The sequence below is a fragment of the Gastrolobium bilobum genome, unplaced genomic scaffold, assembly GCF_033153095.1.
Source record: "Gastrolobium bilobum isolate Gb01-03AN ecotype WA unplaced genomic scaffold, APGP_CSIRO_Gbil_v1 utg45058, whole genome shotgun sequence".
Taxonomy (NCBI): domain Eukaryota; kingdom Viridiplantae; phylum Streptophyta; class Magnoliopsida; order Fabales; family Fabaceae; genus Gastrolobium; species Gastrolobium bilobum.
This window is the reverse complement of record NW_026899611.1, coordinates 11750-82154: the sequence shown is the minus strand read 5'-3', so window position 1 is coordinate 82154 and position 70405 is coordinate 11750. Positions and strand designations below refer to the sequence as shown.

The following is a 70405-nucleotide window of genomic DNA, read 5'->3' as shown; positions in this document are numbered from 1 at the left end:
AATTTATCATAAATAATAAAGATAATACATAATTATAATTTAACAGTTTGATCAATAAAAATTATGCTTTAGATAAAGTTATTAATTTGTGAAAAATATTAAATTTCAGACTGATGTAAATTGTTCTCTTCATGTTATATATATATATATATACACGCGCATCTATGAAGCACCGACACTTTAAAAACCTTGATGTGTCGTGTCCGACACTTTCCGACACTCACCGATACTCAGACACTTCCCGACACTCCAATACTCGTTGCAAAGACTCAAAAAAGATTTAAAAGTTACATTGTGTTACATTTTGAATTTCAACTATTAGATTCGTTAGATTGCGATTACAATTTTATTGAGTTTAATATAAATATTTGAAATATCTTATGTTTCTTTACAAAAATAATAGGTACTATAAATTTAGTTTTATTTTATTGTTAAATTATCGAATACTAAATATAATATTCACTACACAAATTAAAAATATTATATAATATCAAAACGTGTCCTAACATGTCAAAATTTAACAATTTTTAGAATTAACATGTCAAAGTGACGTGCCGTATCTCATGTCGGTGCAAAATAGACGCGCACACACAAACATTAAATAAAATAAAATAAAATTTATTCATGGTGCAATCGGCTTTTCGACATTTGGAGATGAGCAGCAAGAACCCATTGAGACAAATCGAAACTGAATTCCACTTAAGAACTACATGATTTAGGAGAGAACAAAAACAAACTTAAAAATAACACTACACTTGTGGAACATAACATTAAAAAGGGAAAATATTGGATCTCATCTTATACCGCAAGAAGATTTTTGGTTTCCGTGTTGTTTCATTCATTAGTTATACTGTGTGATTTTGACATCTGAAAAAAATTACTGAGGAACAAATGTCCCTTCATGGTCATAGAGGAAAACAAAGGGCTAAAAATTGCTCAGATCCGTTCATTCAACATTGATCTAGGAAACAATACTCAACATGAATTCAATTAAATATCACAGGGAGAAAACCACCTTACACAAAAACCAAAGCAGAAAGAAAGGCAAGCAGCAAGAAATCTGTACATTTTAGAGTTTAACCTACTGAAGTAAATAGAAAGAATTCTTCACTAATAAGGGAAACACAATCGTTAAGCTCATAAGCACCAACCCACCTGGATAATGAAGTACATAGGTAGACCTACAACAATGGCTTTGCTTAAAGCATATGCATTCCACTAGATATTGAATATTTCCCATTTCCATTCTTCTAACACTTATAACTAATATTTGATGAAAGTTTAATATCTCATATAAGATGGCTAAGAGATTGGACTACTTCTATCTTAGCGGCGTGACCTAGATCGGCTGATGCTATCCAATGATGCCCCAAAAGCTCTCCGACTGTATTCATAATTGTTGCCACTGTAGTGAGATCCATACCCACTAGATTGGTCAGTTACACGAGGAGAAACTGGCATTGGATTTACAAAATGAAAAAAAAAAAAAAAAAAAAAAGTTGCTCAGCAAGCAAAGTTCCAATAAGATAAATTTTTTTTCCCAAATAAAATGGAAATTTAGAAGCACAAGAGAAATTGAAGCAGAAGAATAAAAACACATATTACCTTGGGAATAATTTACTGCATAATCTGAAAATCGATCAGGTGTTGATATCCTAGCGGAGTGTTGAAAATTTTCTGAATTAATTATTGGCACTGGGTAAGGCCTTGGTCGTTGAGAAGAATTGGATGTGGGTGTAATTGTTGCAGAACCATTAGGGGTAGTTTTGTCTTTCCCAGATATCTGTTTATTAGCAGATTGTACACATCATTAACAAAGGCCGACACCAGGAAAGAAATCTAAAATTATTATATATATTTAGGAGAAGATATTGTAACAACTAAGTTATGTTACTACCTAATCAATCTTACCGTTAGATCAATTATATTGATCCAACGGTTATATTTATTTCCATATTTGTATGGCTATGATTCTCCATATTTAAAGTGAAAGCATTAAATATGAGAAATCATAACTATACAAAGGTGAAAATAAATATAAAGTATTAAATTTGGGAAATCATGACCATACAAAGATGGAAATAAATATAACCATTGGATCAACATAATCGATCTAACGGTGAGATTAATTAGTAGTAACTTGGTAGTAACACAACTTGATTGTTACAATATCTTTCCCCATATATTTATGGGTTATATAACTCTCATGTTGCATGAAAGTAATATAACTTTCTACAAACCCATTGATTCTCGTGCCTTTCTTTTTTTCTTTTTTAATAAATAGTGGGGCTCACCACATGATTGTATCTACAATATGAGACAACATATCTCCAATTGCATGAGTAATATAACCCTATATTTATAGGGAAAAACATTTCTACAATTAATGTAGAAAAGTTATCTACACTAGGAGTACATAGTGTAACTTTTGAAATGAACTCTATTTTTATTTAGATTTCAAAAGTTACACTATGTACTCCTGAGAGTACATAGTGTAGTGCAGATAACTTTTCTGTATTAACTGCAGAAAAGTTAAACCCGTATTTATATGGTTCTGCATTCAAACCTATGCATCTCTGTTACATGATGTCCCAAGGTATAGTTGGATACTTGAATGCATCCAAAAAGTTGAAAGAGGTCCACCAATACAAACCCAGCTAAAGCAAAAACTACAATGTTGCATAATAGAGCTTGTGATTGTTAGTAAACCCCCAGCTACTAAGGTCTATGTTAGGAAAAAAAGGGGTGAACATAGAAGAGTAGGGCCTGAGTCAGTATCTGTTAGTGACAGCTAATTGGTTAAGAACCCCTAAACGAATTGATTGAAGGAAAAAGCGGGGAAATAACAGAATAAATAGAACAAAAGGGAGTGAGAAAGGAGTCCAGGGGAGGTGGGGATTAAGAAAGTAGGGAGTAGGGCCAGGATTAAATGAGAGAGACTTCTACAGTAATTCTCATTAGAGCTCTATCTCTAGGATTCTGATTCAGATCCTGGGGTAACAGAATAGCAATAAAATTCTAATTCTTCCCCTGTTTCTTAACATGTCGGATCCAGTTCCTATTAGTGAACTTGCGATCAACAAAGCTAAACTTCATCCAACAATTTCAAATAGTGATTGACAGTTATCCAGGTATCAACAGGAGGAAAGAATACATGTCAAGGACGCACCGCAAACTTCAGTGTTCTGTTGTACAGCGTTACAAGGCCTGAGAAAAGCCTGACAGCATAGTCTGCAATCTCCTCGGTTTCATATTCCACAAAGGCATAACCTTTTGGTTTCTCTGATTCCTTATCTTTAGGAATGTGCAAGTCTACCACTCGTCCTGCTTGAATTAAAATATCATACAAGACCCTGTCTGTCACCCTCTCATCCAGATTGCCTGAGTCAAATAGAATTAACCAAATCAGCACCCAAATGTAAATGCTCATATTCATAAATCAACATATACAACATACACTCAATAAGACCCACATATTAAAATCCAATTTATCTCACTTCAGAGTGGAAATATCCCTTCAAAAAGTTGCATTCATGTAATCTATTTGACTATAAAAAAACTGAATATAATAATTTTTTGCAAAAGTAACATTTAAGCTGAAGAAATTGAAGAAAAAATAGTGAGCTTACCTACATAAACAGTGCAATTTGAGTTGCCAGACATAGCTGTATCTAGATCTGACTTAAAGCCCTACCACGAAAGAACCACCGATGTCCTCTAACTTCAGTAAAGGATGACAATCAGCAGCAAAGAAGTATCAGAACTTAAAACTAGGGAATCTAACTTTCCAAAAATAAAAAATAAAAAATTAGGGAATCTCAGTAGAGACTTAGGTGAAAAATTGGCAATATTTAGACTTTCAGTATTTAGAATATATATGGGTTTGCATAAACAAAACAATGACTTTGGTGATTGCAGCAGACTGAAACTCAAGCAAGAATAATGAATATAATGAGATAGAATTTCAACAGTCTGTTTTCACAGAAAAAAGTTTTAAAATGAAGCCACAAATCCAGAGAATGATAAATAACTATTATGAATCTAATTTTGAGAAATAATATCAACAATCATAAAAGCTATCAGAATCCTATATTATTCTGATAACCAATGCAAAACAGAGACAGCATAACAATTACTTCATTGTTTTACTTTTCCTTGGCTACCATATCACAGCAGCTGCTTGATAACTTCAAATCTTCTCAATAAGAACTAAAAATTGACCAAGTGTCAAAGGAATCTAGGAAACCGATTGTCTCAGTATTTCAATTTTTTTTCTTCATATTAATGAGATATTTTTATTCTTAGTCAAATCTGAAGTAAAAAATGTATAGCTTAATTGAGTGATGTACTGAAGTTCTTTGCAAAGCATATTAGTTTAAGCTACTAATATACACATGAATGCCTACAGTGTATTCAATTATACATAACTTCATAAAAAAGTTTTTACAAAACTAAAACCATATCGGATCTCACAAAAATCAACCTAGTGGCAGCAAATTCAAACATCATCGAAAAGATAACACAGCCGAAAATAAGTAAATGCATTAAAAATCAATAAAAAGCGAAAATTAATCAACAACCAAAGACACAAACGAAGTTTTATGAGATGCAACAAAAATTAAAGGGCTTAACAAGCTTCAGAATTTAGGACTGAGATTGTGTACAATGAATAACACTATCTATGAATTGCGAATGCACAATTAGGGTTAGGAATTGGAAGCACGTGACTTACTCGGAAGAAACAGCGACGACGAGAATGTTCTAAAAGCGCTGTAGTGTGGACGGCTTTCTTTTCCTGCGTCGTCGTTTTATTTTACCTATAACAAGGGAACGCGGGAGGCCGAAAATTGGAACAGGGTTTTTATTTTTAATTTTCCCTTTTAAAGGAAAATTATTTCTAGTAATTTCTTTACGGGTTTGATGTTGATCATATTACATAAGATAAAATTATCTCATATACAAATAAAAATATGTGAGGCTCTTGTGAAATCATAAAAAGACTTTTGGTATATCTGGTGTACTTAATTTGGTATATTCATTTATTAAAATAAGTAAAAAAATTTCACTTTAATCCTTGTTTTCTTTTATATTCTTATCTATGTACCTTCAAAATTTTCCCATTTAGTAAATGAATGTACCGAGGTTGGTACAATCATAATATTAAAAATATCTTCGTATAAAAAAGATAATTTTATCTTCTATAATATGAAAAATATTAAACCGTTCTTTACAATGAATTTTACATTAATAAAATTTTCAAATTTATTAACAAGTACTGTGTTTATTTATATACGAGTTATTTTTTATACATAATACATGCACAAAAATTAGGGAGTGTATTGGATTGGAATTTCAAAGGTTTTTAATGGATTATTTTTGGACAAAAAATCCGTTGGTATTCGATTAGGATTTTAATAGATTGAAAAAAAGTCACGTGGTATTCGATTAGAATTTTAAAATATTATTTTAGAATCTGTCCAAATCCGTTGGTATTCAATCAAAATTTTAAACAATGGAATCAATATCTCAAGGTATTCAAAAATTCGACGATTTTAATGAATTTTCTATTGGTTTGGATTTCGTGAAACTTTTTAGTGAAAAATATAAATAGAATGTCTCTCTCACAATCTCACCCCAACCTCTAGAATTTCTTGAGATTTTTTTATTGCAGTATTTTCTTCTTACTTTGGCATGTTGACCCGCTCGAAATCGAGTTCCACCATGAGAGCTTCATTAAAACTCAAAAATAACATATTTTTGAGCGATTTTTATTACAAAACCAAAAAACAACATATCAACGAGATTTTTGAGTCATTTTTTTGAGAAATTTTGAAAGTTTAAAAGGTTATTTTTCAAGCGGTCACAGTTTTTTTTAGCACGAAAAGATGTGATTTTTGTATTAAAAACTGTTGAGATATATAAAATTATTAATGTTGCCTCACCCAACAACTTAAGCTTTTGGGTTGCATTGGTTCTTTACATGGTATCAGAGCCTCGTGTCCCGGGTTCGATCCTCACTGTCCCCCACTTTCTTTCAAGTGAAATTTCCTTGTTCGCACAGGTAGGTGGGCATGTGCATTGTCCACCCTTCAAGCCCAGTGGGCTCTCGTGTGAGGGGGCGTGTTGAGATATATAAAGCCATTAATGTAGCCTCACCCAACAGCTTAAGCTTTTGGGTTGAATTAGTTCTTTACAAAAACAATATAAATAGTGGAAAAATAACAGGGAACTAAAACCCTCAGACCAATTTTCGTTTTACATTAATGAAACAATATCAATTTAAAGAAAGATTGAAACTTTCATAATATGAACCCTATATTTCGTAACAATACATTTATGAACGAAATTTCTTCACTATATGAAAGGATTTCAAATAATTTTTGTATCAATAGATAACTAAAAAATTATTTTTCAAAAGCCCCAAAGCAATTTAAGGTTTCAATGTATCGATTGAAAAAAATTTGAGAAAATTTTAGTGAGTGGTTTTTCTGCAGTAATTCGTGGAGTGAAGGATATTTAGAGCTGTTTTGGAGTTGGATGTCAATTTTGTTTGTCCAACTTCAAACGGCGATATCCGGAGCAAACGATATCGAAATGACTCGTGTGATGACTCATTGGAAAGGTAATTAAGTAAGAAAAAAAGATAGCTAAAGATGAAGATCTGGTCTTGTGCGGTGTGTCCGCAGAAAAATAATAACCGAACCATGTTTGGGAGGGTAGAAAACGTAAAAGTGAGAATTATGCTAAGTGGGTTTATGGTAACCCCTTAGTGACTTGTAATAAGTAAAATAAGTTACAAAGTTAGTTTAATTAAGTATTCTGCAAAGAGTTTACAGTTACGGTCACAACTTTTAATTATTACGCTTTTTATTATTTTAAATGCTCGCCTAATAATGGAAAAAGTTTACTCGCATTTTTTATAAATGAATTGCTGTGATTGTAACTGCGCTTAATATCATAATTAATGTTAACAATACCGGCGTACAACGGGCTGTTACAGTATTCAACCAAACGCTAAGCCATAGTCTAGAGAGGATTTCCAATTGAATTTGAGGATTCCTAATTCGATTGGGGTTAATCACGAATTGATAATTATATCTTTTTATCCAATGACGAAATAAATTAATAAATCTTGATTCCTTATATTGATTGCTTTTTAATTCTGATTTTTTAAACCTCTTTTTCAAATCTGTTTTTATTTAAATTTCAAATCAACAAAATTCCCTTTTCCCTTTATATCTATTTTACAAGAGCGTTTCTGATTTCTAGTAGGTTTTTTAGGAGACGATCCGAGTTGCCCTATCACTACAAACTTAAAGTTCGGTAATTTGCATGAGTTCGACCGTGCACATCAAGGACACGTCAACAAATTTGTCAACAAATTATTTTACTTTGGAATATATATAGATATTAAACAAAAGCATGTTGTGATGAATGATTGAATGCATGCCATTCTGCTGCCGAGCTTTAGAGCAAAACATATATTAATTTCTTTTTTGCAAGAAGACTTATAAATTTGACTTTGACAACTTGTTTTAATCCTATTTTATCTGAAGTCGCAAATGTCTCTGTGAAGGAAGGATCGAATTCAAAGCTGCATTCCAAAGTCAATATGGCTATTCCCATTTCCTATTTTCACAAAAAAACTTTAATGTTGAGATATATTTATTTTTAAATAATAAAAGAAGGAAAAAATATTTGTAATTTTACATGAAAAGAAAAAAATATCCTAGAGATACATAACAATTGACAGGGCCCACATATTTTCTAAAAAAAAAATTATGTGTCTGATCACTTTTTTCTTTTTATGCGAGATTACAGACATTTTATCTATAAAAGAAAAAAAAATGTGTGTCATTTTAAATGATGTAAAATTATGTTAATTTAAGTGAGAGAAAGAAATAAATTATGGAAGAAAAAGAATAGACAAAAAAAATAAAGTTGTGAATTTCACCTTTTCATAAGAGTAAAATCACATAAATTATGTCATTTAGAAGGACAAAATTTTTTTCTTAAAGCAACATGTTAAATCTTAAAAGTTTATAGATTAATTTTTACGTCAGAGATTTCAGAAACCAATATAAACAACAAAATATATTTCATAATTAATTCGATAAATAAAATACATAAGTAAAAGCTTTAGTCAACAGATTAATATAATGATAATAATAATAATAATAATAATAATAATAACAACCCACGATATATATGATGATGCGCTTATAAATTATGGTTAAAAGATCGAAAGGGAGTGGGGCCACGTGGAGGCTTCAGAAGGGGTCGCTGATAACACGCTCTCCTTCCTCCTCGGTCCTCACACCACCACCGGAAGCTCCGTCACAATCACAACAAGAACACTGTCTGTCTCACCTCAAAAACCATTCAACAAAATTCCAATTCCGTTCACTTCCATGGATTGTGATTGCTCGCACCTCGAACACGAAGCTTCATCATCTTCTTCTAATGCGTACAGGCTCCTGCTGCAAGCGCTCTCTCTCATTCCGATCTGGCATTACATGGTTGTTGCCGTCGTTGTTCTGATCGCGTTTCTCTACAATTTCATCGAAATTCATTTCCTCGAAGACCTTCTCTCGGGATTCTCAGGTTACCCTGTCGAATTGACGTACAATTCCTGCTCCAAAATCTATGAAGGCGTTGTTTCCAAGTGCAGGATTCTTCACGGTAGGTATTCGGCGACGCCGTGGCTTTCAAGTCCTCATCTTCAGACCGTTTTCTTGAACTTCTTCGGGAGGCCTCCCGTTTTCAAATACCGAAGGTGAGTGAGGTGATAGATATTCAATCTTTGAATTTTAAGTTGGAAATGCGTGTGATTGGTTTTTTTGTAGAAGAAGGAATAATGTTACGTTCATGTCTGGATATTTGGACTGGTATCTGTTTTTAAGATATGTGGAAAATAGAAATATTTGAGGTTTTGACCTCTTTGGACCCCTCCTTTCTATTTCTCTCCCCTATATATTTTGTTGAACTACAATTATTGTGACAGGGTTATGCTAGAATAAGCTTGACCAGAAGAGTGCCCGAGCTTTCCGTTGGTTAGACCAGAAAGGGTCCCAGTTTAGGAAAGTGATGCATTCTGGAAATATCTTTCAAAGCCTTTGTTAGGGAGATGCTCGAGCTTTCTCTAGCAATTCCCAATTCCATTGTGATACTTGTATTATTAAATAAAGTTGTTAATAACTGACTCAAAGTTGTTTACAAAGTCTAGATTAATCCCATGCAGAAATGAGCCCCCTCTACCAAATAATAATAATAATAAAAAAGGTTATGGGCCACCACCCTAACTGATTAGGATGTATGTGTTCTTCTATTTGATTCCCCCTCCTCTTTTGCATTCGGTGACTTGTACGTCGTGGTAAAGTCTCAACAATTTAATAGTTTCATCTAACAATTGCTCATATATTCTCTTTCAGACAACTATTTAATACTCCTGATGGTGGAACCGTTGCTTTGGACTGGCTAATGAGTTCTGATGGTATATATGAAATATTCAAATTATCAATTTGTGTTTTTAACATGCATACTTAATTGGTTAATGATTATCAAATTAGAAAGCCTCTAGCCTAAGAACAGATACAATTCCAAGGTTGATTTTTAAGATTTTTGTGTCTGATCATTTTACAGTTTCTGGTGGTGCTCTTCATATGGATGATGTTGTTTCTAAAGATGAATCTACTCCCATTGTCATAGTAATTCCCGGTCTTACAAGTGACTCTTCATCTGCTGTAAGTTATATTATGTTTCAGTTTTTGTGCCCCTAAATGTTAGTGTTATCTCACAGTTTTTTTTTTTTTTTTTTTTCAACTTAACGGGAATTGGGAAAAACCACACACTTATCCCCAGCCTGTTGGCAGCTACTTGACTGCTAGGTCAGGGCTTGTGATCTTTGGTTGTCTTATCCTTGTCTTCATAATTATATTGCATCAGTTGAAACTGCCTAGCCTAGCAGCTAGTTACATAACTCTTATGCCAAAGGCTTGTGTTGTGTTACTGTCATCACTGTCTCAACAATTTAATATGAAACTGCTGTACAAGTTTTTGATGTTGCTTTATATGATTTAATTGTAATTTCATCTAACCACAAACCCATGTTTAAGCATCAATTTGGGTTTTAGTTTTAATTCCTTCAATTTTCTTAAATTCAGAATATATATTTCATCTTTATGATGCTTTTGTAATACTTTATTGAGAAAACACACATCAACTATTACATGTCACACATTAGAGTCCTCCTCAAAGCCTTGGTTGGCATTAGGTTTTTACCACATGCAAGCATGGGCGGACCCAAGGGAGGGGTGTGAGTTGACGGTCATCCCTCTTTAAACTTTGATTTTTTAGTATTATATATATATAATGGTATTTTTGTAATAATAATAGATTATTAATCCTAATAATTAACCCCTCCCTCAAAAACACTTGTAATAATTAACTCGTTTTATTAGTCTTAATAATATTTATAATTTTGATATTTATTTTTCGTCCCCACTCATAAAAAATTCTGGATCCACCAAAGGCTAGGGATTATAAATCTCAAACCGATGACTTTAGAGGTAAAATGATTTCTCGAGAGCTTATGCTAAGAGTGAATCAAGTGCAATATCAGGGAGACATTCGATGCATGCTAAGATATTACTGCTAAAAGGAAACATTGTTTCCGTTAACACTACTAGCTTCCAAAATGGAGAGTATATTGGACACCACTGTTTTTTTATTTTTTATTCTTTTGTTAGGCATCAATTATGCTTGATGTTACCTTGTGTATGAAATGTTTACTAATTTCTAATTTTAATATTTCACTTCTTTTTGTTGATTAGGAGATATATTTATATTATAGTGGCATCTTACAGTTTATTTTTCTTTCTTTCCCCCTGTTCTTGGTAGTATCTCAAACATCTTGCATATCATACAGCAAAGCATGGATGGAAAGTTGTTATCTGTAATCACCGAGGACTTGGAGGTGTTTCAATCACGGTTAGTTTTTCTGCAAGCTGGAAATATATAGGTTAACAATGTTGATACAATTGAAGACATAACGTGAACATTGTTGATTATATGAAGACTTACCAATTAACAATGTTAATATAAGAATGATGTACATTTTACTCAGCTCTAATGGGTTTTTAACTCGGCATCCTACCAATCAATTAACAATATAAGAATTTAAGGTTAGTTAATGAATTGGCTAAGTATGCTCATCGGGTGGATAGATGAAGCTTGCCAATCTATTTGCATGTCAAGAAAAAATTTCTTGAAGTAGACGTTGTGTGAGAACCATGAAGAGACTAAAGGAACCAATTTTAGATCATGGGAAAGGCAGCAGCTGAAAAATGTCCTTGAAATTTTTTTGCATTCATTTTTGTTAGAATAATAGGATTATTGTGCATCTCAGTACTGTGATTATGTTGTGGTGTAACAGTTTTCTTGTAATGCAATTTCTTATTAAAATCATTTCAGTCTGATTGTTTCTACAATGCTGGATGGACCGAGGATGCTCGCACAGTAATTAATTATCTCCACAAAGAGAACCCCAGGGTGCCTTTGTTTGTTGTCGGAACTAGTATTGGAGCTAATATTCTGGTAAATTCATAGCTTGAGTCTTAATTAATTAATTAATTTAATTGCTTACTTCAAATGGTCTATACCTAAATTTCCATTTAATCACATACATCTTCAAGTGTCACTTATAGCAATGACCAAGAAGCAACTGACTTCATTCAAGTGTTTGGCATTTCTTGCTTCCCCACATTGACATCTATTTCTTCTGAAAAGTGCTCTCTCCTGGTTGGAACTTGATTAAAAATTTCCCACTTCCTCGTACTGGATTACGATTATCTTTGATCAAAACCACTTCTGCTCATGGATATTAATGTTTCCTACTTGTTCATATATATGCATATTACTATATTGCTTTTAGATAAGTGTATGACATTTCTTGCTTCACCGCATTGACCTCTATTTCTTCTTAAATATGTTCTCTCCTGGTTGGAGCTTGATCAATTTTTTCCAATCCCTTGTACTGGTTTAGCATAATTTTTGATCAAAAACTGTTTTCAATTGTGGATATAAATGTTTCCTACCTGTTATACGCTTATATTAATTTTAGTTCGGGACCAGATATTCAAACTTTCTCAGCATGATCAAAAGCATCATGCTGGTTCCCTAACTTTTTTTTTTTTCTTTTTTAAATAAATTCTAACTCCTCTATGTTAATGCTTAATTTCTTTTATCATACTTATGTTATGACCATTGGTACATACTCTATCTGTTTTTCAAACTACAGCAAAACTCAGGAATAATTGTTAACTTATTCTCACATATGTAAAAATCTCGGTTTCGGCACTACACTGTTTGATTTGAAAGATTGTTTGCAGATAAAATATCTTGGTGAGGATGGTGAGAATATTCCTGTAGCTGGAGCTGTAGCTATTTGCGGTCCTTGGGACCTTTTGGTTAGTATTTTGACTTTAAAGTGACTGTCTTCAACTTTTGCATTTCAAATGGCATTGATTAACGTGCACAATATGTTATGAAAAAATACCAGAGTCTATCTTTCAAATGGATTTGGACCCAATTTAATTCTGTGGATCCAATTAAAAAAAGAAATAAATGCAATGTTTAAGGAACACTACATGTAAATTAACATGGGATAAAATGTTCAAGTAATATAGTCCTCAATCTAACATTTATTGTATGAGTTGATGCTGCAAATTCTTTGTTTGTTTGGTAATTCTAAGTGTTGAAAGTTATACTTGATGTACAAGTCATGCATTTCTCTATTTGTCTAAAATATTCAACTTTAGGAATGGAATGTGTAAATTGCAGGGTTATGTTTTTCTTTTCTTTTCTTCTTGGGTGTGTGGAGGAAAGGTAGACATTTCTGAAAAAGTTGGAGACAATTTGGTTTGGAATCAAATGAGCATAATGACAACTATCTTGAAAGTTCGAGTTTGGGACGTACTTTTAGGCTTTTAGCGTATAAGATTTATGTGCTTATACTTCAAAATTGTTTTATACAATCTATTTGATATGACTGATGGAGTTTTCTTGAATTTCACTCGCAGTTGAACATTACTGAAATTTGGAATTGTTCTTCATTTTGCCCATTATTATACCTAATCTGGAAGTTATGTTACTTGTGTATCGATTGCAGATAGGGGATAGATTTATAACCCGTAGGCGTGTGCAGAGGTTTTATGATAAAGCACTTGCAATTGGACTTCAAGGTTATGCAAAATTGTATGTTTGAATCTTTGCAGTTGAGTTTAAATATCTTGTTAATAAGCTCTTGGTTTTTCATTTATTAAAGTTTTCATTTGCAGACAAAGATGCAAAACTAAGAAGTTTCTCTAGTTCATAATTGACTTGATTTAACATTTTTACCAATATTCATTGCAGACACCAACCTCACTTTTCTCGTCTTGCTAATTGGGAAGGGATAGAAAAGGTGGTCTTACTCTCTATATTTTCATTTTTACTACTACTATCAGTGTAATAAAAAAATCAATTATTTATTGTACATTTTTATGGTGTTGGCCTGTTTAGTCCATGTTCAATCTGTTAGCTGGTACCCAATTTTATTGATTTATTTTCTAACTGAAAAATAGAGCTAAGTTTTTAATGTGGTATCCAGGCAAGTTACTTGTCTGTACTAGTAAATGAGGAGGATGAATGAAGGGTGTAAAGCAAATGTCATTCATTTTTTTTCCTTACTCCTCTTAATTGTGGTATTTTATGCTGGTCTTGTTCAAATGTTACAAGCCAACGTAATTATTCAAGTGTTAGAATGATGCTTGTTGATTTTAAATGCCATATAGTTGCTACTCAATTATCCGTTTGGATCTAGCTTTTTCTTTAACAGATAGGGTTTCATTATTCTAATATGTATCACATTCTTAAACTTTGTGTGCCCCATGTTATTGTTTTACGGTAATTTTTAAAATTTTAACCAATACTGAGTGCATATACATTCTTGTGGTTTGCAGTCACTTTCTATTCGAGATTTTGATGACCATGCCACCCGTATTGTTGGGAAGTATGAGGTACTTAGGTAGCACCTAAGATTTGTAATCAATTTTCATGTCTTATCTCTTGCTCTACATCCTTATATCGGTTACCTAAAAGTATCTTGTTTCCTTAGACGGTTGATACGTATTATAGACGCTGCAGCAGTTCTATTTATGTGCAATCTGTGTCGATTCCGCTTCTCTGTATTAGTGCTCTGGATGATCCAGTCTGTACCAGGGAAGCCATTCCCTGGGATGAATGCAGGTGCTTGCTTTACTGTTTTCCTTGGTTCTAATTAATTTGCTTTCTCTTGCATTACTGCAATATCAATTTTAATGTACTACTCTTTTGATAGGGCAAATAAAAATATTGTGTTGGCTACTGTAAAGCATGGAGGACATCTGGCCTTCTTTGAAGGGATAACTGCATCTGGCCTATGGTACTTGAGTCATTTTGTACATCTGACTCTTCAGCATTATGTCACATCCAACAATCCTATGCATTTTCCTTCAAATTATTGCAACATCCTTTTTTTGTTCGGGGGAAGAGAAGAGGGGAGGAGAAAGAGGATTGCAACATTGTTTATCATTGATATCATTTCTTGGTTGCTGCAATAGAATATCCATGATATCACCTAAATTGTAATCCAACTAAGTAGCCACTAATGTAAAGAAAATGAAGACCAATTTTCTTCCCTTTTGCAGGTGGGTAAGAGCTGCGAATGAATTCCTTGGTGTCCTACACTCTAGCCACTATATGCATGTACAGAAGAAGGTAAAAGATATGCTACTGTATTCACTTATTTGCTTATTGATTCTGTTTTTTTCCATCCTCTGGTTATGTGCTATTTGTAATTACCATATACGTTTTGGTATCACAATTCGGGATTGTGGTAGAGTAAGTTATCTCGGAGCACTAAACACAGCATTGCTGCTGGCTGAAACTGCTGTTTTCTCTGTTATCGGCAATGCAGATCTCTAAACCAAACACACCATTGAACTCGTCAATTGATCAGGGGCCTTATGTTAATGTTACTGAAGATGGAATGGTGGCTGCATTGAACAATGAGCCAACAACAGACAATGTGGAAGAAATAAAAGTAATTCAGGATACGCATCATGACAGTCATGATAGGATTCCAGAAGAGAAAGCTAAAAAACAAGATGAAGAGCTTGTGACTAATGCAAAGAGTGGTGATTCCTCTGGCATTGCACAAACGACTAGTGCCGATGATGCCGTACGTCTTGATGTATTAACATCTTTCAAAAGATACGTAGGCCAGTTATCTCGACAAAATCGATGGTCCATTTGGTTGCTGGTTTATATTGCTATTACTACAAGTTGGCCACTGGTCGGTTCAGCCCTATACATTGTGTTTGGGAAAAAGCTACGGGATATCTTACCAGGTGGTTTGGTCAGAAGATAATCTCATGATCGCAAATATTTTGTTGTATTTGTCTGTGTAGATGTATAATAATGTGAAGAAACTGTATTAGATTTATTTTCCCCTTACAATATATATATATATATATATATATATATATATATATATATATATATATAAAATAAGTGAGAATAAGCAAACTAATTAATTACATGAATTTACTCAAATTGACCAAAAAAAAGAGAGATCCTAATTGATCCCTAGGAATAAGGTACATGATATGTTTCCTAAAACACAATGGTTTCTAAATATTTTCCATAAATAATGTGCTTGTCCTACTATGCCTTTGCCTTGCTAACGGTGGAAATTTCCATTTCTAAGCTTATGGTTAATTAACACTTTCATGGGTTTGTTGTTTTCGTTAAACCACTTGTTTCTGGTCAGTTCTCATCCTGCCCTGTAACAAATGGAAAACACCTATATATAATTTGATTACTTCATTAAGGTTTCTTTGTATTATATGATGCGTCAAATGTGGTGTATAGTTTACATGAAGAAGATGTAAAGATGGCAACTCACCATTTGTCGAATGTAGCATTACAAGAGTTAACAACCAAATTTTAAGATAACTAATATAAATGCTTACCTCTAAGTCTTGAAAGACCAATGGTGGTTTATATATATATTAGCATATAGTTACTGTTTTCTCAAAAGAGCTCCCCTACGATAAACGCGCACTAGATAGATTTTAACATCTTCAACAACTACTGAGATTTATTGAATTATATTTTAGAGTTATTGATACAGATTCAAATCCGAAACCGGATAAAAAAAGAAAGAAAAAAAGCAGCTTCTACTAGCGTGAAAATTAACTTCATCTCACTTATAAGGGAAGTTAAAAGGTGGAAATTGGACTTTTACTAGCCATGATCCAACCTTTTAATATTTAAGATTGGTTGATAATGTATTCACTTGATTTCTTCCTAACTCCAAAGCATGGCCTTCAGCCCTTCATACTTATCTAAAATTTCTTCCTTAGACAAGTTAATTTTTGTTAATCATGAAACGGAGAGAAACATCTATCTAATACGAAGGGAAGAACAACCACAGCTGACCACAAACATGTTCAACTTCAATTATAACCACAAACTCAAGAGAGCAAGAAAAAAGAAAGTTGAGCAATGGCGGTTCGAACTCAAAGTCTCCATATACTATTGCCATTGCCTTGAAACTTTAAGCACAGCTTGAAGATGAATTTAAAATTCATGCAACAAATTTTTCTTTAAAATTTTTGGGTGTTTAAAAAGCTTGTATTTCCCTTTAATATGTGGCTCCTGTGATTTTAAGAGTTATTTTATTTCCCTTGATTGTGAAGACTACGTTGAGTGCATATCTTCTCTTACACTGTTTGTCAACTGTGAATGGCTTGATAAATTGAAGCCAAATGGCCAACCACACTGATTTCTAGTCTTTTAATTAATGGAGGTTTATACGTCTTAACAACATGATCAAACTTCTAGAAATTAATGATACACGATTTGAAATGAAGATATGCTAGAATTGTACTAAATTTGATGAGCGCAAATGAACTAGATAAACTTCAAAACAAGAATGCGAAACTGGAATTAAATGCTATAAAACACATAAACATGTCCAATAAAGTTAAAATAAAAAAATCACGATCATAATTTTCACATATGTTGAACAATGATGTGAAAGGGTAGCTTACTGATTTGTTTGGGACAAATCCCTCAATGTTAGCTTGAAATAGATGATTTGTTTGGTACATGTCCTTTTTTCAATACCAAATAATAGATGATTCATTAATGGAATAAAATATCATATATATAGTCATCAAAGTAACTAGTGGGTAGTCATGAAAAAAAAAGAAACAAACTAATGAGAAAACCCGAATCCTACCAAAATCATGTGTCCTAAACAAGGAAGTCCCTTATAACAAAGGACATTAGAAAACTAAATATGTCTAAACTGTATAACATAAAGTATATATCTTGTGGATTTAAAATTAAATAACTAAACTAGTTATTCAAGATCAAATCAACTCCTTAAATTTATTAGATAGTCAACCGAGCATCATTTGATGCCAATTGCCAACTAATAAGATAATCATATGATTGGAACCTTGAGATAATGACTTTTTGATGCCAATTTCCAACTAATAAGATAATCAAATGATTGGAACCTTGAGATAATGACTTATATATATATATATATATAGGTAGAATCCTTTGACACCAGTGTCAAATTTGAAATTTGACACCTCATGTGAGAGTCGTTAGATCAAAAAAGATCAACGGTGTCACATGCTTACAAATCAGAGTCGTTGATCTTTTTTGATATAATGACTCTCAGATGAGGTGTCAAATTTCAAATTTGACACTAGTGTCAAAAGGATCCTACCTCATATATATATATATATATATATATATATATAGACACACTATTAAGTCATTGGTTTGAACTTGAACTTCTAATTGTAAGTAAAAGAAAGAAAAATTGACCTTATAATTTTATAATTGCTATTGCTTAGAGAAGCATGACATAATTAGTATCTGATATGGCTTTGAGCTTTCACTGTGGACATAAGTTTTGGTGAGAGAAATGACATATTTGTTATAAGGAATATCAAAGCAGAGGAAGACAAACCTGACGTCCCAAGTAATAATAAAATCTTATAAAGGAATAGAAGTTTCTTAACAATCTGAAGAGGACCAAGAATATTCAACAAATTAACTATATAAGAAAAACAAATCTTAAGCTAGATTAGTGTCACATTGTTTTCTCAGCCTCTGTCCCTTGTCGAAGGTTTATTCATACATTGTGCTTGCATATAATATTGCAATGGATCTAACTTTGTTAATCCTTCTTAATATTTGACTGCTGATGTAAAGTTCCTTTTTTGGCGGAAGATACCTTTGCTTATAATCTAGGACAAGTTTAGCCGAAAGGCATATTTCAAATGCACATCAATTTGAATAGCACGTTTCTAATGATGACTATGTAATCTTGTAATTAATATACTTAATTACTATTCAATCATTTCTATAGCTTTCATTTATTATTCAATGCATCTCCAATATTGTTTTTATTTTATTATTTTCATACATGAGAATAGTTTATTGTTTTAAATTTTTTAAAGTATTGATTTGGACCTATTCCACGGGGATACAAGACCCAATCCATAAAAGACCCAAAATGATCCAATTACTAAAATTTCAATGTTAAGGAAACGCGGTTATCCCACATATTTACCTGTTATCTCGTAAGTACATTGGCACACAATATCAGTCTATTACGACTACATGACATCAGCAACTCAAGACTCTACAATCATCCTAATAGCCAATGGCTAAGGCATAGACACCCGATTCCAGGTGTGCCTATGAAGCATAGCCCACAAATAGACATCTCCCGCACACGAGATAGCCTGCAAGAGTCACCTTTGTGCACCAATGAAATTAAGTGCCGCCATACTAAAGTGACATAAGTAGGGCACTCAACTACGAGACAACGACCAAAGTACCACACTTTTCACAAAAAATTACTTGAATGCCACGCTCTGCAATTTTTTTTTGAAATGCCATGTCACCTAACTCGTTACAACACCTGACGAGTTAGGTGTGGACATGTGATAGAAGGTGTATGGCTATGTAAGTGCAGTGAGATTACGTTGGCTACGTAAGTGTAGCGAGATTACGTTGACTATGTAAGTGCAACGAGATTACGTGGGGTCAAACGTGCTATGCAGCATAGCGTGTTTAGTCAGCTTTTTTGACGCGTGGCAAACGTGCTATGCAGCATAGCATGTTTAGTCAGCTTTTCTAATGCGTGTCAAACTTTTTTTAACACATTGCAAACGTGCTATGCAGATCATGTTATGTGTGCGTCATAAAATAATTTAAATTAATATAGACTGAATTAAACTAAAATAATTAACAAACATAAATTACATTTAATTCATTAACACTCATAAATTAAATTACATTACTTAATGGTTCAATTTTTTTTTGACATAACTTAAACTAAATTAAATGAAATTAATTAACGCTCCTAAAAATAATTAATTAATAGTTGTAAAATAATTTAAATTAACACAACCATGTGTTTTAGTAGGGGTGTCAATATAGGTTATGGCACACGGGTCGACCTGCGACACGACACGAAAATTCGTGTTCGGGTTGAACCGCAAAAAAAATCGTGTCAGAAAAAATAACACGTAAAAAATTAAATTTGTGTCGTGTTCGTGTTGACCCATATTTTTGTAATTATTTTTTATAATTTTGACCTATTTTTTTTAAAAAATTTGTCAATTATCGTTTTGACCCCTATTTTGCGTGTTATTCGTGTCGTGTCAACCCGCAAAAATTCGTGTCGTGTTAGTGTTGAAGATTTTGACACGAATAAAAATTTGTGTCGTGTTCATGTTGATGTATTCATGTCGTGTCAAATATGTGTCGCGTCAACCTATTTTGACACCCCTATGTTTTAGTACCATCATTGGATCAAGCTCAGACGTGTATGGTCCAACCCAACTGTTATTTGATTGATCAGTATATCATTAATCAGTATAGTACTAAATATTCAATATAAATATAATTTAAAATTAAAATTAACACCAAAAACGTAGCCAGATTGGTTTCCAACTTTCCAATATAGAAAACTTGAATACTATAAGGCAATTCGTTTCAAGATGTAGATAGAATCGAGAACCTTTTCATAAGAAATGGAAAACAGATTGGCAAAACTTCAAAGTTTAAACTTGACAATTATAAATTGAAAGCCCAATAGAATAGAATAAAACAAAGTTTTATTAAAGTAATATCAAAAGTGCATGTTGTTTAACAAAGTGTTCTAAATGTTTAAATGTTTTAACGATCTCCAATAGATAACGAGAGTAACTCACCCTCCTCTTACTCTTACAGCCATATATAGCATCTCCCTCCCGAATCATGATAATACATACAAAGTCATCATTGATACTTAGAGATTGTCAAAGATGCCAAGAGTTAGAGTGCAAGAATCGTAATATCAGGAAGCCACCCTTAACTTGTTACAGTACTGTTCATTATTAAACCCACGATCCTCAATCAAAGTATTAACAGCTATTATTATGCCAAATTATAATATATTTTTAGAGAAGACAACAGCTGTAGAAGCAAATAGTTTGCATCTTAGGATGCAGACCACTATCATCTGGGTGCTGGTGTCTTCTATAAAATAAAGGTTTTCCCAATATTCCAAAAACTACATAGCCATGATTTCGCGGATCATGTCATATGAATGTGAGGGCCACAACCACTCCCATTTCTTTCACTGTTTGCTGCAAAATTATAATATTTTTTTAAACATTACTCAACTCAGTTTCATATATAAACATATTAATTTTGGTTATATATGAAAATGAAAGGTTGTATAATAAACCAAAAAAAGAGAGAGTTAAAACAATAAATATTAGCCATGGTCTTCCCCAACCAAATATATCTCCTTAATCTAAACATTTATTATAAAAATAATACTATGATCAAGATATATATCACGTGCTACGAATCCATTGATGTACACACATCTTTATGCACATATCTCCAAACTATCATGATTCTACTTAGGACTACTAAATTATTGAAAGAGGATTTATTCCTTTCATCTTATAGCTAGGAAAGAAGTTACCATTTGATTTATTTATTCTTTTATTTGTTTTTGTTTTGGTGATGATTAATTTTTATATAAATTTTAGGAATAACTAGTGATGTGTGTGGTTGATGAGTGATGAGAGTTACTTACTCCACTGCTCTTTCCCCATCCATCAAATTTTCATTCTGATGACTGACACGATTGGTATGCAGAAACCGACCACACAACCTTTCTCTCTTCAACCCCCACCACTACTTCCTTACCTTTGCCATTGTTCTTTTTCATCTTGGCACGCAAAGAGTGTATGCTCACGCAAAGGGAAAAAACATATAGATTTTGGTAGGGAAGTGTTTGTTTCTTGAGAAAAGAGAGGGATGAAAAAACCCTCACGTGGGGTTGTCTGACACACCCTCATCAATTTTCCACTAACCTGAATGCCTATTCAACTACTTATCCTTTCTTGACACCTTTCTTTCTTTCTTTCTTTCTTTTTTCTTTTCTTTTTTGTAAACATGACACCTTTCTTTCTAATACACCCTTCTTCTCTCTTCTGTCCTCTTTCATGCTTTCTATCACACACACACGTACCCTTTTTTTTTGCATTGTCTTTTTTATTATTATTCACATGTTTTTATTTTCTGATTAATTTTCTCACGCAAAAGGGCCAAAAAGAAAATATAATATAAAATATTTGAGGCTTTGTTTTTGTCTTTGACATGGGGTGGCAGAGAGGCTCACGTGGGTTTATCTGACACCAAGGCATGTTTTTCTACCTTACTTTTCCTTCTTTCCTTCCTCGTTTTACCTTTCCATTCATCAAGTTGAGACAAAGAGGTTTCTTGCATTTGGGTTTTGGTCTTCTTTGTTATTGCTATTTTCTTTTCTTTTTTGTAGATAGATTTGTTATGGATATACACAAGTGGGGTTTTCTTTATATATGTATTAGATGCTTTCTTTTCTTCAGTTACCCTCTTTTGCTTTGGATAACATATATACTTAGTGCGTCCAAGAAACTGCCATATGTCAGCCTCGAGTTGCATGATCATTGTGCCCTATTTGGAGCATATTAATAGCAAGTTATGTGTCCTCCATTAACAAGACAATCAAGAATTAAGAACTTTTCCATGTTTGATGTGACCCTTAGAGGATCCAGCACTGCTACCTATGACTATTTCAAACACCAATACCAACTCCCGTGAAATAATTCCTCTTCCCTTTCTATATGGGAAGTGGTTTTTTGGAATGGAGAATGATTGATAGAAACAAAATTGGTACATAGATTCTTCACAGAAGCATCGACTCATTAATTATTATATCAATTTATTTAATCATTTAACTTTTTTTTATAATTAGTCATTTTAAATTGTAAATTTATAGCCAATCTTAATTAAATTCATTGATCATATGTATAAGTATTTATTATTTTAATATATTTGACTATTAATTAATTAATCAATTATCCCTTATCAACTTAAAAAGTAAATAATTGTAAATGATTGAGTAATGAAATCAGTTTGAGGGTTTGTACAAACTTACTTTGTGCAAATAACAAACTTTTTTCTATATTGATAGTGAAATACAAACCTGGTGATTACGGTCGATCATCTGATAAAGGAAAATGTTAAATATATATGAGATATAAAAAAAGTCAATAACTTATTGAATTATGAGTGGATTTATATTTTTTTTTGTTTTTTTAATGAAATTATTTAATAGTAAACAAAGAAATACAAACCTTTTTTATACATATAAAGTTATTTACGGAACTTCAAATTTGAGATCGAATGAAGTGTGGAATTTTTAGTATAACACATGCTATTGTTGTCAACGGATTTATTATATGCTACAAAATATAGAGAGAGTGCAGAAAATTGAAATATAATGCATTCTGTGATCAAGTAAATATTCCTAATAATATTCACAATGGCAGGTGCTTTGCGGTTTAAAGTACTATTTTCTCCCATTCAATCATAACACACGTTTTACTACCAAAAGAAGAGAAATCAAGGTGGATAAGCATATATAGATACAGTATGCATTCATAAAAAGTCTCATCTAACACAGGTAAAGTTGGGTCACTTTTTGTTAGCATCCATTTGTCTTGGCATATTATGATGAGGAGAAAGCGTCAAAAAGTTTCCTTGCAGAGGATCCCTATGTACTTAAGGAATATATGCTAAGAAAGCCAAAATCCTTGTAGACGCTCTACATTCTACCAATTAGAAACCATGTTTGAGAAGAATATGGGATCCAAATTTCTTTGTTTATTCCATCAAAGGCAAAATATAAATAAAACTAAAAAATGTTGCCAACTAACAAGCACTTGAGAAATGCATGTCATTGACCAATTGTATTTCTTTATTTTCAAATATATATGGTCCACATTGAAAACAGATAGCCATAGCATATAGCGTTGATCATTTCCATTATTCCTCCTACACATGGAAACTCTAGCAAGCGAATTGATCAAAGGGAAGGAATATGTATGGTGGAGAAAAAGGAATAGGATCATGAAGTTAACTTGTTAGGGCAATTAATTAGATAGAAAAGTGTATAAAAGACAATTTTTCAAGGACGGTACGTTTGATACCCCCATTGACACTGCTGTCTCTTGTCCAATGCATATGGCATCTTCCAAGCCTTCCCAACTACCAAAGGAGTGTGAAAAACCCATAAACAGAACCATTTTTAATGGATTTTAAAAAGCAGTCCAATATAATAATGAAAAGATCAATGTGTTTTCCTGACCCAAGACACTGATTCTAAAGAATAAAAAGATACCCTTCTTAATCTCTCCGTCTTATTGGAAAAATATAGGAGAGCCAAAAAAAAAAAAATCTTTGATCCTTCTCTCTTGGTCTCTTGCTCCTATATATACCCATGTCATGACATAAGGGAATTTTCGTGAGTTTTGCCCCATAAAAGTTCACAAGCATAACAGGCTTTTATTATGTCATAGATTTACTCTCCTTCAAACACACACAAGCTTTATCTTATCTCTCTTCCTCTCTTTCTTCTTCTTCTTCAGATATGGAAGATTCAGAGGAAGATGAGCTTCTAAATCTTAGCCTTTCAGTTGCTGCTGATAGGGAAAGGAAAAAGAAGGGAAAGATAAGGGAAAATGATGTTTCTATGAGTACTATGAACTCGTATGAAGGCTGTGAAGGGAAGATCTTTAGGCTTCTCCAAATGAGGGAACAGATGCTAAGACAAGAACATAGAAGAAAAGGAGTTGTAGAAGATGGGAATGGCCTTCCTTTGATCCATTTGCTTCTCACAACTGCAACTGCTGTTGATGAGAACAACTTGGATTCAGCTTTGGAGAATCTGACTGATTTATATCAAACTGTTTCCCTAACAGGTGATTCTGTTCAACGTGTGGTGGCTTATTTTGCAGATGGTTTGGCTGCAAGGCTTCTCACAAGGAAATCCCCATTCTATGACATGCTTATGGAGGAACCAACAAATGAGGAAGAGTTTCTGGCATTCACAGATCTTTACAGAGTCTCACCTTATTACCAATTTGCTCATTTCACTGCAAATCAGGCTATCTTGGAGGGATTTGAGAAGGAGGAAGAGAGGAACAACCGTGCTTTACATGTCATTGACTTTGATGTCTCCTATGGTTTCCAATGGCCTTGTCTTATTCAATCACTTTCTGAGAAGGCAACAAGTGGCAACCGCATATCCCTCAGGATAACTGGTTTTGGGAAAAACCTTAAAGAACTTCAAGAAACTGAGTCTAGATTGGTTAGCTTCTCAAAGGGTTTTGGAAATCTTGTGTTTGAATTCCAAGGGCTTCTAAGAGGCTCAAGGGTCATCAACCTTAGGAAGAAAAAGAATGAAACTGTGGCTGTTAACTTGGTTTCTTATTTGAACACTTTGAGTTGTTTCATGAAGATCTCTGACACATTGGGATTTGTTCATTCTCTTAACCCCTCCATTGTTGTCTTGGTGGAGCAAGAAGGTAGTAGGAGTCCTAGAACCTTCTTGTCAAGATTCACAGACTCTTTATACTATTTTGCAGCCATGTTTGATTCACTTGATGATTGTCTCCCACTCGAGAGCACTGAGAGGTTGAGAATTGAAAAGAAACTTCTTGGTAAAGAGATCAAAAGCATGCTTAACTATGATGTGGATGGCATGGATTGTCCAAAATATGAGAGAATGGAAACATGGAAAGCAAGAATGGAGAATCATGGATTTGCTGGCACCAAAATAAGCTCAAAGTCTATAATCCAAGCAAAACTGCTTCTGAAAATGAGGACCCATTATTGTCCACTTCAGTTTGAGGAGGAAGGAGGTGGTGGTTTCAGGGTTTCTGAAAGAGATGAAGGAAAGGCTATATCTTTAGGGTGGCAAAATAGGTTTCTGCTTACAGTCTCAGCATGGCAACCAGTTTCTTAGATAAAATCTTTTGAGTCCTAACCTTTTCATCATTTTGGTAATAATCTACACTCAAAAATGATGATTTAATTTAGCTAATGTTTTGGTAATTTTTTAGCTAGCTATATATGTTTTATATCTTGATTAATTATGAAGAGCTTTCAGTAGTTGGTAGACTGTTTAAGTAAGGATATATTAAGGAAAATATATGAAGTATATATATCTTATTTCTAGGAATGTGCCCTTTCTCTTCTTCCTCTTTGTTTTAGCGTGATGAACCCTAATTTCCCTTTTTCTTTTGACTGAAAATGGGAAAACCCTAATTTAAGTCGTGATCATATATATCTAATGTGAAACTCAGGTTTGGTTAAGATGCTGTTTCTTATTACCCTGAATGTAATTTAATGTGTAATCATGGGTTTTGGAAGTAACTGATGTGACTTCATGAATCATCTTATGCTAGCTATAGAATTTTTTAAAAAATATTCCGTTTCTATACGGGATCTGTTGTTATCATTGACGAAAACTATGGAAGTGAAAAATGGTATTATGAAAAGATAGTCAAACTCAAAGCAAAAAAAATAAATATAATTTATAAGTAAATTTACATATTTTTGAAGGTAAATTAATTAGAATATAAGAAGCTGGGGCTGGGGATTCGAAATTAAAATATTGTGGCAATAAAAACACATGGTTATGCTAAGAAAAATGTGAAAACAAAGGGGAAAAGGATGGTAGATTTGAGTGATTATAAATTTATACATAAAAATATTTATGGAGTTACTGCAGATAAGTTATCTGTATTTACTCCCAAAACGATGTCGTTTTGATTTTAAAATATTAAAAAATTAAATTATAAAGACTATATATTATAACCTGAAATAAATTAAAATTATAAAAATATCTTGATTTTCATCCCAAAACGACATCATTTTGGGCTAACTTATCTGCATTTACTCCAGAAAAAACGAATCCAAATTTATAATAGGGAAACTTAAAATTGTCAGTGAAATCAATTAATTTGAAGTAGATAAAACTAGAAACAGTGTTCTTTTAATTTTACATGATATATAAACTTTGATTTTGATCCTTCAAAAGATACAAATTTTGTCCTTTAAATCTAAATATTTTCAAATCAATGTTATTTTTTACATATTCATTTTAATGTATTTATGATTGTAGGACAAAATGGATATTAACTTAATTTTATGTGCAGTAAATATTTTAAAGAGTAACAGGAAGATAATCACTTAGATATAAAAATAAAAATAAAAAAGTTTTATAATAGTTCTCATTGGTAATTATCAATACTTTAGTCCTTCTGATTTAAACAATTATATATGCAGAGAAAAAAATCGCATGAAATTGTTATTAATTAACTTGGGTTTATAAGCATGCAGGTAAGAAATTAACCCATTAACAGATTAACTTATGAGTTTTCATGCAGGTCAGATGTCAATCACGTACGTATGAGATCTGTTGCCAACAACTAATATTAAGAGCGCGTTTGTTTCCTGTTATTTAAAAAGTAACTTTTATATCTTCTTTAATTTAAAAATATTTGTTATAAAAGTTAAAACTATTTATATTTTTATAAAAATATTTAGTTTTTGAAAAAAATATTTAACTTTTGACCTTTGTTTTTTTTAGAAGTTAAAACTTTTAACTTCTAAAAAAAATAAGTTTTTGACTTTTTTAGTGACTTATATTTTTTTTAAACCAACATCCAAGCGCGCTAAAAATGAGAAGTTTTTTTTTTTTTTTTTTAAAAAAAAAGTAGCTTTTGGAGAAAAAAAAGTCCATCCAAACAAACCCTAAAATAGCTATCATTTAATGGGTTGATATCAAAAAAATATTTTAATACATTGAAAAATGATTATCATTTGAATCTTAGCATAGCTGCATAAAACAACTTCATACACAGTTATATTAATGCATGGAAAACCATTAACCACATGTAACTTTGGTTGATAATTTGGTAGAAACTGTGATTAATCTAGTATTAATTCAATTATTTGTATAATTGTATTGCTATATCTATAGCAGACAATTAAATAACCTTTTTACGAAGAAATGATTTGTTTGACATTTAGGAGCTCAAAATCTGAATTTAAAAATAAATTAACATATCTGGACAATTTATCAAATTCAATTCTCTCAAATTAATCTGTCAAATCGATCCAAGATGCCTTCTTCACCAAAAAATTAAATATATATATATCGAAGGAGAAATGAGATTTTCGTACTCCTTCCAATTAGTATGACTAAACGTAAGGGCTGAATTCTAGCTTAAAAAAATTGATGAAATTAATATTTCTCGTATTGTACGAGATAATAATTTTATCTTATATAATAAAAGAAATATTAATTTTAATATTTATTTACATTTTAAAAATCCCTTCCATTTTAAATATAAACCTTATACTTTAAAATTGTTTTACTATTTTAAAAATCAATGGGTTGATGCGATTAATATCCTGTAAGTATTGTTTTGGCCTAGTTGGTGCTGAGGTTAGGTAAACATTATCAAAACATTTAAAATAATTATCACGATGTTTGATTCATGACCAGTCTCATACCTATACAAGCTCTTTTTCTCACCAAAGTCATGTGAATGAATATCCGGACTTGACTTATCCCAGAGGGGTCATTGAATCAAAAAAAAAAAAAAAAAAATTGAAAAAATGAAAAAAAATCTCAATGCATGCTACACTTGGTTAGCGGTGTATGCTCTAAGAATTATGTATTTTCCCTCTTAAACCTTGAGGAGAGATTAGTCTTACCAAACCTTTAGTTTAATACATTATTTGTTCTAATAAGGAATTAATTCTACGCCATATTTTAAGGGCAAGGTGATTGAAGGTGGTTGAGTGAGAAACTGAGAATACTTCATGGGTTTAAAAAAATTTAAAATAAAGTTGAATATTTTTTTAGACCAACACTTATTATTTAATATGAAAAAAGAAACTAGAACTTTTTTTTTTTACATAAAAGGAGAAAACAATTGTACTTAATATTTTTTTTTATGTTATCTATCAGTTCGTCGATTATTCGACTAGCGAGTAGAATCACATCGGCGATAAAAAAATTTCTATTAAATTTTAACATAACTATATTTTCGAGAATTCAAATTTAAGATCATTGCTCAAGTTAAAACAACCAGTGGTCCATGTGCTTGATAGTATTATACTTAATACTTTTAACATAGGAGAATAAACATCTCCCTAAATAAATTAGAAAAAATACTCATAAAAATTACATAAAAACTCTCGATAAGAAACCTATATTATAGACGAAGACCTCATCCTCAAATAATTATCCACACTGCTCCAACAACACAATAAAGATGAGAGAAAATCGCTTCCCTCATCATGCATATTGACAACCACTTTCAGCAATTTTTTAGTCTCCCTCCTTTTTCCTAAAGTCTTAGTCTTATTTTTAATTTTTCTAAAATAAAAAAGTGACTTTATATAAAAAGTTAATACTTTTTTTGAGTTTTCTTAAGGTATCCCCTACCTGATAGCCGAAGACTAATCCTTTAGAGGCGAAGAGATCATCGAAGTGAGTTTTGCCTCTGCCAACAAAATTTTTTTCATACACACGGCCAGAGATCGGATCCTTATCAACATGCTCAAGAAATCCAGCCATCACCTATATTAAAAGTTTATATTTTTAATTTTGTGGAAAATAGAATTAGAATAATCATAGAGTCAGTCATAGGCATCTTTAGCAGCAAAGACGATAAGTATAGGTGTTATATTATGCCCTCATTCTAATTCCATTCAGTTTCATATGTCATTCAAAACACTATTAATGACCAGCTTACCTATCTGCATTTTCTTTTTTTTGCCTACAATACCATAGCTACTAAAAACTCCAAGAAAGTTGCATTTACAATAGCTTGTAAATCACAATTTGCCATCTCTGTGGGGGATCATGACTCATGAGGAGCAGTTGCACACACCCTCTCTATGTCAACGGAATCTCTTGTGCAGGGAAATAGAAACACTACATTTTTAGCCATTCCAAGCAATGAAATAGTTAATGCAGTATTTCCCGTAAAACTCTCTTTCTTTCAAGGAGTGTACCCTTCTGTCTCGACAACTTAGGTTTAAATCTTGGGCTAGCTTTATCAACAACAACAAAAATCAATTAATTTCTCTACATATACCAAGCAAATATAGATGTGCATCCTTAAAATGTTGGACAGGGAATTAGTCTATGTTAAGACAAAAATTAGCACAAAAAATATTCCTACATAAACATATCGTAAAATTCTCATGTTTTAAATAATACATAGAGTATGTCATATTTATAAACTTTTTTGTTTACAAATTCTTACAAATTACAGTATTTTCTCTCTCGGGAGAATACTAGTTACACACTATCTTTTTCCGAGAGAAGATAGTGTAATTTATAATTCTTCCCCATAATATATATATATATATATATATATATATATATATATATATATATATATATATATATAGGAGGGATCTTTTGACTCCAGCGTAAGATTTGAAAGTCTTATTCTCTATCTTAGCATAGCAGCTGATTTTCATCCATTTAACGGAGTCAAAAAATCTCTCTTATATATATAAATTTTAATTATTGATTTTCATCAATTGACGATTATAATTTATTAAAGTTACTAATTAATTAATAAGTGGGACTGCATAAATTATAATTGTCAAGCTGATAAAAATCAACTGTTAGAACTTAGTGTCAAATTTTTTTAGTTTGATTCTAGTGTCAAATGATAGTGCTGTATTATATATAACTATAAGGAAAAAATGTGTATCATTGTAAATGAGGTAAAATTATGTCGTTTTAAGAGAGAGAAAAAGATAATTAAACGAGAAGAGAAAGTTGATAAAAGAATAAAAATATGAATCTCACTTTTGTGTGTGAGAGTGAAATAACATGTGATTTAAAAAGATAAACACTAATTATATTCGGTGCATGCCTCTGTAACATTTAATTTGGTTTGGTAACGCTTATAAGAAAGATAGCCGTTATCCAACGATGCCTTCTTCGAATATTCAAAAAAATACAAATCCTCTCTCACTCACAGTCTCACTCTAAAACTCCAATAACTAAAGGAGCTTCTTCGTCTTCTTCTTCTTCTTTGTTCAATGGCTGGTATTGCCATGGCAGATAAGAATAACAACAATCCAGAAGAAGAAGAAGAAGAAGAGGAGGAGGAGAGAATCCCAGTGTTGACGGTGCTGAAGAACAACGCAATAATCAAGAACATTTTCATCATCAACAACAATAAGAAAGAGGACACCATCGTGGTTGGGAGACACCCAGATTGCAACATTGTGTTGACACACCCCAGCGTAAGCCGCTTCCACCTCAAGATTCGCTCTGCGCCCTCTTCAAGAACCCTTTCCCTCCTCGATTTATCTTCTGGTATGTGTGTAATCTTTTGAACTCAACTAAACGAATCGTTTTTGTTTTCTTTCTTTGAATCTTGATTCTGTGTGGTGTGGTGCAGTGCACGGGACATGGGTGTGTGGGAGGAAGCTTGAGCCCGGGGTGAGTGTTGACCTCAAAGAAGGTGACACCTTCACGGTTGGGGTTTCCACTAGGCTTTATCGTTTGCGTTGGGTTCCTCTTTCTCTTGTGCCCCAAGAAAAAGAACAAGCAGAGATAGTCAAGGTGGGTTCTTTTTACTTTTATTTTAATTTTAATTTTGTCCATAAGGTGTTTGTGACATTGTTTGTGCTTTTACTTTCATTTCATTTTTTCCCCCTTTCTTTTGGAATTTTTTTTTTTTTTTTTTTTGATAACATGGAATTTTGGGAATAACATAGGATGCTGAATTTTTTTGAATTGAAATAGTTTTTAAGGGATACAAAAGTTTGGTTATTTATTCAGGGTGTTTGTTAAGTATTGTTTAATGTTGTTATCTTTGATTTTTCTCCCTTTTGGGTGAAATTGGATCCGTGGGGTGGAGTGTAACAATTATTTGCTACAGGATGAGAATTTTGAACTCAAAGTGGAAAAAGAGATTCCCATGCCGGAAGATATTATTTCTTTTTGTTGTGATGAAGAAAGGAAGAGTCAGTCCAAAGATGAAACATTTGGAGTTCTGAATGGCTCTTTCGGAACTGCAACATCACATTTTCCTACAAACTCTGACAGTGAAAATAAACAGAGTGGATGTGGATTCCTGGGTCTATCTCCACCTTATGTACAATCAGTTGATGAAGTTGATAACAAACCTAAAATTGAAGCTTGTCCTGAAGTAGAGATGCCCGGAGAAACTAATTTGTTTTGCACTTTGAGGGAATATTTGACACAGAACATATGTCTGGCGGTTGTGGAAGCAGTCCAGGGGACCAAAATGGAGAAATTCCAAGGCCCGCCCGCGTCTTTTGATGAAAATGGTGCTGCTGCAGGGGCTGTAATACCTAAAGAATCCGAATTTGGATGCACAGTCAAAGATAATGACAAGATTGAAGATCTTTTAACTGGAGCAAGAATTTTGAATACTGAGAATTTGTGTTTGCTAGTTGGCGAAGATATTCCTGATTCTAAATTTCATCAAATCAAAATTGTTGAAGATTCTTCTGTGGTAATACCTAAAGAATCCGAATTTGGATGCACAGTCAAAGATAATGACAAGATTGAAGATCTTTTAACTGGAGCAAGAATTTTGAATACTGAGAATTTGTGTTTGCTAGTTGGCGAAGATATTCCTGATTCTAAATTTCATCAAATCAAAATTGTTGAAGATTCTTCTGTGGTAATACCAAGAATCCGAATTTGGATGCACAGTCAAAGATAATGACAAGATTGAAGATCTTTTAACTGGAGCAAGAATTTTGAATACTGAGAATTTGTGTTTGCTAGTTGGCGAAGATATTCCTGATTCTAAATTTCATCAAATCAAAATTGTTGAAGATTCTTCTGTGGATGCACTGTCTGATGGAGAAAAACAAGATAAATGCAGCGAAGAGTACAAGTCAAAGTTGCACGACCTGAATGCTAAATCTTGCAATGAGCAAGGGTACTCACTGGACGAGATAGTTGAAGATATTGGAAACAAATGCATTAAAAATATGGATCCTGCATCTTTTGATGAAAATGGTGCAGGTGCTGCGACTGATATACCTAAAGAATCTGAATTTGGATGCACACTCAGAGATAATGACAGGATTGAAGATATTTTAACAAGTGAAGGAAGAATGGTCAATTCTGAGAACACATCTTTGCTAGATGAGGAAGCTGTTCCTGAAACCAAATTTCAACAAGTCAAGATTGTTAGTGAAGTTGCTGTGGACTCAAAGTCTGATGATGAAAAACAAGATAAACGTGGCAAGGAATTGGAGTCAGAGTTGCAGGCAAACCTGAATGCTAAATCCTGTCATGAACAAGGTAACACACTGGATGAAATAGTTGAAGATACTAGAAACAAGTGTGCAAGCAGCATCTGCCCAATATCATTTCGGGTAGAATCACTGAATTCTTCAACGTCTCAGGAATCTGTTTTAAATATTACAAACGAGAAAGAGAACCAGACCATGCAATCTCTCATTGCTGTGGCAGGATGCTCTGAGACGGTAATCCTTGAAAGTCATGTAGAAGCAACAGAGAAGGCTAAATCTTGTCATGAGCAAGGGCACTCACCAGATGAAATAGTTCAAGATATTGGAAACGAGTGCACAGGTAGCACCTGTCCGATATTACTTCAAGTAGAATCAGTGAATTCTTCAGTGCCTCAGGAATCTGTTTTGGACATTACAAAAGAGATCGAGAACCAGACCCCACAATCACTCATTGCTGTAACAGGATGCTCTGAGACGGAAATCATTGAAAGCCGTGTAGAAGCAAAAGAGAAAAGTTCAACCTCTGGTAATAATTTGTCAAGAAGAGGTAAGGCTGCTAGTGCTCCTCAGGTTCGAACCAGAAAGAGTAGATTTATGAGCACATCTAATGCTGACACTGAAGTTGAAATGGGTGCTGTGAGGGATATCATAAATAAATCAACCACAAAGGATCTTTTTTCTTTTTTGGATGGAAAAGAAGATATATTCGCTCCAAATAAGGAAAACTTTAGTCCAAATACCTTACACTTGCGGTTTATGAGAAAGAAAGGTAAGCTAGAAGAAATTAAACATTCCAAGTCACAATGGTCACACAATTCGAAGGCTAATTTTAGTCCCGGCATCTATCCAGCTGAAAGCCTGATTGCTTCAAACAGAGTGAACAAGACTCCAAAAGTAGCCCAAGAGTTGAAGCCGCAAAGGAAGCCTCTCCAATGTCATACAAACTTGGCTCATGAGCAAGATATTATGGAATTAAAAAAGAACAGAGTGGAAAGGGTACCCTTCCAATCACTAATGAACTCTGGAGGCAATTGCAAATCAAAGACTTCTGGTCCTGTTTCTGCTGCAAAAAGCATTGATGATGCAAATAATTGTGGACAGATTTCTGACAACCGCACTAAACCTTCTGTAAGACATAACATATATATCATTCTTATTGTGAATGCTTCAAGAGTTCGTTTAGCATATATGCTTACATCTGTTTTGTTTGCAGCATATTATTGGAGAGCAAAAGAGGAGCTGGGACATGGTTGTAGACACTGCTTCGCTTCTGAACAAGGAATCAAGGAAAGCTTTGCAGCTTCTACAAGGTCTCAAGGGGACTCGTTTAATCATTCCAAGTTTGGGTAATGAGTTTTAGATCATTATATGCCTTTGTCATCTACTTTGTTTGAAATGTAGTGCTGTTGTTTCTCACAAAAAGGGTTCTCACTGACCCTTTGCAATGTCAGTCTTAAGGGAACTGGGCAATATGAAGCAACAATTTAGAATTTTTAGAAGAACTTCAGAGGCTTCTTTGGCGTTGGAATGGATTGAAGAATGCATGGAGAACACAAAATGGTGGATTCATATCCAATGCTCAAAGGAGGAATGCATGCTGATTGAAGAGAGTTGGGCTTTTCCTGGTCCAAAGAGCTCAAAGGAATTTGCTTCACGGACAGTTGAAGATCACATCCTTGAATGTGCTCTTCAACATAGAAGAAAGGAGAATGTTGGACAACTTGTCCTGCTTAGTGATGATGTCACTTTGAAAATCAAATCCATGGCAAAGGTACTTTACTTCCTTCCTCTTTGTTAACTATCTCATAGTAAACTGTCACTCTCTCATTTTCCAAAGTCTTGAAGCTCTCTTTAATTGGTGCAGGGGTTGCTATGTGAGACAGTGCAGAGATTTCGCCAAAGTCTAGTGAACCCCTTCTCTGAGAGGTTCATGTGGGTCAACAGCTCTCCTCGAGGACTGACTTGGTCTTTCCAAGATGATGCAGTTTTAAGGGAGAAATATTGTGGTATGCCAGCAAAGGCTGGTCTGAAGCTTATCCCTCAACAGTTTTTGTACTTTCATGTTTAATTTCTTAAACACCCTTCACTAAATTGTTTCATTTTTCAATTTTCAAACTTACTCTTAAACTCCTATTCTCCTTTCAAACCTCCCTGCATCCAATGGGGAGGGGACAACTTCACGGGTGATCTATGGCAGTGGATATTGATCAACTAAATGTTTGTTTGTTTCATTATACTTTCTAAAAAATAATATTTTTCTTTGCAGAAATTCTTTTAAAAATTAAAAAAAAAAACTTGTTTTTCAAAAATAAATCAATTTAAATACTCAATGAAACAGAGATAAATAGACATAGAGAATAACTTGAATACTACAAGTTTTATTAAGGGATTTCAATATAAACTTTTTTTTTTCAAGAATTAATGTCACATTAGTGAAATATCCTGGGGTAAAAAAGTTGTGATATACCCCATATTGTTTCTTTTAGCTATTCTATTTTTTTTTACTTGATTTAAATATTCAAGCTCTTGAATAAAAGTATTATTCTTTTAACATTTGATTTTTAAAAACAACTGACATTATGCATCATGTTGATTCCAAAGTTTTTTTCAGGGCCATTTTTTGATGGTAAGCTAGTAGAAAAAGCATTGTTACGATGGGAAATATTACTCTCCTTTTATATAAGATAACTTCTCTCTTACTCTCTCACTTCGATTTTCGTACCTCACTTTTTTTTTTTCTTGTAATAATAGGACATACTCATTTTCTCTCTACAACATCTATCTTATGTAAAAGGAGAATAATAAAACCCTGTTATGACATATAAGAATTACAAGACTGATGCATAATTTTGAACGGAAATCTTTGTCGGCCTTGTGATCCTTTTCAGTTAAACCAGATTATTCGATTCTTTTCAGCTAAACCAGATTATTCGATTAATAGATAAACCAATAGAGAAATCTAAAAAAATAAAAGTGTACAAGACCTCTACGCCGTATTCCATCAACATAAGCAACAATAGACAGCATTTTCCTCAACGTTGCTCTAGTGTTTAGTGTGATTTGCAACGAAGGATAACCGTTTTGATTGATGGAAATCAACGGTTAAGATATGGTTGTAAAAGGTTCTAAACAAAAATAGGTTGTAAGTATAATCTTCTCCATAAAAAATAACAAAGAAATGCAATGAAATTAATAAAAAAAGTAAAATCTAATATAATTTTCTCAATCAGTAAAACATAATATAATTTTTAACAAACATTCAAAATTACTAAACAACAGCTTTTCACATATCTAATGGGTAAAAAATTATCTTCTTCATTTGGTATCAAAGCTATGCATATATGATTATAAGACTCAGTTTTTTTAATTATAAAAATAATTCTAAATTTGCATATAGAACCTAAAGTTCATGATAAAATTTCGTTTTGAATTTTTTGCAATTGATCATGAAAACCTTAGGGTTTTTGGAATTTTCTAACCATATATCATATGCATATTTTCATTGAATATTCTAAGAAAATTTCGAATATGAAATTTTGGGTTTAATTACATGAAAATTTAGAAAATTTCTCAAAAAATTTTCAATCGATACATTGAAACCTTAAATTGCTTTGGGACTTTTGGAAACAAGCTTTTAGTTATCTATTGACACAAAAATTGTTTGAAATCGTTTCGTATAGTGAAGGAATTTGGTTCATGAATGCATTGTTACGAAATATAGGTTCATATTATGAAAATTTCAATCTTTCTTTAAATTTATATTGTTTCATTGATGTAAAACGAAAATTGGATTCAGGGTTTTAGTTCCCTTGTTATTTTTTCACTGTTTTATGTTATTTTTAATACAAAAATCACACATTTTTGTGCCAAGAAAAACCGCGACCCATAGCTTGAAAAATCACTTTTTAAACTTTCAAAATTTCTCAAAAATGGCTAAAAAATGTTACTTTTGTGATAGATTATATTAAAATATCATTGGTTTGTGGTTTCTGGGTTGTTTTGTGATGAAAATAAATCAAAAATATGTTTTTTTTTTTTGTTTTGAAGAAGCTCCCATGACGGAACCCAATTTCGAGCAATCAACTTGCCAAAGGAAGAAAAAAACATTGCAATAGAAGAATCTTAAGAAATCCTAGGGGTTGGGGGTGAGATTGCCCTATTTATATTTTTCACTAAAAAGTCTCACGAAATTCACACCAATAGAAAATCCATTAAAATCGTCGGATTTTTGAATACCACGAGATTGTGATTCCATTGTTTAAAATCCTGATTGAATATCAATGGATTTGGACGGATTCTAAACTAATCCTTTAAAATCCTAATCGAATACCACGTGACTTTTTTTCAATACATTAAAATCCTAATCGAATACCAACGAATTTTTTTGTCCTAAAACAATCTATTAAAATCCTTTGAAATCTCAATCCAATACACCCCCCTTAAATTAACTTAGTTCAGAATTACTTTTTTTTTTCTTTTTAAAATAAATTTGAATTTTTTTTTCCCAAAAATAACTGATACTATAAAAACAGTTAATTTTTTAATATGAAGAGATGGCGAGTACCTGATATTATCTTTTTACAAATATAACAGAAACAAAATGTTTATTCCTTAATCAGGGGATAAAGAAGAAACAAAAGATATTATGGAGGGTAACATCATAACAAATAGTCACTACAGATTGTCAGAACTTGATTCACCTCCACATTTAGAAGCATGATTAAACGATCCAGACATAAGAAAAGAGAAAGAACCTTCTGAGTCTTCAAAGGGAGGTTGGGAGAATTCATTAAACCCACCAAAGTTACAGCCTTCAAAGTTCAAGGATGAGAAATAATTGATAGGATCATCAATATTACCTTTCACATCATTGATATTTTGAACTCCATTTTCACTTAAAGGATTTGATCCAAAACAGAAGTTCATACTTCCTACCTTACTGTTGTTGGTTCCTTTTTTTTCAAGATCATGCGTCTCAGCCAGTCCTTTAGTGTCATCCAAAGGAATGGCTGGTGTATGGCCTTGGAAAAGAGCAATGTGTCCAAAAAGCTTGTCTTTCCTTGAAAATGTTGTGCCACATGAACAAATCCATTTATCCTTACCACAGTGTTTCTCATGAGTTTTAAGATCTGCCATGACTGAAAACTTCTTGGTGTTGCATCTGCTGCAAATGTAGCTCTTGTCACAGTGTGTTCTTTTGTAGTGGTTTTTGACACATAAGATAGTCTTTAGAGGTTGAAACTTCTTGTGATCCTTGTTACGCTTGCAGCCAGAATAGGGGCAGGAATACCTCTTGATAAGTGTTGGTTCAGACCCAGCTTCTTTATGTGGTTTTGCAAGAGCTGCCGGAGTTTTGTACTCATCACCGTGGCCTCGCATGTGCATCCGGAGATTTGCATCCCTCTTGAATCCCTTCCCACATATTGTACAGAAATGTGTATGAGGTGCAAGGATTTCTTCTTTTTCCAATTGTAAAATCTCATAGGAACCAGGTGGAAGGTTCTCTCCCTCATCCACATCTTCTTCATCTTTTGCTTCATGTTCTTCCATATTGTAGTTTTGCTCCATTTCACAATTATTAGGCTGATCATTATGTGTGGACTGATCAAACAATTTGTTTCCACTATTATTTTGTGGCCGAATACCACTACTCGAGCCTGATCCAAAAGGAAGATTCATCCCGCGAAGCTGGCCAAGCTGTCCAGCCAATGGATTCGCGTTTGAAAGGGTGTGTCTAACAGAAGGGAGAAGACTACCTGCAGTAGAGATCAATTGAATAATAATTGATGTAAGATCAGCTGTGATGAGCTGCTGTTCCCGAGTCACGAGCTCATGAGGTTGTCCAAAAGGTTGGCACTTTTTATTAACAATCAAATGCACTAGTTCCTGGAGCTGATGAATCTTTTCTTCGAGGAAGGAAAGGTTATTCAACATCATATTGGGATCCCAATCTTCGATTTTATTGGCTTGTGATGAGTCATTCAATGGAACATTTTCTTGATCAGGGATCTTAATATCTTTGTTAGATTCACCGCGAAGCAAAGACTGGGTTGGAGAGGGTTGGTTGAATTCTTTGAAAGGTGCTTCAATCCTCACCCCATAGAAAGACGGAGGATCTGAGGACAAATTCGTCTGTAATCCATTCCCAGGAGAGGTTAAGGAAGAGGACCTTGCCCAGTTGTTACATAAGCTTCCTTTTCGATCCATTTTAAACTCTTTATGAGGAATCAAGATCCCTACCAATCAAAGGTACACTTGTGTAAAGAACAGGTGATGTACATCAAATATTTTATAAAAAATTAACAAAAGAAAATATCATATCGGATTCGATTATTTACTAAAGATCAAACTAGATGCGACCACTAAAAGGATCTAAATCAACATGATGATGGGAAAAAAACATGTAGATGATCCCCACTAGAAGGAATATACATTCAATATAGGTGTCCATGCGAATACAAATATCACATACCATAAGATTGACAATCGGTATAAAAAAAATTCATGAAATCAAAATTTCTCTAGCAAATCAATTAACTTTAGATGGCTACATGGCTAATTAGCTAGTAAAAGCCAAGGCTTCAATTTACTCAATACCTACACAGTAGTCTCAACTCTCAAGATCAACCTATTCTTCACTTCAGGTACTTCAGATCCAACTGGATCCAAATTCTGAAATTTCCCCCTCCCAACAAATATTCAAACCATCGTACAATCAGAACAAAGCAAAACCCTCAACCCATCACCCTTCAGTTCTATATGAAGCTGCATATTCTAATGCCCCATTTATAGATACTCAATAATTAAATCTCTTACAGGGAGAACTTAATAGTTACATACCTAAAGATTTCCCAACCCATCCACTCTCACCTCTTGCTCTTTCCAATCATTAACTACCCTAAATCCCAACATATCAAAATTGGCTGCAACTAAATACCAATTCAGATTTTGACCCAAGAACAGTAGGAGAAAAAAAAAAAAGGCAATTCAGAGAAAACCCATCAAAAGATTCAATAAGCCATTCAAGGCACAAATATAAAAAATGAAAAAAAAAGGGACAAGGGGCAGAAAAAGGAGCATGTTTTTCTGACCAAACCCTAGAACTCAAAGCATCAACAGAAATATATAGAATAAACTAAATCATGGAATGAAAGAACTTACAGTCACAGATTCAAAACTCAAAGGTTGCTCTAACAATATGAAAACTCCATTTCTCTGAGAGAGAAAAAAAAAATAATACGAGAAAAAAAAAATATGGGATGAGAAAGAAAACATAGGAACTGAAGTGAGTCTTATATAAGCAATCTCCGTTTACCTAGAAGCTTAACTCTTAACTATGTTCTGTTGTAAACACGGTGGAACCATATTTGGTCAACCCCACTATTACTGCCGTCCATCTGTGGGGTCAATGTTGTTTACCCCAAAAGGGACCCACACTGTGGGTCCATTTCTTATCAACTTATTTCCGCATCCATCAATCTCAACCGTTGGTTGGCTTTGATCGTGGTGTTAGATGATTGGAAGATCAATGAGATGGACAAGATAGAGAAAAGACAAAAAGTGTTGAGTTATGTTTTGAGATGAAAAGGCCAAAGGGTCCCACATAACCCACCTAGGATGATGATTCTCTGAAGTTTGGTTTTTCTATAAACATGCATGCATATGCAAATTTGACTTGGATTTTAAAAATAGACAATGTTTAATGGGGTGAGTTGGTGGAGGGGGGGGTTCTTGTGGGGGTGAGTGAAACTGGTGAAAGGGTGTGTGACCTTTCCCAGGAAGCTACGCTCCCTACAAGTAAAGGATTGGTGCTCCTTTTCATGTACTAAGCTTCCAAGTTCATGCCTTAATGACCTTGAAAAAAAACATGGTAACACGTGTATTGGACTTTGAAAAGTGTAAAACTGATAATTGTTGATAAGAAAATTACAATTTTATAAAATTAAATACAAGTAGTTGAGTAAAAAATTATAAACTTGTCTCTATTTTATTTTATTTTTCGTTAGTGATATTACTTTCCACTTTTTTTTCACATGCATTTTTTGTTATTAAATATTCAGTTTGTAAGATTATACGTGATACAGAAAAATGAGAGATACACTCGCATACGCTTATTATGACGGAATTAGAATATAGGAGTCAAAAAAATGAGATGATTCAGCTATAATTGGATAGTGAAAACAACGAAAATTTGAAGTGACGCGTGTATAAATGTATACGTAACATTGTTACGAGAGAGAGAGAGAGTAGTTTAAGAGTAAAAGTGAATGCGTGATGTGTGATTAGGTTCAGATACACGACTTTAAATTCTAGCATTGTTGCAATGAATTTCTTAGGTGTAAACACAGCACTCTTTTGAATATGCTTTTCTAGATATTTGTGATTCTGTGAAGCTATTCCACCAAATTCTTGTGGTGATGTAGTATAAAATAGATTTTGCTTCTTCTTTTTCATCTTCATCTTTTGTCTTTTAAAAAAAAAATCTTTGACATGTGCGTATAGTGCATATAAGTGTAGAACACAACCTTACTTAACTTAGTTACACTTTTAATATCTCTTTTGACTGAATGCCTTAAGGTTTAATTTTATTTTAAGAAGTAATAATTGAGATTAGGATCTACTATGTATTAAAAAAATATAATTTTGTTGCTACTCCATACACATGTTAAAAAAAATGTTTTATATGTGGATTATACAAAAATTATTTTCAAAACTGGAAGTAACTTTTGAAATTATATTGGGGTTTATTGAAAGACTTGCGCGAAATTTTCATTTCTTCTTGTGGTGATATATTGTGAAATAAATTTGAAATACTTCTCTAATAAAATTTGACTTAATACAGATTTGTGATTTATTTTATAATAAATGAATTATTTTTGCATTCAACTTTGACTCGCTAATGGTATGAGTTTTTTTTTTTTTTTTTTTTTTAGTTTGATCCATTGCTTTGGATGAGAAATAGAAGTAACAAATTTTGAAAAGTCTACACATAGGACCCATTAGCCAGCTGGTATGAGTCCCTCAACTTCCTTCTTTCTTTGAAATTTCCTCTCCACTACTTGGAACTCTCCAATAACTACAATTTTATTTGTATACATTACTGGCTACTCATACAAATTAGTTCATCATGTCATATCCATATTACTTTAGCAATATTACCCCCCCCCCCCCCCCCCCCCCAAAAAAATATATATATAAATGAAGATAGATTATTAATGCCCAAAGTATATGAGCCTTTGAAAGACTAAGCTTTTGAAAAAAAAAATATCGGTACAATTAATATTTGGAACTTGGGGTAGGATTCTTTGACATTGGTGTCAAATTTTAAAATTTAACTTCAAATTCTATCTGTTGATTTTTGCCAATCAACAGTTATTATTTATTGGGAATTAATTTTAATCAGTGAATTTGATTCCTAATGAGTGATAAGTGTTGATTGGCGAAAATTAAAGATTAGAATTTAATGTCAAATTTCAAATTATCCCTTGCAACTTATACATTGAATCCATTGTTCCAGCTAATAGCAAGCTGTCACATTCTGAAAGATCTATTTTTTGTCTTCTTCAAGCTTGTTGAAGTGTGTTGATCGATCTCCATTATATAAACAATAATAAACCGTCGCATGCTCGTGCCTTGATTTGTAAAAGCCAATCAAATCGTTTTCTTATTTTTGGAGATAGAGATTGGAATTGAAGAATGAGGCCGAGAAGTCGCGGCAATAGTAGAACTCCAAGTAAAGTTGTATCTTTCTAGGACAGAACGAAGTGACATAATTTATTGTTTCTTGTAAATTATTTTAGGTTTTGTGTTTCTCCACATAAAATAAAATTATTTTCTGCAACACAAAATTAAGAATCTTAGGATTTAAAAAAAATTAAAGACATTTTTAAAAAATTCATGTTACTAGATAAAAATAAAATTATCAAAATACCGGTTATCTTTTTCTCTAAAAAATATTATTATGAGATTGCAGTAGATATTAGTCTGTTTTAGTTAACAAAATTCAAACATCCTTTAGGGTTTTTCTTAAATAGGCTAAGTCTGATCTGATATGTTAGCCTTAAACAAAAATATTAACCTAGATCTATTAGTCTGTTTAAGCAATTAGATATTTAATAATTAAAATAATAATTTTATTTATTTTATTTAAAATAAATAATATAATATAAGCTGACCTATAGGTTTTATAGATCCTACCTTTAAAAGAAAGTCTATAACTTACTTTCTAAATAGTTTTTTTTTTTAAAAACCGAGCCTGATCTTTTTTACTGTATGTAATAGGTCAAATTTAATCTGATATAAGTTAAATTATAGGCACCTATTAAGCTACCGACTCATTTACACCCTACGCTAGACTTTTCCCCTTTGTTTTTAGCAAGTATACCCATACCCTGTAACCATATTCTAGTAGTACAAAATGGAGAATGGAGGCCCCGATCCAGAACATAGCCATCAATGATTTCGAGAAAAATGATTTAAGCAATGACGAAATGAGAGGATCACTTTAACAATGCATGATAATGACCATTTATAAAAGAAAAAGAAAAAAAAAAGGAAAAGAGAATTTTCACACGTGAATACCCCATCAGCACCAAAGTAGAGTCTTTTCTAATCCATTTGAGAATTGACCACTGACCCTCATTTCAACCATTCCCAGCAATGGTCTACCTCAACTACATCAAACCAACCAAAATTTCTTCGAACACAACCAAGTGACTCATTAAAAACTGTGTATTTAAGTGTGCCATATTCATAGTGTTATTTGATGCAATGGTATTCATTTCTCTTTTGATTTGATAGGAACCCCTTTGTACATTTGAACACGATCCTTCAAAGCATCTCTTCTAGGCCTAGCCATCTTGTTGTTAGGATCAAATAGTAGAACTTCTTCAAATGCTTTCAGAGCAAGGTTCAATTCTTTTTTATTCTCATAGGCATCACCAAGATTGTTCCATGCTGTGACATATCCTGGTTGAAGCTTTACAGCTGTCTCAAACTGAGCAATTCCTTTGTCAATCTTCCCATCACGGATATAGCTGACACCAAGAGCATTGTAAACCTATATTCATGGATTGGATGTCATCATTACCAAACTAGTTGTTAACAAGTCATATCACAAGAGGCCCATAATGATAGAATTGTATAACTATAATCCAACAGCATAGTGATGCTATCATTCTCCCATTTTCAAGGTAAATTCAAAATTCACCAATATATAATTTAATTTGTTAAGAGGGCGAGCCTTGGAGCAGCAGTAAGGTTGTTCCTTGTGATCGAGAGGTTACGGGTTCGAGTTTGGAAAACAGACTCTTTGCAAAAATACAAAGGTAAAGTTGCAAACAATAAACCCTCACCTCTATATCCTTGCAAGTTGAGGAGTCTTGTTCGCCGGGGTTTGCCCATTTTATAATTTAATTTATTAGCAATCAAACAATTATATATCAAATACATCTAACCTGGGCAAGATCCTGATTATCTCCGTCCCATTTCTCAATTGCTTGAAGCAAGAATTTGGTAGCAGCTGGGTAAAATTTCCTCCTTAACATCACTGCACCAAGTTCAAAAAGCTCGGTTGCACTTGCATCACCACTTCTTACTTGCTCCTGAGATAGTGGAAGAAAATTAGAAAGGAAAAAGGATCATAAAACAACTCTTTTGTATAATCTTTATTATGGTACCGACGACCAAACCAGAAAAAAGAAATAATCACATATGGTCTGATATGTTTCAGGTACGCTAATACCATATGTTTTGTTCATGAGAAACATTTATTAATCCAAAGGACCAAAAGGAAGAGGCATAGGCTCTTACTTGCAACTCTTTGGCAGAAAGGTCAAGTTCTCTGCGGACAAGAACTTGGCGAATCACAAAGTAAGTCCCAACACCCAGCAAACCCAATAACAATAGCACATATAATAGTTGGATCCCAAAATCAAACAACTCTCCAATCTCATATATCTCATTTATCTTCACTGAGTTGCTTGCGTATGAAACATCAGGAGTAATCATTGATATAGTTTGTCCTAACAAGAATGCTGAAACCCATTTGGATGACCTTCCCTCATCTTCAAGATCCTCGGCTGTAAAGTCATTCACTGAAAATCCACCAAGAAAAAATTGAATAAGGATGTCTCAAGTGACTAATGCAAGTTAAAAACAATATTGAAGATTTGGAATTAGCTGACATTTGCCCAAATGTTTGAACCAAGTTCAGCACAATGCATAGAATTAACAAGGTACACAACTTTTTTTTTTTATTAATTTTACTTATTTAGTAATCTGAATATTAAGAACAATCCATACAATTAAATTTCATGGAAATATCACAATTCTAATTGCCACCTAGAGCTGTCAAATTGGGTTGAATCCATTCCAACTGTTTGGCCCTTTGCACCCTTCCTAAAGACAACCTTCCTAAAGACAGGTTCAGTCCATAAATTTTTACCCATCTCCCTTAACCAATGGCTGAGGTGGATCAAGGTGGGTTGGCTCTCTTACTCAGCAAAAAATTTAAAATCTTTTTATGACAGTTAACATGGCCAATTATGCAGGTTTACCCCTAAGCCTGTTCAACAAGCTAGTCTATATTTACTTTTATGACTTATTCAAGTATTTTTCTTATTTTGAATCAAAATTTTTGTTTATTTTTGTTTATACTTTATACTAGTAAAGAAGAGTTATACTTTGGTGTTTTAAAAAAAATTTATTAATTGCTATGACTATTTATTTGTTTTTTCGATAGATTGAACTATTTAACCCAAGAATCTAAAATAATGGGTTTGGTTAGACTATTTGCCAAACTGTTCATAAAGAGGGTCACCCAACCCATTCATTCACCCATCCCCAGATCCATGATTGGTCATGGATGGTTGACACCTATATCAACCACAAACTCAAAAAACGTCCATTACTAAAACAAATGAATAAGAGAAACGGAAAGGGGGAAATCAAATTACAAAAACAAATCTGTAATATACTTTAAATAAGTGAAATAACATCGATTAAATCAAGTCCATTAGAAACAGTCAGACACAGACAGACACCTTTTCAACTAGCAAAAAAGGAACATCCATATCACTAACATTATATACAATAATGTAATTAACCTAGGGACTTTGGTAAATGTAAATGCATAAGACTGGTGTAATAATTAGTCCTGTAGTTGACCCAGAAAACTTCATGATCGTTTTCCTTTATGTTTTCTTAATCTTGGCATAATAGTGGAGTATTTCTTGATCATTATATAGATACAGTGCTTCAAAGATTTATCAAAATTTGAGCATGATAACATCAGATCATCAGATGGTCAGTATCTACAAAACCAACAGCATGCAGGAAAATTTGATATCAGCAAAAGCATATACATTTTTATAATTACACAATTTGTCATTTTTCTATAAAATACATGACACCAATTCACTCATGGTACGCTATAACATATTATGAATAAGAAAATTAAAAACAGGGAACAGGGAATTACTCTCAGATTGTTTTGTGATAAGGGTATTATTGATGGAATCCATTGGCATTTCCCTTTGAAACACCTGTCTTCGTCCATAATGGAAGAAAAACTTAGTATCCAGAACTTGAGGTGTGAACATAAGGCATGAACAATGAGAATACTTCAATATTAAACTGATAATGGTATTTGGAATGAAGCATTAGACAAGACCAAGTCTTTGAGCTGATTTTTTCAGGAAAATAGAAGAGAAATCAATGCATTAGTAGTAACAGTAAGAAAGAGTGAGAGGATGAGAATTTTAAGCGGAAAGATGGAACACAAGATTAAGTATATCAGTAGAGCTAATAAAATGCTTAATTTTGCTGTAAAGAAGGTAATAGTAAAACAACCTGAAGCACAATCCTGCTCTTCCTTGCATCAAGGTTGTCTCCATATAGAGTGGATCCTGTTTGCTGAATTCTCGAGGCTTTCATCTTTCTGTAAATAATGATTCAGGTTAACAATCATCCATGCATCATACTGAACCACTAAAGAAACAAGACATCTAAAAGGGTAACAAAACTGAATGCCTTGAATATAAATATGTAACACACACTATATATCTAGGAATTCATTTCCCTTCCTACTTAATTCGACAAAAACCATTCAATTTTAACATCCCAAAAACAACTTGAAACTTGGGAAAAAGAAAACTTAATAGCCAAAAACACAATCCAGTACTCTCATAAACAACATCAAAGGCTAACAAGTTTTAAATGAAGCATTGAAGAAAGCCAAAAGAAGCACCCCCCATGAATCGATTATTACTCAAGCTTTAATATTTTTTTCAACCAAGAGGCAAAAATGGCATAAAATTGAACAATTTTGGTCAAAGTATAGAGAGATAGGAAATGAGATTACTTTACAGAGAAAGAGTAACCATGAGGAGCTGAGGATTGGGAAGGCCACGAAGCAGTAAGTTTGCAAGGGAATTGGTTGCAGATAAGGGTAAAGGGAGCAGATTCATTGATGGGTTTGGTGATAAATTTGGATGGGATAAGAGTGGAAAGAGAAGGAGGAGAAGAGTATGAGAAAACGAGGAAGTGAGTGGAAATGGAACCACCCCTCATCTTCTTCTCTTCTCTTCAACTTTTTGCGCTGTTCCTGTTTGAGTTACAGAGGTTATCTTGTGATTGTGCCACCTCGGACGGAAAATAACACCGTTGCATGACGTTCCACTTATCCTTATTAATAATATAGATATAATAAAAATACCCTTTTTTCTGGAATTTATCTAAATGTACCCGTACTGTGTCTTTGCTCTTATTGCAAATTCTTCTAAACTAGAAAAAGAATACAAAAAAAAAAAAAACAGAGTTTTTATGCAATGTATCTGGTACAGGTTATTTTGAAATATTGCTAGACATCTGAAAGTGGGTAAATAGAGATTATCAAAAAATTTGCCTAGCTAACCCATTTGCCGAGCAATTGAATTTTGTATGTAAAATTGGACCAAAAATACTATACTTAGTGGACGTTTGGTTCAGGAGAAAATTTTTAAATACTAGAAAAATATAATTACTAAGAAAATAGTGAAAAAGTAAGTTTGATAAGAAAATGTAAAAAAAGTTGTTTGGTTAAAAAAAAAGAGTTTGCTATTTGTCATTTTAAATGACATAAGTTATGTCATTTTAGGAGAGAGATAGACACAGAAAAACAGAAATCATAGAAGAGAGAAAATGGGTAGTTTTTTTAATTTAAAATTCAAATTTTCTGTGTTTGTATCTTTCTTAAAATGACATAACTTTCTCTGTCATTTAAAATGACAAACCAGAAAAAATTTATGAAATCTATATTTAGTTGGAGGTAAAATATTAATGGAAAAATGAGTTGCATTTACCAAAATAACCCTTTTTTAGAATACATGGTGTGACTACTATCTTGTGAATTATGTATATGTATGTACTAGATGTAAATAATGCCTTCAAGATCTCGATCGTAGGATTGTGGGTTCTACTTTTAATTTAGCATTGCTTTTAATATGCAGTTCAAGTGGTATAAGCTGCAGTAACTATATTTAATATTGATGGATATGCGGTAGCACAAGATTTCGGAAGATGGACATTTTCGTAACAAAAGTAGAGCTAATTTTTTTCATTTTCCTATTCTTCTGCAAATCCACCTTCAAGGTGGTATTTGTAAACAGTGTTTTTGACATCAATTTACACACAACACTGATTTGCAGGGGTAAAATGATTGCGTAGTTTTATTTCTCTTAACTCTCTACCAAACATGGCATTAATGGTATCCTACTCCGACTTACCCAGCAATTCCATCAAAAATCACCTACCAAACACCCCCTTAAATCCTACTTCGACGGTGGTATTTGAGTGATAATCATCTAAGTGAAAAAGGTGAACATTGGAGGTAACAAAACTACCCTTTGTTTGCTGTGAAAAGTAGAACAAGATTTAAGTAGAAAATAAAAACAACCCTGTAATTATTCTTTGCACAAATGGGTGTGATGTTTTTTTTTTTTAAGTACAAAGAATGGGCCTAAGCGTAAAAGAAAAGCAAAGCTAAACAACGTTAATCAGCTGGGCATCAGATCCCAACAAAGAAAAAAATCATTGGGAACAATTAGGAAGAACAACATAATTCTCATGAGCGTGGGCAGCAACAACAGCCAGCCAATTGGCACACCTATTTCTATCCCTGCGGGTATGGTGTGATGCTTTTGAGTATTGAGAAAAAAAGGTTTTTGTAATTTGATGACTTTAAGCAACAGTAGTTCTCATTAGGATTATTTTGTAAAAGGATTATTTTGTAATTTTTCATCAATGTTTTATCTTCAACCAAACATAGATTCAGGGAATTTCACTCAATTTTTTCGGTAATGTTTTGCCCAACCAAATAACTTTTTTTAACTTTCCTACCTAACTCGCTTTTCCTGCAAATACCTAGTAATTATATTTCCCTGGTAAAAAATTTTTTACATGTACCAAACACTTGTTATTTTAAATAATATATATATTGGTCTTTTATATTCTTTGTTTTACAAAATTAGAAATAGAGAGTGAAAGAAAAAATATTACAAAGGAACTTAAAATGACATAAAAGGGTTTTATAGATATAATGGTGCATGACACTTTTTGTATTATGTTATAGACACATAAATATTGTGGGTTCTACTACAGGAAAAAATATATTGGAATGAATAGAAAAAAAGTTATGACACTTCTATTTCCGGACATAAAATTATATAGAGGTAGGATCGTTTGATATTGGTGTCAAATTTGAAGTTTGACACTTCATACGAGAGTCATTAGATAAAAAAATCAATGGTGTCATATGCATACAAATTAGAGTCATTGATCTTTTTTATCTAATAGCTCTCAGATGATGTGTCAAAGGATCTTACCTTAATTATATATTTTAAAATACAAATATTTTTTATAATTTTTAAATACATATAAATAAAGGCATGAAAGCATGTCATGATTAAAAACCAAAAATCAGTAAAAAATAAAAGTGAGATTATGAAACAACTTATAATGTTCACGAATTTAAATTTCCTTATATTCTTTTTCATAGATAGAAGTTGCCTTGGGGATCATTCCGAAAGTCACATAGCTGGACCAGGGCTGATGTCGAGTTGGACTTCTCACTTAGGAGGTTCAATAGATAAGCAGCGTCCGGTAGAGGGAGAATTTTTTTTTTTATCTAAAAATCTTAATTTTTAGAAATATAATTTTTCTGTTCAGTTTACGATAATATCTAAAAATATAAAATTTAAAAAAACTCAGTTTGGTGAAAATCTTAGAGAATTCCGCATACCAAATGCGCTAAGACACGTGCTCCGGCAATCTGGAACGTTGATTTGTGACTTACGATCATGTACCTCCTCTTATATATCTACCATCATCACCTACGAACGAGATGGTAGATATAGAACAATGCTTTGTATATATTAGAATAGTGTTTTCCAAGTCATCATTTTTTCCGCATCACATTTTAAACCACTCTTAATAAGCCCTAATGAGCTCTCTACAGACATCCCTTACTGTGTTTCCATCGAACCTTGGCTAAAGGTATTAGATTTCTCGTTGTCAGTTATCTTGACCTTAAGCTTCGTAGATACAATTATCAACTTTTCATATAGATTTTGTGTTCACGTCCAAATAGAAATATAAACATAAAATTGAGTAATTTTATATAAGTAATAATAAATTTTATTTTAATTGTTTTGAGTAGGTTAAACTTATATTTTTTTAATATAATTTTTTACGATTATTTTATTATCGTTGAATCAAATTAAATTAAAAGTTCATTTGATGTCATTTTTAATTATTTTTAGGATTTATTTTTTTTGCATTGCATGCAGATAAATTATCTACATTGAGCCTAAAATGGGAAGAGTGACCATTCTGCCACGCTTCACCAAATTATTTACCAGAACAGTAAAAATTCTCGGAATGCCACGCGACATAATTCGCTACACTATGCAGCGAATTATGCTTACAAATATTTCGTTACACAGTATAGCGAAATATGTCATGTCAAGCTGTACAGTCAGCAAAAATGACACGTGTCAAGCAGGCAGTAATTCGCTACACTATGTAGCAAATTAGGCTTGGATTACTGCCTGCTTGGATTATTGCATGCTTGACATGTGTCATTACTGTTGGCTGTGCAGCCTGACATGACATATTTCGCTACACTGTGTAACGAATTATTTGCAAGCATAATTCGCCTGCACAGTGTTGAGAAATATGTCGCGTGGCATTCTGAAAATTTTTACTATTGGTGTGGCAGTCTGATAAATAATTCGGTGAAGCGTGGCAAAATGGTCACTGTTCTGACCTAAAATGATATTATTTTGAAGTAGAAATTAAAATATTTTTATAATTTTAATTTATTTAAGAAATGAAGGAAAATAACTTTTATGACTTTTTTTTTTATTTCTTATTTTTTCCTCCGAAGCTTAGTGAATAGTAGCACCAAACCTAAACAAAACACTGAGACGTTATGTTCACCGGTATGGTGGTTGAAACCTCCGTCTTCTTTCGATGAATCCGAGGAAACCCCTTTTTTAGTTAACACTTAATAACTCACACAGTCTCTCTCTCTCTCTCTCTCTCTCTCTCTCTGTGTGTGTGTGTGTGTCTGTGTGTGTATAAAACTTATTCTTCATTTCTTCTTCTTCTTCTTCCACATTCCATGGCTCAGCTTCTTCAGACTCCGTTCATTCCTTCCTCCTCCGCCCTCCGCCGAAACGGCATTATTCCCCAACGGAGAACGACTAGACCCCTCGTCTTTCGGGCAAAGATCCGGGAAATTTTCATGCCGGCGCTCAGCTCCACCATGACCGAAGGCAAAATCGTGTCGTGGATCAAATCCCAAGGTGACAAGCTCTCCAAAGGGGACAGCGTCGTCGTCGTAGAATCCGACAAGGCCGACATGGACGTCGAGACCTTCTACGACGGCTACCTCGCCGCCATCGTCGTCGAAGAAGGCGGCGTCGCCGCCGTCGGATCTCCCATCGCCTTCCTCGCCGAGACCGAGGACGAGATTGCTCAAGCCATGTCCAAAGCTCAATCACATTCATCTTCTTCTTCCTCACCCTCACCACCACCACCACCACCACCACCATTGGAATCTCAACCGGAGAAGGTTGTGGTTGTCAATAATGTGGGTCCCGTTTCTCCGGCGAAGGCTCCGGCGGTTTCTTCGAGGCATCCAGCGTCGGAGGGAGGAAAGAGGGTGGTGGCGTCGCCGTATGCGAAGAAGCTTGCGAAGGAGTTGAAGGTGGAATTGGGGAAAATCGTTGGGAGTGGACCAATGGGGAGGATTGTAGCCAAGGATGTTGAAGCATTTGCAAGTAGTGGTGGTGTTGGTGTTGATGTTGGTGTTGGTGTTGGTTCTTCTGAGAGTGTTGAGTTGGGAAGTGTGGTTCCTTTCACGACAATGCAGAGTGCTGTTAGTAGGAATATGGTGGAGAGTTTGGGAGTTCCCACTTTCAGAGTTGGTTACACCATCTTCACTGATGCGCTTGATGCTCTCTACAAGAAGGTCCGTTTTTTTTATATGCAATGCATCGAACATTCTTCTTTTGGTTTTCTACTGTTGTTGGCTTGGCTATATCATGTGGATAATATTGGTTTTTATTTCAATGCTTGTTTTTTGTTTTTCTCTTGTGTTGTGCAATGTTGCAATGACATGTTTAATGCACTGCACAGGGTGGCCACGTCATTGTTATAGATCATTCATGCTTGTTTTTTGGACTAAGCTTGGTAATGTTGCCTTTAGTGATTCACACTCACCGCCCAAAAAAAAGAAAAGGGTGAAGAAAAGAAAACCAGGAACTTAAATACTTTGTAGTTTGTATGCAGTACTAAGTGTGAATGTTCTAGCACAAAGTAAATACCATATATTCTTAACTTTATTAACTGGACTACTCTTTGTATGATATGTTTGCAACGATCATATTGGATAGAAAGTGGTTCGGTTATTAGAATATTTCAACCTTTTCATAGAGTCAGATTAGGATTAAATATCTCAGGTCAATGATTTATGTATTTATTTTATTAAATGATATATTATGACTATGCTTGCTACTAGATGACGAATATCACAATGGTTCTTTGGAGATTTCAATGTCTAATATGTCATGACACTTTATCCAATTTAAGAATTGACTACTATGTATGCTTACTTTGGAGTTTGGATGGCTTTCTTGGGACTTGTGATGAATGGGTAGTTTAGTCATTGACAAAGCCAAATGCAAGGATTCAGGATCTTCATAGAACACAAAATCGATAAAAAAAAGCTGGGAAAGAAATTTGTTACCAAGTGTAACTAACGAATTTCTCAGCTAAATAAAAGGAAAAACGCTAGCCATGTATGATTATATGTTCTTCATGAAGTTGTTATTTTAACGTGCTGCAGGCCGTTTAGGATACTTTGATATCTTCAGTTTTTCATATTATTCTGAGTACCCTGGACTTCTGGATTCATGCCCAAACTGTTAATATTTCTTTATTGATTGATTCTATTTTATGAAATATCAGATCAAGTCAAAGGGAGTTACTATGACAGCGTTGCTTGCCAAGGCTACAGCACTTGCGCTGGTTAAACACCCTGTTATAAACTCTAGTTGTAGAGATGGTAATAGCTTTACATATAATAGCAGCATCAACATTGCAGTTGCTGTGGCGACAGATGGCGGACTGATTACACCAGTGCTTCAGGATGCTGATAAGGTTTTTGATACTCTATTTTGAGCAGCTTCTAATTTTTTTCCTTCTAATGTAAGATGGTGCTTAATTGTAAAAGGGTATATTTGATGCATGTGGTAGGTTGATCTGTATTCATTGTCAAGAAAGTGGAAGGAGTTGGTTGATAAGGCCCGGGCCAAGCAGCTGCAACCTCATGAATACAACACAGGTATAGTAATTACATATTTATACTTTACTGGGATTTTTTTTATCTCAATGAGTTTTCCATTTTATCGTAGAATCCTTAAATCTTGTAGGTAAGGATTAGGATATTGATACTGAACTTAACATTAATATCATCAGAGTCTCACTATATACATAAGATTTATCTTAGTCCAAAAGAAAGGAATGGCTCAGAGCTTTCAAAGATGAATGACATTAGTTGATTTCATGATTGTTATGGGCTATTGTTCTAAAGGTTAATTCCAGTCTGAAAATTGGATTATGATGCTCTGATGGATAATCATCTATTGTCTAAACTTTTCCTTTTGCTGCTACAATTCATAGAATTTTAAAGGCTATACTTTCTTGTTATTATTCTGTGGTAGGCAATATGTGTAGTGTAGGTATTCATGAATTGAATGCTGGTTTAGTGGGAAAATTGGGAGACCTCTAGGGAACTCTTGAGCCTAGGTATTTGGTTTGAGGGAGTTGAGGCTTTCTGGGTTTATTTTCTGCATTTTATGTTGTATTAGTGTATGTTAGAAGAGGCTATACCTCTATTGTTAATGAATTCAGTAGTGTATTTTTCCGGGTTCCATCAGTGGCCCATTTTGTGTGGACTATAAAGTGCTGGCTAGTACGATTCTACCTGATATATTTGTTTTTATTGTTTCTGATATGGGGATCTCTTGAAGAAGCAAGATACAGATTTGTCATATTTACCTAAAGGACGGGGTATATTATGTCCTTTATATGGTTGTTGAACTCTGGCATTCAATTGAGCCAAATTAAGGACTCTCTCTCTCTGATATTTCCTCCCTCATTGTTCGCTTTTGTTTTTCTAGGTACTTTCACTCTTTCCAACCTGGGAATGTTTGGCGTTGATCGCTTTGATGCTATTCTTCCACCTGGAACTGTGAGTATTCTAACTTGTGTTCAAATTACAACAGTGATGGACATCATGAATGTGATCATTCTCTGGATTTATTTGTATAGGGAGCAATAATGGCTGTTGGATCATCACAGCCAACTCTTGTGGCTACCAAGGATGGTCGCATTGGAAAGAAGAACCAAATGCAGGTATGAGAGTCCAGGCATTTATATCTAAGATCATCACTTATTTTATTTTATTTTGTTAAAGAAATGCAAATCCAGGCCCAGACTTCTGTTTTCTTGTAATTGAAGAAATGCAAATTTGCAGGTCAATGTCACAGCAGATCATCGAGTAATCTATGGTGCTGATCTTGCTTCATTCCTGCAAACACTGTCACAGATTATTGAGGACCCTAAAGATCTTACTTTCTAGTCTCCTTTACCTACATTCTAATGGCACATTTTCTGGTTAAAAAAATGAAAGACGTTTCTTTCTGGGTATGATTCCTCTCATCATGGTTATGGGTTATTGATTGTTGACAAGCCGTAAATGAGGAGCCAATTAAAGAACAGGAGCAGTGTTTTGAATAGGAAAGCTGAGTTGTAGTTTCTCAAATGAGATTTTGTCAAATATGCCATTTTCATTTTTCTTTAATGCTGTCTGATTATAAATTTTTAATTTTTTGGCTGTTCATTACTGTCTAATAATCTGCATTATTTGTGTAAGCGTGAAACTTTTTTTTAAATTCTATGTCTAGAAAAAAAGATTGAAAAATGATAATGTTACTTACAGAAAACCTGTGAAATCACCTTTATCTATACTATCCTACCTTGCTGTCTAAGGCACCACTATTCGGGCCTATGCCTGTGGAGTGGGGTACACTGGGATTGCTAGTTTGTTACTGCACAAAAACTGGGGGGTATCTTTCCTTAATTTCTTAATTATATGTATTTCATTATAATCTTAAATATTTGATCTTTTAGTTTATTTTTAAAACTTTACTTAACTAATTATATATTTGTTATTCACTTTTCAAAAAAAATAAATTAAGTTTACATATTTTTATTTCCAGTCTAAACGGATACTTCACATAAGAAGAATTTTTACATATATGAACAACTTATATTAACAATCTTACGTTGATCTCATTTGCTATCTAAATCGACGTAGGGATGGTACAAATCTTATATTACAGCAGATATAGAATTTGAGCATTATTATAAATGAAGAATAGATGTAAAAAAATTGAAAAAGAAAATATTGCATTTAATCGTTATGAAATAAACATTGATAATAATAATGAATAATAAATTTCAAAGAGTGCCAAATACTTGTTTGTGTGTGACAAATTTTGGGTCCCCGAGTTATTTTCGGTTATTTCAAGCACAAGAAATTTGTGGAAATCAAAGACAGTACTTGGCTTTAGAATATTGCTTTGCTAAGATTTCATGAAGTCAATTATTTTTTAAAATAATAAGATGTCATGAAGTCGCTTTGCACCAACACACAAGTTTAGAAAAAAATTATTATTATTATTATTTTGGTTCAAAGTTGGAACCTGATTTTTATTTTGTTGAAACAAGTTGGAACGCGAGTTGTTAAAACAGGGACCACACTTCCCTGACTTGGTATCAATTTTATAGACATTGGTTATTAAATCTTTGAAGTAGGAAATTAATACTATATATATATATATATAATATGAAAAATATTTTTCAATGACACAATTTTGTGTCATTTTAGATAAAAGGATGTTGTTTTGGTATATTTTTTGTGATATTTTATATTTTCTCTTCTCTATAAAATTAGGAAGAGAAGATAAATTATGCAGCAAAATGACGTCGTTTCATCTAAAATAACACAAGTTATATCATTTAAAATGACAAACGTCAAAATTGAAAATATAACTTATACTGATGCAAAATGATCTTACATTATATATATATATATATATATATATATATATATATATATATATATATATATATATATATATATTACTTATTCCATATTCTTAAAATTTGTTTGAAGATTTCTTACAACTTTGGTTATACATAATTACATCGGAATAGATAGTTTGTCTTTGATTAGATCAGAAAGGTGAAGTAGTCAAAGTACATAAAATAGAAATTATTTGGCTGTATTAATGAAAATAAAAAAGTAGAATAATAATTATAATTATCAATAGAAAAATTAATAAATAATTTTTCAAGCATCTATGGGTTGTTAATATACATAAAATTATATTAAAAGTATAAATTTGACAATTTGACATTTTTTTTATTGTTATTGAATAATATATTGATATTATTATAATAATTTACGGAAAAAATATTTATATAGGACACAATGTTTGTTGCGCCCTCTTAAATAACACTACCGTATTTTATTACAATAATTTTCTTTATATCAATTTTTTATAAAAATTTTAGCTAAATATTATAATGAAACACTCTTTCACTTAAAAGGACATAATATTATGTTCTTTAAAAAAATAAATAATTTTATCATAATTTAATCGTACAATCGTTAGAGGAAGGTGATATTTAGTTTTTACAACATTTTTTTTCTTACAACCACTTTTATGGTTGTTGGATCATAATCAAATTAACAATTATAAAATAATATATTAAATAAGAGTTATTGATTTAATTTTGATTAAATAACCATAAAAGTGGTTGTAAAGGAAAAAAGATGTAAATATAATATTTCCCTAATCTTTAATAGAATATGTTATTAAATAATTTTAAAAATTGTAACAATAATAAATAAAAATTAAATTCATATAATAAACCATGCATATTATATTAATGTGACTACCATAACAATGTATTCGTCCAAGTATATTTTATTTTATATGTATATATATATATATCATCTCTTAGAATTACGTATTCTTGGAAATCCATAGGTATAATATTAAAGTTATTTTTTTCTATCTCCCCATCAGCCGACAAGTTTTTGAAGAAAGAGATAACTTTAATATTATAACTATGTACTCCCAGAGACTCTTCGGAGTACATAATTATAAAGGGGTTATAGGATAAAATCTTATATTCAGTCACAGGATAAATAATTAGGGGCATTCGCGGTCTAGAATAGATCGATTTTGGAAGCAAAAATCATCTGATCCAATCCCTTTGCATTGATCATGTAATCATCTATTCGATTTTGATCATATTTCAAATCCGATCCATTCCAATCCAATTTTATTCGGTTTGGATTGGATCGATTTTTGATTTTTGGAAAAGCCTAAAATTTGTATGATGATTATTGTGCAAATAACATATCTTTTGTATATATTGATTTTCTAAAGTTTATATGATGATTATTGTGCAATCTAGAAGTATCAGTAAATGATAATCTAATTTTCAATATAGTACAACAAAAAGTTGAATTATCATCTTTTATCTCCAAAAAAATATTTATAATGTGGTTGCTTGAGATACAAAATAACCCAAATTTTCATCCTATAGAGGAGCTGTTGTACAATAATAACCCATACAATAAAAATATATGATGTATCTTACCCTAAAAGAGAGAACATAACATAGATCAAGCACAACTCACTTCTTTAACATGATGGGTTAATGGATCTTGAGTTTAAAATTTTACTATATGATTTTTGGGTTATGATATGGGAAAGGCCCAAGTAAGTAGGGGGTAAGGTTGTGGAATCATTATATCAATTTTCACCAACCAAATCGAAAATCGATCAAATTCAATTAAATTTTGCAAAGAAATTTCGATTTTCGGTTATCGATTTTTTGGTTCGGTCACCGCGATTTAAATCGGTCGATGAACACCCCTACAAATAATAAATCCTATATATATTTGTATATATAGGGTTTGAGGCTATCATACAACAAGAACACTTTCTCTTCTCCCGCGGACAATAAACCATGATGGGGCCCACCATGTATTTTTTTTAAAAGTAAAAAATAAAACAAAAAATTTCTCTCTGTCTATCGCAAAAGAAAAAATATTTTCCTCTCTTTATATTTATATATATATATATATATATATATATATATATATATATATATATGAGGTAGGATCCTTTGACACCAGTGTCAAATTTGAAGTTTGACACTTCATCTGATAGTCGTTAGATCAAAAAAGATCAATGGTGTCACATGTTTACAAATAAGAGTCGTTGATCTTTTTTTTTTAGAACGGCTCTTAGATGAAGTGTCAAATTTCAAATTTGACACTGGTGTCAAAGGATTCCACTACTTCATATATATATATATATATAGGGAAAATATTTCTGCAGTTAATGTAGATAAGTTATTTGCATTTATTCTCAAAACGACATTGTTTTGGTATTAAAATCTTAAAAAATTATAAATATAAAGACTATTATAACCCTGAAATAAATTAAAATTACAAAAACATCATGATTTCTGCCTTAAAACGACGTCGTATTGGATTTACTGCAGATAACTTATCTGCAGTAACTGCAGAAAAAGTGAACACACACACACATATATATATATATGGTGTTTATATTTCTGCAGCTACTGTACGTGCAACAATCAAATACTTGCCATATATATACTTGAAAACATTAAATGTGGGGAATCATAACCATACAAAGGATGAAAGGATTAAAAATGGGGAATCATAACTATACACCTGTCGTTGTTGTACGTAAAGCGGCTGTAGAAATAATTTTACCTATATATATAGGAAAAATATTCCTCTGACAACTTGAGATCAGTTTATCTCCGGCTATCTCAAAACTACGTCATTCTTCTATTTATTTCCTTATATTAATTTAGGCTTTAATAGCTCTCATGTTGCTGCAGATCAGAAAATCTGCAGCAACACTTACTTCCATTAGGATTCGGTTCTGTATCTTGGAAAGTTTTTATTTTATTTTTTAATTTCAAGATCCAGCTCCGTATCTTATGTAAATATATTTGCGGCAAGTTTTTCCATCAGCAGTGACAGCAGAAATGAGAAACCCATTAATTGATTTGCCTTTGAATGGTTATGATTCTCTTTTTCTCTCTCTTCTTTTATCACCATTGATCCATCTTTGTACGATTATGATTTAGTAACTGAAGATAAAATTATCTCAAGCGTTTGATTGCTATACGCTGGAGACGCATTAAAAAGTTGAAAAAAAATTGATTATCGTATCATTTTCATGTACACCCATTTGCACTGCACGTGCAAATAGAGATATAGAAGAAGCATTTGAGTCTCTCAATTTCAAAATTTTAATTTTCCTTTAAATGGTATATATGATCTTGTAAATCTATTTCAAACTTCTAAGTTTGTTTTTTTTTTTTTTTTTTTTGTGACTGGTAGTGGTGGATATGCACTGAAAAATCAATTTATCCTGATAATTCCAAAAAAATGAATGCCATGTACATCCTTACAACTATTTTTTTCATATTTCAACCACACAAAATACTCAAATGTTGTAGTAACAAGACAAGATTTCTATCCTGACGCTGAGTTTGTTATCTTGTGGAACAATAGTAACGAATTTCAAATTTTTAGTCCAATCATCCAAACAAGATGTTATATAATTTGGTTGGTCATGTGTGTAGTGTGATTTTCTGCCCTCTGTTATTGTGAGGCCAAAACAGGAACCAACTTTTAGTAACATTACATTATTCCATAGTGACAGGTTATATTTACAAACTTTTTTGTTTATAAACTATTACAAACTACACTAAGTAGGACCGGTCCTACATTAATCACACAGTGTACGACCAGTCCTATTTAGTGTAATTGCAAAAAAAAATAGTAAACGGATCCTGTCCCTATCCCATAATCATAAATTTTTGAGTGTAAAAAAGAAGCAAAAAACCCCCCCTTTACTAATTTCTACTTATCAAATTAGTTTCAAACCTTACATGGTCTAGACTTTAAATTAACTTTCTAATTTTAACTGTGTGTTTATTGTCTCTAACAATATCTATACATTCCATATAGTTTTTTTTTTTTTTTTTTGTAATAACATTCCATATAGTTTGTTTGTTTCCCAAAATCACCATCAAACTGAACCGTGTCACTAGGGACCAAGTGGCTATGTGGAGCCCTAACTACAGTAGAGATATAATACAATTCTAAAGAGATTGAATAAGTGTATTAAGTGTATTGGACTCTAGTGGTACAACATCACTTCATGGCTCAATTAGTCAACACTATTTGGAAAATAACTACAATAGAAATGACTTGCCACTATCAATCCTGCGGCAATTAAAACCTAGATTATATTTGATCATCCTTTAATCAACAAGAAAGGAGAGATAGCAAATTCCTGAATATCTAAAAAAAATTTCATTTTGTTTTTTATTGTGTAAACTGTCAATTATTGTTTCATAACAAATTAAGGAAATCACAGAATGAGTATATTGGTTTTGCCTTTTACTGTGATTAGGCATGTATGGCCCAGCTCACCTATGAGTGATGAAGATCTTTCTTGAAAATTTGAGTTGAGCAGAGAGAGCATAAACCTCATTCTTAATTTGTAGTGAAAAAGAAAGTGTAGCTTTGTGCAGTAGGTGAACTAAAACCCTTCCCAAAACAACCACCTTGTCCAAGTCCACCCTAAAAACCTAACCCAAAGTCACACATCATTCCCATCTTTCTAATATTTGAACAAAGTGCTGATTAGCCAAGTCATGGATACAGAAGATTTCAGCTTTCCCAGAATTAGTGACACATGTGCATATAGCATTGATTCACCTCCTCTGTGGAATCTATCACCAGAAGGCTCTTCTAATCCCTACCAAGTCCTCAGAGAAGGAAACAAAGGAGATGAAAAAGATTGCTTTGAAGCAAAACTGGTCTCTGAGGGCCAAAGGAAGAGCTTTTCATGTGTCCAAAATGGAAAGAAAATAATGGGAGAAGATGATGAAGAGGCCCCAATGGACTTGCTGTGGGAGGGTTTCAATGAGGAGTTGTCTTCAACAACAGGATTTGATACCTCTTGTTCAAGGGAATTGGTTGAATTCAGATGTGCTACATCCTTAAAAGTAGCCAAAACAAAAGGTGCACTTGTTCAAACTAAAAATAAACCTGCTATGGTGGTGATTGTGAAGGTCTTAAAGAAGCTATTTTCCCTCAACAATTCTCAAGGTAAACCCAGAAAGAGAGTGCTCTAGTTCTATATGGCTTTTGGGTTAGATAGATTCTTCTCTTTTCTTTAAGAAGAAAATTGTTGGGTTAATTAGAAGTCTTGAACTGTTTTTATACTATGAGGAGGTCAGTGGGCTAATTCTGCCTCTCCCAATTTAATTTGTATATGTAAAAGTAAATATAAATTATATAGAGAATTCTTCTTTCATTCAGGATTATGAGTTCCATATGTACCTTTTGGTAAGCAACTATACTTTCCTCTTCTGTTCTAAAATCTTTTGGCTCCCAGCTATAAGTTTCAGCCAAACTCATGAAATGAAGCCATAGCTTAATATATATATATAGGGTCAGGATCATTTTACACCAGTGTAAGTTACACTCTCAATTTTATCCGTTGATTCCATTTATATCTAACGGCTAAATTTTTTTAGAAATGTGAGCCATTAGATACAAGTGGATCAATGGTCAAGATTGAGTGTAAGACTTCTAACTCTTACACCGGTGTAAGAATATCCTGCATATATATATATATATATATATATATATATATATATATATATATATGGATGATGATCCTTTTATATCGGTATAAGATTAATAAGTCTTACATCACATATCAACCGTTGATTTCCGTGCATCCAACGAGTATAATTTAGGAAGTCATCCGAATTAATTAATCATTAATTACACTACAAATACCAACCGATAATTTCCGTCCATCAACGATTGAGATGTGGTGTAAGATTTGTTAATCTTACACTAGTGTAAAAACAACCTGCACTTATATATATATATAGTAATTGCTTGTATGTGGAAAAAATTGGTTCCTAAAAGTTTTGTAATAAGATTGAGTCATGACTCATATAAAATGCTTTTGACAAAGTCCTCCTAAAAGATGATTCAACTTATTGGTTGGAATGGGCTCTGCTCCAAAATTGAATCAATTGTTGCCAGTACCTTCCTAGAGTAGTGCATTTACAATAAATGCTTTTAAATAGTTTGTCTTAAATCTCAATCATGTTATCTAAGAATGGAAAAAGGTTCATTTCTCCTTTTAGTTACCTTCATGGACAGAAAAGAAAAGGACATTTCAAAAAGAAGGCTGAATTTTCACTCAATAATTGAGTCAAAATTAAAATAAATGGCTGTAAAAACAATAAATTTGGTAAATAACGTGTGAAAAATAGAGGGAATAAGAGTGTGTTGTAACTTGTAACCCGAAACCACAATGAAATACTATTTCTAGCATTTGACTACGGTGTGAAATGCTCAATTCTTGAGTTGCATATAGGACAATGCCTTTTGTCATAATCTTTTCTTTGAATTCACTATGACAATGAAATGACCAAATGGCCTCGCAACAAAAGGCTTACCAGTTAGCAGGTAGAGTAGAGGCACTAGTACTACTCTATTTCTAATTTGGTAAATATATTATTTTTGTAATTTTTTATATTTTTGTCCAATGTGGCATTAATACATTATTTAATAAATTTGATTATAATAAAAATTATATAAGATATTAAACTTATTGAATAGTGTAAAATATAATTCAGTGATAACATAAACTAAAGTATTTATTTTAAAAAAGTAACAATATACATTGTCATTGTGGAAAAAATTATACTTATATTTACGGGGAATGAATTCTGCAATTGTGGCAGAAATCATTCATCTGACAACATTTGAGAGAGAGAAAAATATGATAAGAGAGAAACCAATATTTGTGTCAGAGGCAAGAAATGATTTTTGCCATGACCGCAATCATTTTCTCATAATTTATGAGTTCGCTTTTTCTACAGTTAAACTAGATAACTTATCTACATTGAGCAGACGTCGTTTTGAGGTAAAAATCAAAGTATTCTTTTAATTATAATTTATTTCATAATTATAATAGTTTTTTTCGTTATAATTTTTAATTTTTTAACCCAAAATGATATTATTTTGAGAGCAAATATAAATAACTTATTTACATTCACCGGAGAAATATTAAAGCCATGATTTATATTCTTATTACAAAATTATATAATTTATAAGTTTAATTTTAATGTGTTGTTTCATAAAAAAATTATATTGATATTTAATAATGTTTATTATATCAGTTAATAAATTTGATAATACTATAATAATTTTGTATTAAAATTAAATTAATAATTTATTGTATATATTTTTTTAGCAGATTTGGAACAAGTTTAAAATGCAGGTTGGATTAATTTACTTTTATCATAAAAAACAAGTTGAGTTAAAATTTTTCTTCGGCATTTTCTTTTCTGAAAATAAAATAAAATAAAAACCATACAGCTGAATTTTACACAAAAAAAAAAAAAAAATCTTAATATTTGTTGTTGACAAAATTTCACTTGTATTCGACTCTTTCCGACGGCTGCAACATCTTCCGAATTTCCTCCATTTCCGTCGAGGGCAGAGAGGTACAGACAGTTGCTGACACCTTATGTAATCTTGTCTTTGTTTCTGGGGCATTCATGTTGTCCCTTTTGCTCTGAAATCTGTGTTTGAAAATGTTATTTTACTCATAATGATGCAGGTTTTAATGGGTGTCATTGGTTTTCAGAATCCTGCTGATTTTTGCCTGATTATGTCCAAAACGGGTCTTCGTCAAGTGGGGTTGACGCAAAGACCCAGTTTTTCATTTGAAGGGAATCAGAGGAAGCTTGTGGCCATGGCATCTACTATTCCTGTAGAACAGGTCAATAAGGGTTCCTTGCAGTTGAAAGGTGACTCCTTCATCAGGGAGCATTTGAAGAAGTTAGCTCCTTATCAACCCATTTTGCCTTTTGAGGTTGGTGTCATCAAAAGTGTACTTTTTTTTTTAATTGACTTGTTACTTCCATGTGACTCTGCCACAATGTTGTTGTTCCTGAAGTGTTCTGGTCAATGAGTGAATTTTCTGATCAATAAGTCCTTTTTTTGCTTTAAATCATAAAATATTTTATTTGAATACCTTGTGCTTTTTTTTAGGTTAAGGTCTAATATGATACTGATTGTTCAGGTTCATTATGGTGCAACCTTTTTCTTTATGAATTTGTAGTTATTTTTGTGTGTGATTGATACGTTATTTCCATACCCATTGCATATTTGTAGTTAAAAACTTGGAAACTGTAGATTCATCTCCATGTAGATCATGAAGAGTCAAGGAGTTTGCAATTTGACCCTAGATTTTTTTTTCTAACAAAGATTTGGTCTGGACCCCAGCATTTGTCAGTGGTTGCTTTTGTGGGGGGAAATTGACCCACTGCTGTGCAATTTGATAACAAAAGAAGATGATTTCTGCTACAGGTTTTATCTTCTCGCCTAGGACGCAAGCCGGAGGATATTGTCAAGTTAGATGCTAATGAAAATCCTTATGGTCCTCCTCCAGAGGCAGGTTCTTGTACTTTTTTTGTCATGCTTTTCTAGACTATCGAGATAAAAAAATGGAAAATAGTTATCCGGTTTGTGAAGTTAGTAATTGACAGCGAGATTCTAGTATTATCTTTCAGACTTTTTGAGGTTTTAATCTTGAAGGTCTGTTTTTAAGTGTTCCAGGATCTTACTGAACATTACACCCTTGTATTATCTCCTGAGTTGACTATCAGAGGTTTGACAGGTATTAGATGCCCTGGGATCAATACAATTCCCATATGTCTATCCTGATCCACAGAGCCGCAGGTTGCGTGCAGCCCTTGCCCAAGATTCAGGCCTTGAATCTGAATATATTCTTGCAGGATGTGGTGCAGATGAGCTTATTGATTTGATCATGCGGTTAGAACCATTTCTGTTTTAGTTACAAATTCTTTTTCTCTTTAATATTTATCTTTAGTCACTCCACCCTCGCTAGTTGGAGTTTAATGGGTAGTTTTTTTTTTATCTATCTTCAGCATTGCTATGACAGTTAACCTTTCTTTATTTTCTGCTGTCTGGAATCTTGGTATCTGATTTACACATTATATATACTGCAGTTGTGTGCTTGATCCAGGAGACAAGATTGTGGATTGCCCTCCAACCTTTACAATGTATGAATTTGATGCTGCAGTCAACGGAGCACTTGTCATCAAAGGTAATTTGTTTGTTTTAAGATTATAGATATTTCAAACGAAAATCAGAGATCCCTAAACAGATGGAACCTTATATGGTAAAGTGGCTCATATCTCTTGATTAACTTGCCTTTAGCTTTTAGAGTTATAAACTAAAAAATACTCCTATCTTAATATTATAAATCCTTTTATATTTCTTATAAAAATTAAAGATCTCTAAACAGATTAGCTTTTACTGTATTCTTGAGTGGCTCATATTTGAGGACTGTAGATCTTTAGCTTTTAGATATTTAGACTTATCAACTGAAAAGATCTTGTCCTTTTAGCGTATTTTGGTTTTTCTTATTATTTCTTGGGTTTTTCTTATTATTCTATCTCAGATATGCATAACCACCTGCATTATTCCAACTGTAGTTCCAAGGAGGGCAGATTTTAGCTTGAATGTGGAACGCATCACAGATGTTGTTGAACAAGAGAAGCCCAAATGCATATTTTTAACGTCTCCAAATAATCCAGATGGAAGGTAGCTTACGAGTATCGTTTCTTCTGCTTTGTTACTCTAGAGTGCATAGTTAGAGAAGTTAGGTGTTTGGATGCATGTCATAGTATTGTTTTCTTTTTCTATTTCCCCCCTAATTTGGTCCACCTCGGATCTTCTCCTTCAAACAGGAGTTCCTTGTGAGTCGGATAAGGACCTGGTGCTGAACTAAATAAATAAAATAACAGAACAGCAGCTCAATTATAGAATCAGACGGAGTATATGTCTTTATTGGTAGCAATAAGTAAACTTCAAACAACACTGAGTCTTTTGAGAGGAGTCAACTCTCCCTCAGCACCTTGCCAAACCCAAATTACCCAAATACATCCTGCTCACCTCTTCTACTCCTAACCTATATATTCCTTTTCCATAACAGATTTTCCCTCCCCTGCCAGCTGTGTCATCTAGCATTTGCTAAGTCGTAGTTGTCTCTCCAGTTGGCGATACATTGTTGCCTTTTTTATTTCTAGGATATACCCACTTTATGATAGGCATATCAGAGTCATTTTGTTTGATTTCCATTTTGTTCAGTTACACGCTTACAATACAGTTACATCCGGAGATGATTGGATAGCCAATGTACATTAGGATTTGGACAGTCATTAGTGTATAACTTGAATGTGCTCTTTGTTTCTGAATGCCATTGATTATGATTTCAAGGGTATTTGCTTGGTTCTAGTGCCTCCCTTGTATTAAAATTTACAAACTATACAGTTAGTGTGCTCTCAGAAGTTGAATGATAATGAAGGCTTTTTCCGTATTTGTTTTTTATTAGCAATTATAAGTCAGGCTTTAGTAAGGCTGCTGATTGTTTTTTCATAATTAGCATGCTGGAAATAATTTTTTTTTTGGTGAGTGGAAATAATTTTTTTTTCTTCTGCTAGCTTCTGATCAAGTATATTTTGTTCTAACCATGCACAACAGTATGATTGATGATGAAGTTCTCTTAAAGATACTTAAGCTTCCGATACTAGTGGTGCTGGATGAAGCATACATTGAGTTTTCAGGAATTGAATCAAGGATGACTTGGGTGAAGAAACATGATAATTTGATTGTTCTTCGGACATTTAGCAAAAGAGCTGGTATGTTTATATTTTTAGTTTTTTCTTTCACGGTAAGCAGTAAGAACCCTTTCTGTTTCACTTAAGAACAATATCCTTTGGATGCCATTTGCAGATTTCTTATTGTTTTTATTTATTTACATGCTATTGCTGGTATTAAGTCCAGAATTGTGATTGGTATTAGAACCTTGTGGGTTAGGTTGACCATGACTAGAACTCAATTTGTGAAGTATGGTTTATTAAGATTAAGAAGGTTGGGGGAAAGATATTTGTGAAAGAGAATTTGTACAGTGGAATTGAATGACTTTGAATAACCATTTTTATTGTCAACTACAATCCTCATGATTCAGGCTGGATAATCAATATCAAGTCTTCTCTCTAAAAAACCAATTTTTCTTTGTAATTTTTTGAATTTATGGATTATATACTGATATTTTATATGTTTATATTGTTTAACTACAAAATTATGTTCCTGATTCCTTGTATTGTGTGCTTATATCTTGATTGGATTTTTTTGTGCTATTGTGAACCAGTAAATTATAAATTTTGAAATGAATTACTGTCTCAGGTTTAGCTGGACTTCGTGTGGGATATGGAGCATTTCCTTTGAGTATAATTGAGTATATTTGGAGAGCAAAGCAACCTTATAATGTATCTGTTGCAGCTGAAGTTACTGCATGTGCGGCATTGCAAAATCCTATCTATCTCGAGGTTTTTCTTTGCACTTCAGGATCTAAGCTCACATATATATTTTAGTTATATGCACTAGTTCATTATGTTCATTCAAAACCAAATCTAATTTATCAATCTTTAATGTACAGAATGTTAAAGATGCTTTGGTGAAAGAAAGAGGTAGGCTTTATGATCTTTTGAAGGAAGTTCCATTTCTTCGACCATTTCCAAGCTATTCGAATTTCATTCTTTGCGAGGTTTCATCTGGAATGGATGCAAAGAAATTAAAGGTACCTTCTTTTCCATATCTTTCTACATTTCACTTTTTTCCTCCTTAGTCTAAGACAATTATTGTGTGGTGCCAAATCAGGCACTGTATTTCTGTTTTGAAATTTGATTTGACAGGAACCTTTTTCTTCCCAAAATTTCCATTTGAATAGCCAATCCCCATATCATAATAACCATACTAAAATGCAGCCATCTCATCATGCTGTAAAGAATAAGTTTTCTGTTAATGTTTTTGCCACCGCAGGTTCTAGCGAAATAACCACACTCTAAACAGAATAACTATATTATCAAATGAAATTTTGAGTAAAAAAAAAAATTCACATGAAACTGGAATACAGTGCATTAAATGTCATTGGTGGCGCTCTGCCTTAGAAATAATCAAACTTCTTGGGTATCCTATATTTTGATTTTAGTTTCATGCATTCTTGATCTAAAAGGTATATTTTTTCTAGCAAATAGGCTTTTCTTTATCCACATATTGTTTGTCAGATAGTGGCAACTCAGTCACATGTACAATGAGGATGGAGGAGAAATGTTTAAAAAAGATTTAACACATGCCGATTCCAAATATACTCTTTCTTGCTATCTTTGTTTTTCATCTTTTCTTCAGAGAGGGCTTAAGTTGGTGGGGATTGGCAGGTGTACAACGTTTCTTATATCTGCTATTACCCTAACTTCAAAATTGTGTTTGCTGAGAAATTTTAGAGCCTTGTGTACTAATCAAGGAAGACCTGTTGCATAATTTAATTACATGTAATTCTGGCACCTGTGAAAAGCAGTTAACAAAAATATTTAAACTATTTTCTGCTATATTTGTTATTCTAAACTTGGGCATTATTTATTTGAATACAGGAGGACCTTGCACAAATGGGTGTGATGATTCGTCACTACAACAGTAAAGAGCTTAAAGGATATGTTCGTGTATCTGTTGGGAAGCCTGAACACACTGACGCCTTAATGAAGTGCCTTACATGTCTATCATAGTTGTTGTGTTCAGGAACTATTTCTTGGAATCTCTTAATTTAAGAACATAAATTTGAATTTAATAGATGTTTACACGTTATCAAGAAATGTTGTTGCTAAACTTCCCAATTCCCTTGGCAAAGGGAAGTTGATGAATTCTACCCCTTTTTCCCTGAAGTTAATCAAAAGCTCAAAACTAGATATATGTTTTTTTGGGCAATGTTTTGAAGCATTTCTTGAATCTTGCTCAATGTGAACCATGGACTTTGATACGTCAAACACAAAGAGGTCATTGAAATAGTATTGCTAATTGATCATTATTCAAATCTGTTTATCTATTAGATCCACATATTCACTGACTCCATGTTGAAAACCTTAAAGCTACATTAAAGAAACCTTCTCTCAAGGCTAAAATATTTATTTTAAACTCTTGTTTGTTATTTTCATCTTGTTGATAATTTTGGCCATTGTGACCAGGGTAGAGCAACGTTGCTCCATAATCGTCCATTATTTTAATTTTGATCCTTATTATTTATTGTTGTTTAATTTACTTTATTACTTCGTAATCCATTCTCACGACACGAGTGAGAAAAATATATTGTATCCAAGGCAATTGTTATCACCACTTGAATGGGAATTTCTTATTCTCGGCATCAATGTCATGGTCCTAGTCGCTAATAACAGTTGTGGGCGCATTGGCGATGTTGATGGATTGTGGCCTGAATTATTGCGAGTAATGAAACTTACAAATTAAAATAAGATGATAAAACAAATAAGGGATGTAATTTGTGTCATAATCATTTTGTACTCATTCTTGACAGCTGATTTTACTTCTTCTTTTTTAAATTATATGAATGTAATTATACCAGTGTAAGATAAATTTGCCCGGTGTAATTTTGTGTGCTCCAGCCCTTCACATTTAGAAAGAAATGGACATGACATTGTCCCAGGAATCTGACATTGTCCAAGGACCTGCCTAGAATATGCCAAAGAATGTGAGGGAAACAAGAATTTTTGGTGGTGTTGCAGCAGCTGGGGCAACCCGAGAAGGCTCAAGAAGATTAAGCTTGCTGTTACTACCCTCTGCCTGCCATTGGAGATTTGGAGTGAAGCTTATGATAAAATAGTTTGCTTTATATGATGATCATTTGAGATGTGTTAAACTAAAAAGTTTGACATTTTATCTGAACGGTTAATTTATTCAATCTTATAA

The 70405-nt window shown here is 32.8% G+C and overlaps 9 protein-coding genes across 12 annotated transcripts; 6 read left to right on the top strand and 3 right to left on the bottom strand.

Moving 5' to 3' along the window:
• Window positions 1-1050: 1050 nt before the first annotated feature.
• Window positions 1051-4851, bottom strand: LOC133291963 (protein HSH49). 2 transcript variants are annotated; one of them, XM_061490324.1, is made up of 5 exons: window positions 4733-4851; window positions 3630-3721; window positions 3170-3381; window positions 1606-1783; window positions 1051-1454 (listed from the first exon to the last, which is right to left on the bottom strand). In XM_061490324.1, the coding sequence occupies exons 2-5, from the start codon at window positions 3661-3663 to the stop codon at window positions 1327-1329; spliced, it is 552 nt and encodes a 183-aa protein (XP_061346308.1). In that variant the 5' UTR covers window positions 3664-3721; window positions 4733-4851; the 3' UTR covers window positions 1051-1326. The 2 variants fall into 2 exon arrangements, with proteins under 2 accessions (XP_061346308.1, XP_061346309.1); XM_061490325.1 differs by having other exon boundaries at window positions 1051-1405.
• A 3398-nt stretch (window positions 4852-8249) lies between these two features.
• Window positions 8250-15528, top strand: LOC133291962 (embryogenesis-associated protein EMB8). Its single transcript, XM_061490323.1, has 13 exons — window positions 8250-8776; window positions 9432-9493; window positions 9643-9743; window positions 10900-10989; window positions 11473-11595; window positions 12390-12467; window positions 13169-13254; window positions 13414-13462; window positions 14001-14057; window positions 14156-14286; window positions 14378-14461; window positions 14727-14796; window positions 14996-15528. The coding sequence occupies exons 1-13, from the start codon at window positions 8412-8414 to the stop codon at window positions 15446-15448; spliced, it is 1749 nt and encodes a 582-aa protein (XP_061346307.1). The 5' UTR covers window positions 8250-8411; the 3' UTR covers window positions 15449-15528.
• Window positions 15529-24088: 8560 nt separating this feature from the next.
• LOC133291960 (GRAS family protein RAM1-like) lies at window positions 24089-25465 on the top strand. Its single transcript, XM_061490320.1, has one exon. It carries the CDS (start codon window positions 24089-24091, stop codon window positions 25463-25465), a length of 1377 nt encoding a protein of 458 aa, XP_061346304.1.
• A 5117-nt stretch (window positions 25466-30582) lies between these two features.
• On the top strand, window positions 30583-34852 carry LOC133291959 (FHA domain-containing protein PS1-like). Its single transcript, XM_061490319.1, has 7 exons — window positions 30583-30862; window positions 30948-31060; window positions 31431-32201; window positions 32293-33912; window positions 33998-34130; window positions 34236-34555; window positions 34649-34852. Exons 1-7 carry the CDS (start codon window positions 30583-30585, stop codon window positions 34850-34852), a joined length of 3441 nt encoding a protein of 1146 aa, XP_061346303.1.
• Window positions 34853-37371: 2519 nt separating this feature from the next.
• LOC133291956 (protein SENSITIVE TO PROTON RHIZOTOXICITY 1-like) lies at window positions 37372-40089 on the bottom strand. Its single transcript, XM_061490315.1, has 2 exons — window positions 39946-40089; window positions 37372-39020 (listed from the first exon to the last, which is right to left on the bottom strand). The coding sequence occupies exon 2, from the start codon at window positions 38989-38991 to the stop codon at window positions 37459-37461; it is 1533 nt and encodes a 510-aa protein (XP_061346299.1). The 5' UTR covers window positions 38992-39020; window positions 39946-40089; the 3' UTR covers window positions 37372-37458.
• Window positions 40090-43255: 3166 nt separating this feature from the next.
• On the bottom strand, window positions 43256-47438 carry LOC133291958 (tetratricopeptide repeat domain-containing protein PYG7, chloroplastic). The gene is made up of 6 exons (XM_061490318.1): window positions 47147-47438; window positions 46636-46723; window positions 46265-46328; window positions 44596-44879; window positions 44241-44387; window positions 43256-43843 (listed from the first exon to the last, which is right to left on the bottom strand). Exons 1-6 carry the CDS (start codon window positions 47353-47355, stop codon window positions 43562-43564), a joined length of 1074 nt encoding a protein of 357 aa, XP_061346302.1. The 5' UTR covers window positions 47356-47438; the 3' UTR covers window positions 43256-43561.
• Window positions 47439-51262: 3824 nt separating this feature from the next.
• On the top strand, window positions 51263-55254 carry LOC133291957 (dihydrolipoyllysine-residue acetyltransferase component 5 of pyruvate dehydrogenase complex, chloroplastic). 2 transcript variants are annotated; one of them, XM_061490317.1, is made up of 7 exons: window positions 51263-51916; window positions 51977-52297; window positions 53296-53487; window positions 53584-53671; window positions 54510-54580; window positions 54661-54744; window positions 54866-55254. In XM_061490317.1, exons 1-7 carry the CDS (start codon window positions 51446-51448, stop codon window positions 54968-54970), a joined length of 1332 nt encoding a protein of 443 aa, XP_061346301.1. In that variant the 5' UTR covers window positions 51263-51445; the 3' UTR covers window positions 54971-55254. The 2 variants fall into 2 exon arrangements, with proteins under 2 accessions (XP_061346301.1, XP_061346300.1); XM_061490316.1 differs by having other exon boundaries at window positions 51263-52297.
• A 5658-nt stretch (window positions 55255-60912) lies between these two features.
• On the top strand, window positions 60913-61824 carry LOC133291965 (uncharacterized). Its single transcript, XM_061490326.1, has one exon. The coding sequence runs from the start codon at window positions 61183-61185 to the stop codon at window positions 61663-61665; it is 483 nt and encodes a 160-aa protein (XP_061346310.1). The 5' UTR covers window positions 60913-61182; the 3' UTR covers window positions 61666-61824.
• A 2162-nt stretch (window positions 61825-63986) lies between these two features.
• Window positions 63987-69447, top strand: LOC133291961 (histidinol-phosphate aminotransferase, chloroplastic-like). Of its 2 annotated transcripts, none has more exons than XM_061490322.1 (10): window positions 63987-64065; window positions 64209-64436; window positions 64934-65017; window positions 65244-65398; window positions 65596-65693; window positions 66085-66193; window positions 67133-67290; window positions 67838-67980; window positions 68091-68231; window positions 69082-69447. In XM_061490322.1, the coding sequence occupies exons 2-10, from the start codon at window positions 64233-64235 to the stop codon at window positions 69211-69213; spliced, it is 1224 nt and encodes a 407-aa protein (XP_061346306.1). In that variant the 5' UTR covers window positions 63987-64065; window positions 64209-64232; the 3' UTR covers window positions 69214-69447. The 2 variants fall into 2 exon arrangements, with proteins under 2 accessions (XP_061346306.1, XP_061346305.1); XM_061490321.1 differs by having other exon boundaries at window positions 63992-64065; window positions 64182-64436.
• Window positions 69448-70405: the final 958 nt, after the last annotated feature.

Bases quoted from the DNA above. Each gene is read 5' to 3' on its own strand.
- LOC133291957 (XM_061490316.1), top strand. From the start codon at position 51,446: ATGGCTCAGCTTCTTCAGACTCCGTTCATTCCTTCCTCCTCCGCCCTC. The intron at 54,581-54,660 runs GTGAGTATTCTA...TTATTTGTATAG, and splicing joins CTATTCTTCCACCTGGAACT to GGAGCAATAATGGCTGTTGG. The intron at 54,745-54,865 runs GTATGAGAGTCC...GCAAATTTGCAG, and splicing joins GAAAGAAGAACCAAATGCAG to GTCAATGTCACAGCAGATCA.
- LOC133291961 (XM_061490321.1), top strand. From the start codon at position 64,188: ATGGGTGTCATTGGTTTTCAGAATCCTGCTGATTTTTGCCTGATTATG. The intron at 65,399-65,595 runs GTTAGAACCATT...TATATACTGCAG, and splicing joins CTTATTGATTTGATCATGCG to TTGTGTGCTTGATCCAGGAG. The intron at 68,232-69,081 runs GTACCTTCTTTT...ATTTGAATACAG, and splicing joins TGGATGCAAAGAAATTAAAG to GAGGACCTTGCACAAATGGG.
- LOC133291958 (XM_061490318.1), bottom strand. From the start codon at position 47,355: ATGAGGGGTGGTTCCATTTCCACTCACTTCCTCGTTTTCTCATACTCT. The intron at 46,724-47,146 runs GTAATCTCATTT...CATTATTTACAG, and splicing joins GGTTACTCTTTCTCTGTAAA to AAAGATGAAAGCCTCGAGAA. The intron at 43,844-44,240 runs GTTAGATGTATT...CCATGAATATAG, and splicing joins ATAATCAGGATCTTGCCCAG to GTTTACAATGCTCTTGGTGT.
- LOC133291965 (XM_061490326.1), top strand. From the start codon at position 61,183: ATGGATACAGAAGATTTCAGCTTTCCCAGAATTAGTGACACATGTGCA.
- LOC133291960 (XM_061490320.1), top strand. From the start codon at position 24,089: ATGGAAGATTCAGAGGAAGATGAGCTTCTAAATCTTAGCCTTTCAGTT.
- LOC133291962 (XM_061490323.1), top strand. From the start codon at position 8,412: ATGGATTGTGATTGCTCGCACCTCGAACACGAAGCTTCATCATCTTCT. The intron at 9,744-10,899 runs GTAAGTTATATT...TGTTCTTGGTAG, and splicing joins CAAGTGACTCTTCATCTGCT to TATCTCAAACATCTTGCATA. The intron at 14,797-14,995 runs GTAAAAGATATG...TCGGCAATGCAG, and splicing joins ATATGCATGTACAGAAGAAG to ATCTCTAAACCAAACACACC.
- LOC133291963 (XM_061490324.1), bottom strand. From the start codon at position 3,663: ATGTCTGGCAACTCAAATTGCACTGTTTATGTAG. The intron at 3,382-3,629 runs GTAAGCTCACTA...TATTTGACTCAG, and splicing joins AAATTGCACTGTTTATGTAG to GCAATCTGGATGAGAGGGTG. The intron at 1,455-1,605 runs GTAATATGTGTT...ATCCAATGCCAG, and splicing joins TGCAGTAAATTATTCCCAAG to TTTCTCCTCGTGTAACTGAC.
- LOC133291959 (XM_061490319.1), top strand. From the start codon at position 30,583: ATGGCTGGTATTGCCATGGCAGATAAGAATAACAACAATCCAGAAGAA. The intron at 30,863-30,947 runs GTATGTGTGTAA...GGTGTGGTGCAG, and splicing joins CCTCCTCGATTTATCTTCTG to TGCACGGGACATGGGTGTGT. The intron at 31,061-31,430 runs GTTCCTCTTTCT...TATTTGCTACAG, and splicing joins GGCTTTATCGTTTGCGTTGG to GATGAGAATTTTGAACTCAA.
- LOC133291956 (XM_061490315.1), bottom strand. From the start codon at position 38,991: ATGGATCGAAAAGGAAGCTTATGTAACAACTGGGCAAGGTCCTCTTCC.